Here is a 72,089-nt window from a genome sequence, read left to right as displayed (position 1 = left end):
TTAATTATTGCTATAATATAGTTCTATTTTTACAATCATTGCCTTTTGTCTTTGCTTTTTTGTTTTGGGGGTTTGGGGGTGTCACTCTGACTTTTTAATCTGCATTGGTGTGTAGGTATTTCGGTGGGGGTGAGGGTGGGGGTGGGTGTGTGGCGTATGTGTGTGCCCGTAACCTTTCCTCCTCCCCCCTCCCCTGTGTCGTAGGTGCAGTACTCACCGTTGTTGTCTGCGGCGACGTTCGTGATCCTGGAAGAAGAGCAGGAAGGCAATGGCTGGGAGGAAGTGGAGTTCCGGTTCCATGCTGTCCCGATTCCGTGTGGAGTGTGTCGAGGTGAGCATTTTCCATTGAAATGTCTGTTTCCGCCGTGTTTTTATCGGCGGGGCTCCCGCCCTGGAAAAGGTGGCGGATTGGTGAGTCGTGATATGGTGGGCGGTACATTGTCTGCCGCCTGGCTGTTGGTGGTGACCGCCGCGCTGTTTGTTTGTGCCGCCGTGGCGGTCGGAGTGTTAAAGCGGCGGCCTGTGTTGGCGGTTTCACTAGAGAGACTGTGGCCTTGGACTCCCCAGGACCAAGCAGTGGGCAAACCACTCACTTGAGAGACTGTGGCTTTGCACTCCCCAGGAACAAGGAGTGGGCAGACCATCCACTAGAGAGACTGTGGCTTTGCACTCCCCAGGGCAGAGTGATGGGCATGTGGCCCCCTCCAGGGGCAGTGGTATTGTACCATCTTCCGGCTGAGGTGCCCCCTTTCCCATTCCCCCTGAGGTGCCTGTGAATTTTCGACCTGATGCCCCAGCAGTGTTCTCTCTGTATTGAGGCAGGAGTCAAGAGGGGCCTTGGCCTATGTGATATGGCCCCGAGGCCCACGGACATTATGGACTGGGCAGTGTCCCTCCATTTGTATATATTGTAGACACTGTTTTGTGCTTTGAGGATGTATTTCTAGAACTTTATATTATTACACTGACTTTACTCACTTCCTTTTGTCCTTGCGTTATTCCTGATGGGTACGGGGTGGATATGTAATGTTGTTGCAACTGTTTGTGTGTATGGTGTTGGGGGTGAGGGTGTTGTTTGTTGCATGTGTGTGTCACTCTCTTTTTCCTCCCCCCTCCCTTGTGTGCTAGGTGCAGTACTCACCGTGGTCATCTTAGCTGCCTTGGTATTCCTGGTGTAGGAGGAGGTACACCAGCACCGGTAACACCTGTAGTTTGGGCTCCATGGCGTCGTGGTTCTTCCTTGAGTGTCCAGAGGTGAGTCGTTTCCCTTCTGTGTACTGTTTCCGCCGTCCTTTGATGGCATTGGTACCGCCCCGGAAAAGCTGGCAGATTGGCTTGTTGTAATACGGTGGGCGGTACATTGTCTTTCGCCTTGCTGTTGGAGGTTACTGCCGCAGTGCTTTTTGCTACCGCCGTGGCGGTCAGTGTGTTAAAGTGGCTGTCTGTGTGAGCAGTTTCCGCTGTGGTCATAATTCCATTTTTTTACCAGCGGCTTGTTAACGGTATTACGGGCTGCTTTATCATCAACCGCCAGGGTTGTAATGAGGGCCTTAATCTCAGAGTCATGTAGACAGTTCTCAAGACAAAGGTATGAAGATACAAAATCATCAAGGGTTGACCAAGGCAACAAAATAAATTCAAGTGTACATCAAGAGAAGTAGGCTGTCAAAAAAGGCAATACAGAACATCAGTAAAATAGCCTGATGAATGTAAAACAAGGGTTGCTCAGATTTAATAAACGTCAAGGCAATTCAAACCATCAAAGCTCAGTTTAGTTGGGCAAGGGGAAACCCTAAGGATTAACCAATCAGGGACTAACGTGTGGTCTGAACACATGAGGGCAAAAGACTAAAAGAACAAAAAGGGCAAGGAGAATTTGGTAAAAGATAATCTTGGGCAACAGGTCACTAACTAAAAAATGCAAAATAAATAAAATGGAAAGTGTCAGCGTATCAGAAGCGCAATCAAAAATCCCCTTCTTTGGGTTAGGAAATATCTCTATGTCTCAGCAAGGCATTTCAAAACAGCAACAGCAGAGAGGACAGTATCTCAGAATTCAAGGAGCTCACCATGTTGTGAAAATGTCAGTGAGAGTTCAGCTGAATTTGATTCCTAGTTTCACTGTTCACTATTTTAAAGTCCATAGGGCAAAATGATTCATCAGTTTCTCGACCCATCTGACGTTGAAGGGACAACATCCAATAGAAATCAATCATGCGATTTCAACATGAAACATCCACATGCTTTCCCAGGTCTGTAATGAGAACGGTACCCATCTGTACACTTCCACGCAAGACTGACACAATTGTTAATACTGTCAGCCCACTGTTCATACAATTCATATACTTTGCTGGTTGGGTTTGGGTCATATTTTGTCTCATTTTGCTGTGATTTATTTAGTCAGTGGTATCTTCTCGTAATATCATTTGGTGTGTGGTAACTGAGCTCAATGTACATTATACAGACTACTAGTATCTCTGTATATTATTGTTGGAAATGGTCTCTCTGCAGGGTCACTCCCAAACATTTTGCCTTACTCCTTTTCTTCTTCTGACCTCATTTATGCTTTCTTTAGGATTCTAGACACTTTACCACTGCTAACCAGTGCTAAGGTGCATGTGCTCTCTCCCTAAAAATATGGTAACATTGGCTCATACCCAATTGGCACATTTAATTTACTTGTAGGTCCCTAATAAAGTTCACTACATGTGCCCAGGGCCTATTAATTGAATTCTACTAGTGGGCCTGCAGTACTGGTTGTGCCACTAACATAAGTAGCCCCTTAAACATGTCTCAGGCCTACCCTGGCAAGGCCTGTGTGTGTAGTTTCACTGCCACTTTGACTTGGCATTTAAAAGTACTTGCCAAGCATTACACTCCCCTTTTTCTACATATAAGTCACCCTTATGGTAGGCCCTAGATAACCCATAAGGCAGGGTACTATGTAGTTAAACGGCAGGACATGTACATGTGTGGTATATATGTCTTGGTAGTGGAACACTGCTAAATCGGTTTTCCACTACTGTGAGGCCTGCTTCTTACATAGGAAAGCATTAAGGTTAACCTCACACACTGTTTGAGTCATAGATTCTTATCAGAAAGGGGTAACCAAGTCATATTTAGTATGGCCAGAATGGTAATACAACATCCTGCTTTTTGGTGAGGTTGGAATTTATATCACTATTTTTAAAATGCCACTTTTAGAAAGTGAGCCTTTCTTTGCACTTAAAATCCATCCATTCCTTACAGCCTGTCTCCAATCCAAGTCTGGGCTGTGCTGGTTGACAGCTCCCTTATGCATTTCACCCAGACAACCACAAATACAGGATACTCAGTCACACCTGCACTTATCTGAATACTGAATGTGTTTTCCTGGGCTGTGAGGGTGGAGGGCCTGACACTTACATTCCAAAGGCTAGTGGCCTGCCCCCACATAATGGACTCCCAACCCCCCTACTGGGACCCTGGCAGACAGAGCTGTACTGAAAGGGGGCCTTGTGCACTTCAAAACCACTCTTTGAAGTCTCCCCCAATTCAAAGACATTTTGGGGTATTTAAACTGTGTTCCTGACCCCACCTGTCAAGAGGAACTGCCTGGCTGCCCAAAGGTCTCATCTGGGCTGCTTTGCTGTGAAGAACTGCTGCTCTGCTGTTGCCCTGCTGCCCTCTGACTTTGCTGAGAAGTGCTCTCCAAGGGCTTGGATTCAGCTTGCCTCCTGTTTTCTGAAGTCTCAGGGCCAAAAAGACTTAATCTCTTCCAAGAACTCCTTGTGTGCCAAAAATCGATGCACAGCCTGCCTTGTGATGAGAAAATCGCTGCCCAGCCGAACTGGAACTATGTAGACCGACTTCCAGAGTGAAGAATCGACACAGCACCAGAAAATGTGATGCATCAGCATACCAGATCGACGCAATGCCTGTGACTTCGTCCCACGCACCTAGGTTTACATGCATCGTCCGTTGGTGTCAAAAAGATCCCCGCATCGCAGTGAGGAACCAAGATTGCGCAAAAGAAATCAACGCAAAGCCCATTGCAGCGTGGAAAGAAATGACGTATTGTCTGTGCTGCATCAGAAAATCCGACGCACACCCTATTTTTCCACTCATCTCCTCCTCTGCGGTTCCTGTGCATGTTATTTTTGATGCAACCCAGGTACTTTGTGCAAACAAGAGACAACTATTGATTTCTAAGATTTAAGGCTCTTTTTAAACCTGCAAAAGTGATATTTCAAGTTGTGCTTATTGTATCCGTATTGTTTTGACCTGAATTAAATCAGATTAACATCCTATATTTTTCTAAACGTGTGGTGTATTTTTGTGGTGTTTGCACTGTATTATTGTATGATTTATTGCACAAATACTTTACACATTGCCTTCTAAGTTAATCCTGACTGCTCAGTGCCATGTTACCAGAAGGTGGGCACAGGATAATTTGGATTGTGTGTGACATACCCTGATTAGGATTTGGTCCCTATTTGGATAAAGGTGAATTCCTCTGCCAACTAGATACACAATTTCTAACAATTCTGTTTTTTTCATTTCTTCTTTCTTTCTTTCTTTCATTATTTGTTGTTTTGATCTTTCTGTCATTTTGTGTCACTTTTTCAGCCCTGAAGAAGCAGAGATTCTGTGAAACATGTGTTGGCTACTTGAGTGCTAAGATTGTGCATCATCACATTATCAAGACATCAATTCATTGGGATGTTTGTGGAAGTATTTGTGTATAGAAACTTTGATCGTTTTTGAGTCTTAACAATGTTTTGGAGCAATTCATTTGGTCAACCATGAAAATTCATTTGCATAGAAACTGGGGATTATTTTGAGGAATAGTAATGCTTTGGAGTAATTTTGTGTATAGAGATGACTACATATACTTCAATCGGTAATGTATTGTTGACTATTGTCAATGGATATAATTATTTTGCTATAGGCAATATAAAAATACTTATTTAAGTTACTTCTTAGTGGTGGAGTTTGCTATGCATGTGTGCCTCATCTCTTGACTTTTACTCCCCTTCCTTCTTCATGTTATTTATTTAATTTGTGTAAGTATGGTAAAACTGACTCTGTGGGTGATTACGCAGGGCCATTTCTCAGTTTACCCACTCTCCTATGTTAAATACTACCATGATGTCAAGTATGCGTCTGCAACAAACTCTACCTAAGTGGCCCACACTTTTACCATACCATATGAATGCATGCCATCTGAACTGTCAACAGTTGCCCAAAGGAAAATTAGGATCTCAAACAACTATAATTGCATGGCTAAAGTTGTGCAATAACAGTAACCATCGAACAGGTAGGAGACCACCTTTAATGCTTTGCCTCGTGGAGCATACATCACTTACCTATTGTCATACAATAGTAGGCCTATGCCAACTCCATTTACACAGTTCCCACACAAGGTCATGCAGACATTTAGTTGTCACATACACAGTACTGCAACAATAGGAAATGATGCTCCCAGAACATGCCATGTTGCTGACAACAGTACTGTAGCCTGGAGAAGGTGACATGGAATTACTCATGCCACACTGGAAACATATCCACAATGCACATTTCACCAAGTGAACATTGTCCAAATGAAGTCATGGAGGTAGTACCAATGTTGATTTAATAGGCCAAGCATTTGGCATGGAAGTTTACACTGTAGACATCATGTGCAAATTGTCAGGGAGATATGTCCCTAAAAACCACAGCACAATGAATCAGCAAGCCCCAGGGAAATCACTACTAATGTCTAGACCCCTTACAATTACATGCTCTGATTGCATCAGTAGAAGCCATTAGTCCTTTCTAAGTCAGTGAGACAAAGATTTGCAAGTACCTTTAGGTACTGACAGGACCTGTAGGACCATTAGTCCTTTCTATGTCAGACAGACATATAGATTTGCAACTATCTGTAGGAGGCCCTCAACATGTTGCCCAATGAGAAGCTACAGCGCCGTCTATATTTTTGTCATGCAAACCCAGATTTCTGTGGATGAATGGTTGTCCCCAAACACATGCGATTTCAACATAACTGCAAGACATTCCATGATGCATGCCAACAGTCAAGTAAAAAACCTTCCGCATTACACATGCGCAGTGCACTTTGCTACATGATGCCACATCAGTGGCCTGGAAATGCACGTTGTGGCTAAAACATCTAGTCACACACATCTTGTACCTCATTTCTGCAGCAGTTATGAATGCCAAAGAACATGCAGTGATGGCTGAGCGTATGTGTGAGCCAACAATCAATGGTTACACACTCCTGACTGTGGCCCTGCATGAAATGGTCTCCCATCGCAAATGTCCTATTCCACACACAGGTTGGAATGTACATATATGTGAGGAAATACAGGAATCATCCCATGAAGACAGGTAGACCATGCATGAAAAAGCACCGTACACATTTTGTCAAAAAAGAAAGAGACACATGCTAACATGTAAGCACAAGAAATGCTGGCAACAATGACAGCCCCAGCTGGACCTCTGTGATCTTCTGGGCCCAATGTCTCAGGTCCTCCCACCTCTTGCGACAGCAGGTGCTCCACGGGTTGTGGACCCCCAGGGTCTGCACCTTCCAGGCGAAGTACAGGACATGACTACACTCTTTTGTATCCATCTGCAGGCTAACCAACTACCCTGTGGCTACGGCTGCACACTGGTGGTAGTGCCGGTGCCAGTGGGGGTGCTGCCAGTGGAGGAGGGAGGCTCCAGCCCCTCTCCTGCAGCCTCGGACGGCTGCCCACTGGGACTGCTGCTGCTGGCAGTGGTGCTACTGTCAGCGGTGCAGGTAGCGGTGCTTGCGACGGTGCTTGCGGAGTTGCAGGTGGCGGTGGTGGCCGCGGTGCAGGTGCCGGTGCTGCCAGTGGTGGGGGGAGGCACCAGCCCTTCTCCTGCAGCTTTGTACAGTTGTCCACTGGGGCTGCTGCTGCTGACAGTAGTGGTGCTTGAGGTGGTGCAGGTGATGGTGCAGGTGGCAGTGCTTGCAGCGGTGCTAGCAATGGGGCTTCTGGCGGCGCTGGCCGTGGTGCAGGTGGCGGTGCTGGCGGTTGTATTGGTAGCCACCAGGTCTTCACCTTCAGCCTCGGACGGCTGAAGTGCCTTGCTAGATGTTTTGTGCCCATTCCTCACCTTGGGAGATGGTGGTGTCACCTTGGGTCTAACAGCTGGAGTCTTTGAGGCAGCCTTGCTGGGTGGTTGTGGCTCCTTCCCCTTGCTGGATGCTGTCCCCTTCTTCACCTTGCTAGGTGGCGGAATGGATTTTGCCTTGGCAGGGGTTGGTGGCACACTGGCTGGCCTCACAGGTGCTCCCTTTGATCCTCTGACAGCTGCAGGAACCACAGCGGACGTGGACTTGGTGGCTGAGGTGCTGGGCTGGGTTTTGCCCACCCTGGCTTGAGGGGAAGGACGGGGGAGAGGGGTAAGGAAGAGGTCAACGTTTTCCAGGAATATGTTCTTAGGGACACTGGGGCAGGAAGAGGGAGAAGGTCTGGGAGTGGAGGAAGAGGGAGTTGTTGTAGGAGGTGTCTGTCTGCTGAATTTGGGTGCATGTGCATGGGCTGGATACTGTTGGGAGGTGGATGGCTGTTGGGTGGGTGGGTGCTTACGTTTGTGTACTTTGGGAGGAGGGGTCATGGACACACTGGGAGAGGACACAGGGGATGTGTGCATGGATGTGGTGACTGCCAGTGGGGGGTATGTAGTGATGGGCATGCTGGTGATGGAGGTAGTGGATGAGGATGTAGTGCATGCAGGTGTCAGTGGAGACACTACTAGGAGGGAGGTGGATGAGTAGGAAGAGGGGTACACAGTGGAGGCAGTGGATGTTGGTGTGTCTGCATTGGGATGGTGCTTGTGTGAGTGCCTGTGAGATGAAGTGTGGTGCTTGTGTTTGCCTGAGACACTTTTGACTGTTGATTTGGGTGCATGCTGGGGAGAAGGTGTGCTTGGGATAGGATGGGGCTGAGGGGATTGGGACTGGGTAGAGGAAGTTGGAGGGGGGTGGCTAGAGACAGGGACAATGGCTGCCATCAGGGAGTTGACCAGAGCCTGGAATGCTCTCTGTTGGGCCACCACGCCAGAGTGAATGCCCTCCAGGTATGCATTTGTTTGTTGCAAATGCCTCTCGACACCCTGGATGGCATTCAGAATGGTTGACTGCCCAACAGTGAGGGATCTCTGGAGGTCAATAGCCTCCTCACTGAGGACAGCAGGGCTGATTGGGGCAGGGCCTGAGGTGCCTGCGGCAAAGGAGATGCCCACACTCCTGGGTGAGTGGGCATGGGAAACACGCTGAGGGGCTGCTGGGCGGGCAGTGCTGGTGGGAGGTGGCGGCTGTACCTGTTGTTGGGGTGGGCATAGAGGTGTCCGCCAATGCCAGGGAGCTTCCATCGGAGGAGGAGTCACTGTCTTTGGTCTCCCCTCCTGTCCCAGTCGTGGTGCTCCCCTCGCCCTCCGTCCCACTGGTTCCTTCAACCTCAGTAGATTCGGCCTCCAGGCCCATGTAGGATGCAGCTCTCTCCATCGCTGGTGCCTCTGCTCCTCTGCCAGATGATGCTAATGTACACAAGGACAGGGTGACAAAACAAAAAGGGGTGGAGAGACAGAGGATACACTTGGTCAATGCCAGCAACAACACCACTGTTCTAAACAACAGTGGCCATGGCATCAGGGATGTCTCAGACAATGTTCTCCAACATGTTGACCAGAGTGTTGTCAGCCCTGCTTAAACACATGCAGACCTACATTGTATTCCCCAGGTGGAGGATCCGGCCACAGTGAAAGCTGACTTTTATGCCCTGGGACATGTCCCGAACATCATTGGTGCCATAGATGAAACACATGTAGCATTTGTCCCCGTCCCCCCGGAGAAATGAACAAGTGTTCAGGAATGGAAAAAGCCATCCCTCTATGAATGTGCAGATGGTGTTTTTGGCAGACCAGTACATCTCCCATGTGAATGCCAAGTATCCTGGCTCTGTGTGTGACGCCATTATCTTGAGGAATAGCAGCATCCCATATGTGATGGGCCAACTCCAGAGGCACCGGGTGTGGCTAATAGGTAAGCCCAAGGTCCCCACCCAGTATATGTTGGTGTGTGGGTATGGGGTTGTCCCTAAGGGTTAGTGTGTGTCTGATAGTTGGCCCTTGATATTTGCAGGTGACTCTGGTTACCCCAACCTCTCATGGCTACTGACCGCAGTGAGGAATGCCAGGACAAGGGCAGAGGAACGTTACAATGAGGCACATGGGTGAACAAGGAGGATCATTGAGAGGACCTTCGGCCTCCTGAAGGCCAGACTCCGGTGCCACCATCTGACAGGTGAATCCCTGTACTACTCACCCAAGAAGGTGTGCCAGATCATCGTTGCATGCTGTGCAACCTGGCCGTGAGACACCAGGTGCCTTTTCTGCAGGAGGATGAGCCTGGAGATGGTCTTGTGGCAGCGGTGGAGCCTGTGGACAGTGAGGAAGAGGAGGCAGAGGAAGAAGATGTGGACAACAGAAGTAATATAATTCTACAGTTCTTCCAGTGACACACAGATAAGACACTGTAACTTCACTTTACTTCTCAGTTTTGTGTTGGACATTGTACATGGCAGCCTGATTTCCCAATGTCTATGGCCACTTACTGTACCCTTTACCATCTCTAATTTCAGATCTCTGTGGCCCACTCCGGCTCCTGGTGTGTTTACTGCTGCCCACTTAAGGTCATACCAATGTTTATCTAACTGTACATATGACTTGCAATGTTTTCAGAATGTTGTACTAATACATATTTCAATCATTTGACAGACTCAAGATTTGTTTTTGTTCCAAGGGTGTTTATTTGAGTGCTCATATGTAGAGGGGTATTTGCAATGGGCTGGGGTGATGGAGGAGGAATGTCCAGTTAGAGTCTCTTGGTACCACAGTGCATTGTCCAATGGGGCATAGGAAGGGGAGTAATGGTAATTCAAGCTGGACAGGGTGACAGAGTGGGACAGAAGGGTGACAATCAGGAGAGTCCTATTTCCTGGCGGGGGTCTTGGCAATGTTCTCTGGCTTCTGCCTGGATCGCAGGGACCGCTTGTGGGGTGGTTCTCCTTCTACAGGGAGTGGGGTGCTAGTGGCCTGTTGGTCCTGTGGTGGGGCCTCCTGTCCACTAGCGACGGCGGATGTGGAGAGCTGTTCTTCGGTGTGGCTAGTGTCAGGGGCCCGTTGTTGTGCCACTGCCTCCCTCATGGTGTTGCCCGTGTCAGCCAGCACCCCTGCAATGGTGACCAGGATGGTGTAGATGCCTTTTAGGTCCTCCCTGATCCCCAGGTACTGTATCCCCAGGTACTGTCCCTCCTGCAGCCGCTGGGTCTCCTGCAACTTGTACAGTATCTGGCCCCTGGTTTCCTGGGAATGGTGGTATGCTCCCAGGATTTTGGTGAGTGCCTCCTAGAGAGTCAGTTCCCTGGGCCTGTCCTCCCCCTGTCACACAGCAGTCTTCCCAGCTTCCCTGTTGTCCTGTGCCTCTGTCCCCTGAACCTTGTGCCCACTGCCACTGACCCCAGGTCCCTGATCGTCCTGTGTTTGTGGGGTTGCCTGGTTTCCCTGTAGTGGTGGACACACTGCTGATTGACGTGTCTTGGGGAGAGTGGCATGGGCCTGCTGGGTGGGTGCTGTGCTGGTGTTTCTGAGGGGGGAGGGTCTGTGGTGGGTTGGGACTGTGACAGTGGAACCAACTGTCCAGAGGTCCCTGATGGGCCAGGTTGCTCATCGTGATCCAGGCGTGCAGACTGCTGTCATTACTGTGGACTTACTCTGAGGGGGGACTGGATGTTTCTGGCAGCTCTTCTCCAGTGATGTTGAGTAAGGATCCTGTGGGGATGAAAATGCATTGTTATTGTATTTGTATGTGCCATCTTGTGCATGGGTGTGTTTCCATGTATGGTTGTGATTGCCCTGTCAGCTTTGCATTGTGTGTGTGGTGATTTTGTGGGCTAGGTGATTCTCTCTAATTGGCATGCTCTGGTGATGGGTGTCCATGCAGGTCTGTCATGGGAGTCCATGGATTAGTGTGACATGCAGGGCTTGCTTCTGGGATGGGTGGGTTGCGATAGTGGGGTATACGTGAGGTGGTGGAGTGATGGGGATAGGGTAGGTGTAGGAGTTTGTGATGGCATGTAGGTAGGGTGGGGTATATAGAAGTAAAGATATGACTTACCAGAGTCCAGCCCTCCTGCTACTCCTGCGAGGTCCTCAGGATGCATGATTGCCAAGACTTGCTCCTCCCATGTTGTTAGTCGTGGGGGAGGACGGGGGATCCACCGCCAGTCCTTTGTACAGCTACCTGGTGTCTTGCAACCACAGAACCCCCGTAGGTCGTTCCACCTCTTCCTGATGTCATCCCTTTTTTCTGGGGTGCTGTCCCGCGGCGTTGACCCTGTCCATGATTCTCCGCCATAGCTCCATCTTCCTAGCAATGGACGTCTGCTGCACCTGTGATCCGAATAGCTGTTGCTCTACCTGGATGATTTCCTCCACCATGACCCTTAGCTCCTCCTGAAAACCTAGGGTGTCTGGGTAGCCATGGATGTGGTGTGAGTGATATGTGTGAGAATGTGTGGGTTGATGTGTTGTTGTCAACATCAGGGCAGTGCACGCTCTACAGGCGACTAGAATGCAAAAACCCAGCACTTTCCAGATAACGTAATTTATGCATTGTGCTGATATGCTTTTGTTTAACCTTTTACATTGCAGAGTTTAATCCTGAAGACATATGTTCATGGTGCTTATAAATACTGTTAATTTGCAATGTATTGTTGCAGGCTTTCAGAGTGTGTCAGGGTGTGGTCCCTTTCCAGGGCCTTCTAGAAGCTTTCCCTGCAGCATGCATGGGTGTGGTTTGTGGGCTGGGCCAAGACTCTATATAAGGGAGCCAGCCCAGCTCCACGTGCTCACTATTCAGAGGTCCTGGTGCAGAGCAGCAGCAACTTCCTGAGCACCTGTTCCGGAGGCCTACTTTGATCTTCCAGGCCTTGCCCTTTCACTTTGTTGGTGATTCTTGATCAGGGCGGTAAGACCGAGGTCGGGTTGGGTCCCGATCCCGTTCTCGAAGGTTTTTGAGTTCTTGGGCCTAATTTGCATGCTAAACAATTTTACCCTTGTGCGTGTGAATGTTCGCTTGTTTTTTTTATGGCATTTACATGTTGTTACTCGAATCGGCAAGACGCACGATTCATTGTTTGTGTGCAATTCATGTTGTTCATTGTGCGCTACCATTTCTTAGCATTTACAGGGTAGCATTCGAATTGGCAAGACGCGTGATTTGTTTCTTGGCTTTAATTCATGTTATTCATTGTGCGCTACCATTTCTGGCATTTACAAGGTAGCATTCGAATCGGCAAGATGCGCAAATCATTTCTTGTGCTTAATCCGTGTTACTCATTGTTCGCTACCATTTTATGGCATTTACAAGGTAACATTCGAATCGGCAAGACGCGTGATTAATTTCATGTGCTTAATCCATGTTACTCATTGTTTGCTACCATTTCATGGCATTTACAAGGTAGTATTCAAATTGGCAAGGCGCGCAATTCATTTCTTGCACTTAATTCATGTTATTCATTGTGCGTTACCATTTCATGGCATTTACATGGTGGCCTTCGAATGGGCAAGACGCGCAATTCATTCGTTGTGCTTAATTCATCAATATTCAGTATGCGCTACCATTTCATGGCATTCTTAAGGTAGCATTCGAATCGGCAAAACGAGCGATTAATTTCTTGTGCTTAATTCATGATATTCATTGTGTGTTACCATTTCATGGCATTTACATGGTTAAATTCGAACCAGCAAGACGCACAATTAATTTCTTGTGCTTAATCCATGTTACACATTGTTTGCTACCATTTTATGGCATTTACAAGGTAGCATTCGAATCGGCAAGACGTGTGATTGATTTCTTGTGCTTAATCCATGTTACTCATTGTTCGCTACCATTTCATGGCATTTACAAGGTAGCATTCGAATCGGCAAGACGCCCGATTCAGTTCTTGTGCTTAATTCATGTTAATCATGGTGCGCTACCTTTTCATGGCATTCACATGGTGGCATTCGAATCGGCAAGACGCGCAATTCATTTCTTGAACTTAATTCATGTTATTCATTGTGCGCTATCATTTTATGGCATTTACATGGTGGCCTTCGAATCGGCAAGTCGCTCAATTCATTCCTTGTGCTTAATTCATGAATATTCAGTGTGCGCTACCATTTCATGGCATTCGCAAGGTAGCATTCGAATCGGCAAAACAAGCGATTCATTTCTTGTGCTTAATTCATGATATTCATTGTGTGTTACCATTTCATGGCATTTACGTGGTGACATTCGAATCGGCAAGACGCGCGATTCATTTTTTGTGCTGAACTCATGTTACTCATTGTGTTCTACCCTTTCGTGGCATTCACATGGTGGTATTCGAATCAGCAAGACGCTTGATTCATTTCTTGTGCTTAACTCATGATGTTCATTGTGCACTACCATTTCATGGCATTTACTTGGTGGCCTTCGAATCGGCAGGACGCGCAATTCGTTTCTTGTGCTTAATTCATGTTATTCATTGTGCGCTACCATTTATGGCACTTACAAGGTAGCATTCGAATCGGCAAGATGCGCAATTCATTTCTTGTGCTTAATCTGTGTTACTCATTGTTCGCTATCATTTTATGGCATTCGAATCGGCAAGACGCGCAATTCATTTCTTGTGTTTAATCCATGTTACTCATTGTTCGCTACCATTTCATGGCATTTACAAGGAAGCATTGGAATCGGCAAGACGTGCAATTAATTTATTGTGCTTAATTCATGTTAATCATGGTGCGCTACCATTTCATGGCATTCACATGGTGGCATTCGAATCAGCAAGACGCGCGATTCATTTCTTGAGCTTAAATCATGTTATCATTGTGCGCTACCATTTCATGGCATTTACATGGGGGCCTTCGAATCGGCAAGACGCGCGATTCATTCCTGGTGCTTAATTCATGAATATTCATTGTTCGCCACCATTTCATGGCATTTACAAGGAAGCATTCTAGTCGGCAAGACGCGCGATTCATATCTTGTGCTTAATTCATGTTAATCATGGTGCGCTACCATTTCATGGCATTCAAATGGTGGCATTCGAATCAGCAAGACGCGCAATTTATTTCTTGGGCTTAATTCATGATATTCATTGTGTGTTACCATTTCATGGCATTTACGTGGTGACATTCGAATCGGCAAGACGCGCGATTCATTTCTTGTGCTGAACTCATGTTACTCATTGTGCGCTACCATTTCGTGGCATTCACAATGTGGTATTCGAATCGGCAAGACGCACAATTTATTTCTTGTGCTTAACTCATGATGTTCATTGTGCTCTACCATTTCACGGCATTTACATGGTGGCCTTAGAATCGGCAAGACACGCGATTCATTTCTTGTGCCTAACTCATGTTATTCATTGCGCGCAACCATTTCATGACATTTACAAACTCTTGTGGAAATCCGCAATGTGCGCAATTCATGTTCCTGCATTTTAAGAAGCTAAAGTGCTAGAATTCTAGATGTTATATTGTATGTGCATAATAAGTCCCTTAAGTACAATTCCTATGGTGTTATAGAATTCTTTCAGATTATTTTCTTGTCCTCATGCAAAAGACTATGCTTGAATTTGAAAACGTAATTCTAGAAGGTTCTGATGTTTCTTATACATGTGTAAGATTTCATTGAGAGGTTAATTGGAACGTTTGTATTAATTCTTCTTGATTCCTTCACAGGTAACCAGACATCTTGAGGCCTAGTTATTTAGTCCATGCTTAAGTTATCCATGTTTCCAGTATGACAATGCTTAGAATCATAGTCTAGTAATGATTAATATGATATAATTTGATATTGTGTGTTTTAAACTTTTGCGTCCTACAGATCTCCTTCCCAGCTGTTCCCTAACTAATCCCCTTTCCCTACTTGGACTCTCTTAGACTCTGTGACATTCTAATCAGAGAATTGGAGCTGTCTTGTGGTGGACGTGTTGGGAACGTGCGCAGACCCCGAGGATCTGGTGACTCTGACAGTTGTGGTGTGAGCTGTGAGGTACGTGGATGGTATATGGGTGATGGGTTCTGTGGCTCAGATTGAGTGGGTGCTCCTGGCTTCTGTCTCTCTCTGCAATCTTTTTTTTCATTGAAAGGGTTGTGGGTAATATGGGTGTGTGTTTTATAGTGGTCTGAGTGTGTGGGTGTGGTGTGTGTATGTGTGTCAGGTGTGTGGAATTTGAATTGTCCAATGTGGTGGTGTTTTATAAATGTGTGGGTATTTTGAGCGGTGATTCGTGGGTCCTGATACTCTGGGCGTATTCCTGTTGGCATAACGGTATGGGTTTTGTTACCGCCAATTTATCACTGACCTTTGGGCTGGCAGACTTGTGTGGGTGTAGTTGTGGATTTCTCTGTGTGGGTCATAATACCCATAGTGGTATACCGCCGCGCTCACGGTATCTAGGTGGCTTTCAGAGCGGCGGTAGGCAGCATTTACCACCAAGTTTGTAATGAGGGCCTTACACACCGTGGGCGATTCTGCCGCTCAAAATCCAGTAGTCTCATTAGAATAATGAGAGCCTATGCAACAGTATCTGATGCTGTTCTGACATACTAGGTGGACATGGGTTGTACCAGGTTATGTAGATTGCAGATTTGGGATGTATGAGACCTGTATCTAGACAGTTAGCACAGTTTCTGGGTGAAGGTACAGAAGTGGCCACTGCACTTGTTTTGTAAGTTGTGGGGGCCTGATGTGTGTCATCATGTGGTAATAAAATATGCAGTCCTAGTATTTGACCAAGTCATTTTCCCTTCGAATAGCTTAATACACTTTTTATATGACCTGTATGGAGCTGTAGATGTGTTTCATCATTGTAGGCCACGGTGCCTGTGCCACAACACTGACATATGTCTGGCCATACCACCAGATGCATGGTCATTGGATTAGGATGGCCCTGTGATCAGAGACTGTTGTATTGCAATCTGTCTGTATCTTGGATTATGTGATGATGGATTACGTTGGTGTGGTATGTGATAAGGTTCAAACTGATGGCATTAACCACTTCTATGTTTTGATATACCACAAGACAATGGCCCTCATTACAACCCTGGTGGTAAATGCCGCTGACCGCCGTGCTGACGGCCGCCAACATACTGTGACCGCGGCGGTAATCTGCCACGGGTATTATGACCCACACATGGAAATCCGCCACTATACAGACACCCACACAAGTCCACCAGACCAGAGGTCAGTGATAAACTGGCAAGAGCAAAACCCACACCGTAACACCAACAGGACTACGCCCACAGTATCACTACCCATGAATCACCGCAGCGGTCCTTCAATCACGGTAAACCATTGGCGGTACATACCGCCATGCACAAAATACACACACTTACAAAACCACACCACATTGGACAATTCAAAATACACACACTTGACACACATACACACACCACACTACTATGAAATACACATCCACATTACCCACAACCCCTTCCACGAAAAAAATAATTGCGAACAGAGAGAGACAAGCAAGGATCACCAACTCAATCAGAGACACAGAACACCATCACCCCTACACCATTCACGCACATCACAGCATACACCACAACACATCACCCCACACATCACACCACACATCCTCACACATATCACTCGCACCACATCCATGGCACCCCAAAGACACCCCAGGTTTTCTGAGGAGGAGATAAGGGTAATGGTGGAGGAAATCATCCGGGTAGAGCCACAGCTATTCGGATCACAGGTGCAGCAGACGTCCATTGCAAGGAAGATGGACCTATGGCAGAGAATAGTGGACAGGGTCAACGCAGTGGGATAGCACTCAAGAACCAGGGATGACATCAGGACGAGGTGGAATGACCCACGGGGGAAGGTGCGTTCCGTGGTAGCAAGACACCAGATTGCTGTACAGAGGACTGGCGGCAGACCCCCACCTCTTACCCCACAACTAACAACATGGGAGGAGCAAGTCTTGGCGATCATGCAACCTGAGGGCCTTGCAGGAGTAGCAGGAGGACTGGACTCTGGTAAGTCAAATCTGAACTTCTTCATCCCCCCCACCCTACCTTCATGCCATCACTAACTCATACCCCTACCCTCAACCCATCACTCCAAAACCTCACATATACCCCACTATCACAACCCATCCATCACAATACCAAGTCCAGCATGCCACACCAATGCATGGACCCCCATCACAGACCTGCATGGACAACCATCACCCCAGCATGTGCAGTAGAGTGACTCACCCAACCCACAAAATCACCACTCACACAAGGCCAAGCCGACAGGGAAATCACAATCATAGATGGAAACTCACCCATGCACAATATGGCCCACACAGATACATAAACAATGCATTTGCATCCCCACAGGACCCCTACTCAACGTCACCGGAGAGGAGGTGCCAGCTACATCCAGTCCCCCCCCGAAGAGGCCCACAGTGACGACAGCAGCTCTGCATGCCTGGATCACGATGACCAACCTGGCCTGTCATGGGCCTCTGGACAGTCGGTTCCCCTGCCACAGTCCCAACCCACCACAGAGCCTCCCCCCTCAGGAAACACCAGCACAGCGCCCACCCAACGGGCCCATGCCACTGTCCCCAGGACACGTCAATCAGCAGTGTGTCCACCACTACAGGAACCCTAGGTAACCCCACAAGCACAGGACGATCAGGGACCTGGGGTCAGTGGCAGTGGGTGCACGTTTCAGGGGACAATGGCACAGGACAACAGGGAAGCTGGGAGGACTGCTGTGCGACAGGGGTATGACAGGCCCAGGGAACCCACTATCCACGAGGTACTCTCAAACAGCCTGGGAGCATACCACCATTCCCAGGAGACCATAGGCCAGATACTGGCCAAGTTGCAGGAGACCCAGCGGCTGCAGGAGGGACAGTACCTGGGGATCAGGGATGACCTAACAAAAATATACACCATCCTGGTCACCATTGCAGGGGTACTGGCTGACATGGGCCAGACCATGGGGGAGGCAGTGGCATAACAAAGGGCGCCTAGCCAAACCGAGGAACAGCCTTCCACCTCCGCCGGCACTAGTGGACAGGAGGCCCTGCCACAGGACCAACAGGCTACCAGCACCCCACCCCCTGCAGAAGGAGAACCACCCCGCAAACGGTCCCTGCGATCCAGGCAGAAGACATAGGGGGCCAAGACCCCTGCCAGGAAATAAGACTCTCCTGATAGTCTCCCTTCTGTCCCACTCTATTACCCTGTCCACCTTGAACTGCCATTGCTCCCCTTCCTATGCCCCTTTAGACAATGCACCTGTGATACCAAGAGACTGGACTCTACCCTGGACTTTCCTCCACCATCATGCCAGCCCCTTGCACATACACCTATACTATTAGCACCTAAATAAACACCCTTCAAACAAATACCAATCTGGAGTCAGTCTAATGAGTCACAAATGTATTAGAACAACATTATCAAAGTATTGCAACGTATATGTACAGTGAAATATACTACAGGATGACCTTTGGTGGGCAGCAGTACATATAGCAGGAGACAGAATGGGGCCCAGAGATCTGAAATTAGAGAATCCAAAAGGAACAGTCAGTGGCCATAGACATAGGGTAAAAGGCTGCCTTGTACAATGTCCAACATATTACTGAAATGTTAAGTGCAGTTACAGTGTCTTACCTGTGCGTCACTGGAAATACTGCTGTATTATATTTTTTCTGTTGTCAACATCTTCTTCCTCTGCCTCCTTTTCCTCACTGTCCACAGGCACCACCGCTGCCACAAGACCATCTCCAGGTACATCCTCCTGCAGAAAAGGCACATGGCGTCTCAAGGCCAGGTTGTGCAACATGCAGCATGCAACGATGATCTGGCACACCTTCTTAGGTGAGCAGTACAGGGAGCCACCTGTCAAATGGAGGCACAGGAACCTGGCCTTCAGGAGGCCAAAGGTTCTTTGTATAATCCTCCTTATATGCCCAATTGCCTCATTGTAAAGTTCCTCTGCCCTTGTCCTGGCATTCCTCACTTGGGTCAGTAGCCATGAGAGGTTGGGGTAACCAAAGTCACCTGTAAATATAGGGTGACAACTGTTAGACACACAATAACTCTTAGGGGCAATTCCATACCCAGACATCAACATATACTGTGTGGGGACCTTTGGCTCACCTATTAGCCACACCCGGTGCCTCTGGAGTTGGCTTATCACATATGGGATGCTGCTATTCCTCAAGATAAAGGCGTCATGCACAGAGCCAGGATATTTGGCATTCACATGGGAGATGTACTGGTCCGCCAAACACACCATCTGCACATTCATTGAGTGCTTTTTCCATTCCTGTAAACCTGTTCATTCCTCTGAGGGGGGAAACAAATGCCACATGTGTACCATCAATGGCACCAATGATGTTGGTGATACGTCCCAGGGCATAAAAGTCAGCCATCACTGTGGCCAAATCATCCATCTGGGGGAACACAATGTAGCTGCGCATGTGTTTCAGCAGGGCTGACAACACTCTGGTCAACACGTTGGAGAACATTGGCTGAGACATCCCTGATGCCATGGCCACTATTGTTTGGAAGGAACCACTTGCAAGGAAATGGAGCACTGACAGGACCTGCACTAGAGGGGGGATTCCTTTGGGCTGGCGGATAGCTGACATCAGGTCTGGCTTCAATTGGGCACACTGTTCTTGAATTGTGACACGATCAAGTCTGTATGTGATGATAATGTGTCTGTCCTCCATTGCCGCCAGGTCCACCGGGGATCTGTACACCGGAGGATACCGCCATCTCACATGCTGCCTCAGCGGTTGAAACCTATGGAAGAGAATGGTGAGAGAGGGTCATATGTCCACATCTTTTGCACTAATGTTGAATAATTTACTTTACAGAAGCAGTATCTGAACTCAAAAGACAGTTGATTTGCCAATGTCTGCTGTGACACAGTTAGGTGCCAGGCCCTGTGCCCCCCTGAAATGGCGGCTGCCTGACCTGTGAGGAGGGACAAGTGGAAATTAGGTAATTGTGCTGACTTTGTATACCATCGCAGTAGGCGGTCGATGACCGCCGCACAACTTCGCATTGGTTATTATTGGGCCCTATGGGTTCCAGGAGCCGAAGGCGATGTACGCTGGCGGTGACGGTACTCACTGCTGTGGATATGACCACCATTTTCTAACTATTCACTCACTTGCTACCTGACCTTCAACAGGAGAGGACCTACACTGCAAGTGCTGCTGTGACCTGTGTCTGGAAGGGACAATGGCTCATGTGTCTGGGGAAAGTGCCCCTGCCTTCTCTGCGGAGGAGTTGGAGAAACTGCTGGATGTGGTCCTACCCCAGTACACATTACTCTACGGTCCTCCAGACAAACAGGTGAGTACACTGTCAGCATTATTGTGGGCCATGAATGTATGGAGTGCTGTGGATGTAAGCCACATGTTGGGGGGTGCTGAGGCGTCCTGGCCAGAGTGCAGAGTGTATGTGTGTCAGGGCATGTGTGGGAACTGGTGGGCAATGATTATGACGGTCCAGACGGGTGAGTGATTTCATTTTCTGCTGTCTTTTCCCTCCAAGTCAGTGCCCACCAGAAAAAGGGTATTTGGCGTGCCATCGCCAAGGAGGTGTGGACCCTTGGGGTCTTTCACAGACAGAGCACCCACTGGCGCAAGAGATGGGAGGACCCGCGCCGCTGGTCAAAGAAGATGGCAGAGGCCCGGCTGGGGTTGGCCTCCAATGTGGAAGGTGTGCCCTTCGCACCATGGCCCCCCTAATGTTTCGCATCCTGGGGGTGGCCTATCCGGAGTTGGATGGGTGCTTGAGGGCATCACAGCAGCCACAAGGGGGTGAGTACAGATTCACAATCATGACTTTGCGTGCATTAAGATGTTACCTGGGTCGGGGATGTGGGCTGTGGGTGCCCCTAGGGCAGGGCGAAGATAGCATGGTAGGTCCCTTGTTGGGGAGGCTCTGGAGCACTCCTATCCCAGTAGGGTAAGTGGCTATCTACTACTGGGCAGGGTCATGTGGGTTTCTGGTGTGCAGATGCTGGCATTAGGCATTGTACCCCATGGGCTGGTGACTAGCTGTGTAACTTTTAGTGCATGGCCTAGTGCATAGGGCAGCTCCCTGTGTGTAGTGTACACCAACAGTGGTGTTGTTGCTGGCATTGACCAAGTGTATCCTCTGACTCTCCCCCCCCCCTTTTTGTTTTGTCACCCTGTCCTTGTGTGCATTAGCATCCTCTGGCGGAGGAGCAGAGGCACCAGTGATGGAGGAAGCTGCATCCCACATGGGCCTGGAGGCCAAATCTACCGAGGGTGAAGGCACCAGTGGGACGGAGGGAGAGGGGAGCACCACGACTGGGACAGGAGGGGAGACCACAGACAGCGACTCCTCCTCTGATGGAAGTTCCCTAGCAGTGGTGGACACCTCTGTGCCTACCCCAACAACAGGTACAGCCGCCACCCCCCTACCAGCACTGGCCTCTCAGCAGCCCTCAGCGTGTTTCCCGTCCCCACTCACCCAGGAGGGTGGGCATTTCCTTCACCCCAGGCACCTCAGGCTCTACCCCAGTCAGCCCTGCTGCCCTCAGTGAAGAGGCTTTTGACCTCCTGAGTTCCCTCTTTGTTGGGCAGTCAACCATTCTGAATGCCATTCAGGGTGTTTATAGGCATTTGCAACAAACAAATGCATTCCTGGAGGGCATTCACTCTGGTGTTGCGGCCCAACAGAGAGCATTTCAGGCTCTAGCCTCAGCACTGATGGCAGCCATTGTCCCTTTGTCTAGCCCCCCCCCCTCCAACTTCCTCTACCCAGTCCCAATCCCCTAAACCTCAGCCTATCCCAAGCACACCTTCAGACCAGCATTCACCTAAATCAACACACAAAAGTGGCTCAGGCAAACATAAGCCCCACACTTCATCTCACAGGCACTCACACAAGAACCATGCCCATGCACACACAACAACATCCACTGCCTCCACTGTGTCCCCCTCCTCCTCATTGTCCACCTCCCTACCAGTATCGTCTCCACTCACACCTGCATGCACTACATCCTCATCCACTACCTCCATCACCAGCACGCCCATCACAACACACCCCTCACTGGCAGTCACCACACCCACAACCATGCACACATCCCCTGTGTCCTCTCCCAGTGTGTCTGTGACCCCCCTCCTCCCAAAGTACACAAAAAACGCAAGCACCCACCCACCCAACAGGCATCTACTTCACAACTGCATCCAGCCCAGGCACCTTCACCCAAACTCAGCAGACAGACACCTCCTACAACCACTCCTTCTTCCTGCACACCCAAACCCTCTCCATCTTCCCGTCCCAGTGTGTCTAAAAAACTTTTCCTGGCTAACGTTGACCTCTTCCCCACCCCTCCCCCCATCCTTCCCCTCGGGCCAGGGTGGCCAGATCCCAGGCCAACACCTCAGCCACCAAGTCGGCGTCTGCTGTGGCACCTGCAACTCTCAGAGGATCAAAGGGGGCACCCATCAGGCCAGGCAGTGTGACACCGACCCCTGCAAAGGACCAACCCATTCTGCCACCTGCCAAGGTGAAGAAGGGGCCAGCATGCAACACGGCCAAGGAGCACGACCCACCCAGCAAGGCCTCCACCAAAACTCAAGCTGCCAGTGCCAAGGCCCCAGCAGCATCTGACAAGGTGAGGAAGGGGCAGAAAAGCCAAGGCAAGGCACTTTTGGCCTCTGAGGCTACAGGTGAGGGCCTGGGGCCCACCATCAGAACCGACAGCCCTGCCACCTGCACCCCAAGTGCAGCATCACTGGGCACAAAGCCCTCTCCAGAACCAGTGGAGAAATGCATCCACTCCCCCTATACTTGGCAGGATGAAGCACACTGGGCACAAAGCCCCCTCCAGAACCAGTGGAGATATGCATCCACTCCCCCTATCCTTGGCAGGATGAAGCACACCGGGCACAAAGCCCCCTCCAGAACCAGTGGAAGAAGGCATCCACTCACCCTATCCTTGGCAGGATGAAGCACACCGGGCACAAAGCCCCCAGTGGAAGAAGGCATCCACTCCCCCTATCCTTGGCAGGATGAAGCAGACTGGGCAGAAAGCCCCCTCCAGAACCAGTGAAGATGCCACCCACTTGAGAGACTGTGGCTTTGCACTCCTCAAGACCAATCAATGGGCAACCCACCCACTTGAGAGACTGTGGCTTTGCACTCCCCCGGAGCAAGCAGTGGGAACCCACCCACTTGAGAGACTGTGGCTTTGCACTCCCCAGGAGCAAGCAGTGGGCAACCTACCCACTTAAGAGACTGTGGCTTTTCACTCCCCAGGACATGGCTGTGTGCATGAGGCCCCCTCAAGGAGCAGTGGCATAGTACCATCTTCGGGCTGAGGTGCCCCCCCTTCCCCATCCCCCTGAGGTGCCTGTGTGTTTTTGACCTGATGCCCCTGCAGTGTTCTCTCCGTATTGAGTCAGGAGTCAAGTGTGGGCTTGGCCCATGATTTTTGGCCCAGTGGGTCACGGACATTGCAAAGGACAGTGTACCGCCTTCTGTACATATTGTAAATATTTGTATATATTGTTTTTCTATTAGTTAAGTATATCTGCCTATTTCTAAAATATCACAGATTTAACTAAATTCCTTTGTCCTTGCGTTCTTCCAGGGGGTAACAGGGTGTAAATGTAATGTTGAGGCATGTGTTTGTGTGTATGGTGTTGTGGGTGTTGCATGTTGCGTGTGTGTGTCACTCTCTTTTTCCTCCCCCCTCCCCTGTGTGCTAGGTGCAGTACTCACTGTGGTTGTCGCCGCCGCCTCCTGTGATATTCTTCGTGTATGTGGAGGTAGACCAGCATGGGGAGGACCTGCAGCTCATGCTCCATGGCATCCTGGTTCTTCGTTGATTGTCGGAAGGTGAGTGGTTTCCCTTCCAAATACTTTTTGCCGCGTGCTTTTGATGGCGTTGGTACCGCCCCGGAAAAGCTGGCGGATTGGCGGGTTGCAATAGTGTGGGCGGTACATTGTCTTCCGCCTGTCTGTTGGCAGTGACCGCTGCTGTGTTTGTTGCTACCGCCGTGGCAATCGGTGTGTTTAAGTGGCTGTCTGTGTTGGAGGTTTCCGCTGTGGTCGTGATCCCATTTTTGTTACCACCGGCCTGTTGGCGGTATTACCACTGCATTAACACCGACTGCCAGGGTTGTAATGAGGGCCAATGTCAGTACAAATCCCTTCCTTTTGTGGTCTGGGGGTGGCCTGTACCTGTGTAGTTCTATTGAGTAAGAGTCACACATTCTTGATTTCCAATAGTCAAGCCATATTGGCACATCCTATATGCTGAATACTGGATTCACCTTTTTGGTACACCTGACACTTGGACTATTATGTTGGTGCGTAATGGTTATAATCCTGAGCTGTACACTGTGAACCTGTGACATACCCCTGCTTGCACAAGTAGCTTATATGTTCGTTGTATGATTCACATGGTCTTACATCTCTACATAGCTAAATGAGAAATCAAATCAAGCAGACAATGAGTTTGTGATGGGTGAATTTATTTTGACTCCAATCCAGGAAATTAAATTTAGGATTGAAAGAAACAAAAATGAAAAGCGAAGGGTAAGTCATGGTGAATGAATCATAGAAGTAGATACCACACCAATAGGAGTCTAAAGTCCAGAGTACTCCTTCAAATGGATCAGGTAGGTGGTTCAGGGTTAGTCCACAGAGTGAATGTGTGGCACACAAAGGAGGTCCTTAAGGAATAGGGTTATTACTGGCAGTGATGGGTGTCTTACAATCTGCACCTCCTGTATTTTTGGCTGGAATCCCCCGCTTGCGTGGGGAGGGTGGATCTGCTTCAGAGGCAGGGGTGTCTGTGGATTGTTCCTCTGGCAGGGCCTCCCTTCCAGTGGCTGCCACAGATAAAGAAGGGCCTGATGTTAGTGCTCCACAGTAAAAGGTAGAGCAGCGTTGTTGAGCCCTGGTCAGGGTGCTGCTAACGTCCCTTAACACCCTTTAAGGAGGCCATGTTGGCATTGTGGGCCTCCCACTGTTCACACATATCCCTATAGATGGCCCTCTGCAGCTGCTTGATTTTCCAGAGTTCGGTCAAGACCTGGCCCATCACACCTTTGGACTCCTGAGAGACTGGACTGTTTCCTTGCTGCATGTTGCCCTCTCCAACTTGTTCCTGGACCACCATTGCTGGAAGTGTTGCACTACAATTCAGGATCCAGGACTGGGGGCACGAGGTTTTAGACAGTGTGTGAGGTACACAGGTTGGGGCCAAATAGTTGCCTGTGATGTCGAAGCAACAGGGCTGGGCTTAGAGGTGATGTAGTGGGCACAGTGAGACTTACTGTTGCCGTCTGACCAGGTTTTTCAGATGGAACAGTAGTGTCCACCACATTCAGACGTCCAGGAGTGTCTTCTTCACGGAGGGCTTCATCCAGGGGCATAGTGGAATTCTGTTCTGTGGCCTCTGTGTACCTACCGGCATCTCCACCTGTTGATGTAAAACAATGTTACTGGTTGTATTGTGATATCTACCTCCAATGGTTTGGGGTTACAATAAGCTGAGACCATGTTCAAAGTTAAGTTGCAGTTAATCCAATTGTGCCAAATGACCATATGGGTGTTTTGACTTATCATGTGTGAAGTTTGTCAATTTACTTTGACTCAAGCAGCTGATGTGATGTGCAGATCATTTGCACTTTGGAGGATGGCCTGGAAATGACATCTTGCCACCAGTGCAGGCAAGACAATGGCTAGGCAAGATATGGATTTGCCTATTTTGAGGCCTAGTTGAGTGTGATGCAGGCAAACGTAGGACTTTGTTGTCTGCCACCGTCTGCCACCACGCCCTACGCACACGCCTCAACAACACAGGGTTCCGCAACAGAGCCCTGGACTAGATCACCTCATTCTTCACCTGCAGAACCCAGAGAGTTCGCCTCTCTCCATTCCGCTCTGAAGCCACCAAAATCATCTACAGCGTACCCCAGGGATTGTCCCTCAGCCTTTAACGTCTACATGGCTTGCCCACAAACATCGTTTGATCTCACAACCTCAACATCATCTCATATGCAGATGACACCCAGCTGATCCTCTCCTTCACCAAGGACACCACCACCACCAAAACCAAAAGCCACGAAGGAATGAAGGCCATCGCCGAATGGATGAAGAACAGCTCCCTGAAACTGAATTCTGACAAAACTGGGGTCCTCATTCTCGGCTCCACCCCTTCCGTCTCCTCCTGCTTCAACACTCTCCACATGCTTTGGAAGATCTACAAATGGATCCCAACTGGAACCAGAAGGACGGTCACCCAAGCCCTCATAAGCAGCAGACTGGTTTCCGCAACACCCTATATGCAGGAAGCACAGCCAAACTTCAAAAAAGACTGCAACACATATAGAAGGCCTATGGTCCCTTCATCCTTGACATCCCCTGCCACATCACAGCCCACCTGAGAGACCTGACTGGCTCCCATCAACAAGAGAATCATGTTCAAACTCCTCACCCAAGCTCACAAGTCACTGCCCAACACCGGACCAGAATACCTCAACAGACTGCTCTCATGCCACACCCTGACCCAAAGGCTTTGCTCCGCTGACCTTGTCCCCGCCACCATCCCATGCATCCACAGAATGACAGCCGGTGGCAGATCGTTCTCCCACCTCGCCGCCAAGACGTGGAACACTCTTCCCACCCACCTGTGACAGACACAGGGCCTACTTACCCTCAGGAGACCCCCCAAGACTTGGCAGTTTGAGATTGATTGATTGTTGTAAAAGTGACTTGAGTCATCATGTGCACAACGCAGTGTGAATGTGTCTGCTCCCAGTAACAATTTGGAGAGGCATCTTGAGGCCTTACGAATACTTCTTATTCACACGGGGTAAGGTGTCATTCCTGTACTCAAATGTTTAATCTTGGATTTGCAATACAAAATGGAGATATGTTGACAGATAGGTCTCTAATTTGTGCATATTGTGTACTTGATAACCTCTAGGTGGGTATACTTCATTTGAGAGTTGACAAACAAGGGTGGGCTCGGTGCTGGTGGTTGGAGTAAGAGTGACAGGGCCTATTGGGCTTTGTAGTCAGATCAGTCCCTCTACTTCACACAGTAGACAAATGTTCTCCTTCCAGGTGAGTAAACTTCATTTGTGAGTTGATACACAGGTGTATTTGGTCGAAGGAACACTGGGCTGGTGGTTGGAGTTTCAGAAATAGGGCCTATTAGGGGCTGTAGCTAGCTCACTCCTTATACTTCACAGACTAGACAACTGGTATTCTCCCAGATACATTTACTTAATTTGTGAGTTGATACACAGGTGTATTTGGTCAAGGAACACTGGGCTGGTCTTTGGCGTTTCAGAAGCAAGGCATATTGGGAGCTGTAGCCAGCTCACTCCCTCTACTTCACACACTAGACAAATGGTATCCTCCCAGGTGAGTAAACATGAATTGTGAGTTGATACATAGGTCTATTTGATCAAAGGAACACTGAGCTGGGGGTTGGAATTTCAGAAAAAGGGCCTATGGGGAGCTGTAGTCAGCTCACTCCCTCTACTTCACACACTAGACAAAGGGTTTCCTCCTAGGCGAGTAAACATCATTTGTGAGTTGATACACAGGTGTATTTGGACACAGGCACACAGGTCTGGTATTTAGAGTTGCAGAGACAATGCCTGCTAGGAGTTGCAGTTAGGTCATTCTCTCTCCTACACACACACTGTACAAATGTTGGGTTTTACATATCTGTATGTAGACTGCAGTTACAGTTTGGGCTTACATCTACCTGCTGAGACATACCATAGGTCCTGGGTTTGTTGTTGTATATTGTAAGACTTACAAGCCTCATTTCTACCAATGACATGTGATGTTTGGTCCAACAATACAAATTGACAAGGTGAACACCAAGATACTCTGGACATTTGATGTCCGTGTGGTAGATGAAAAAGACAGTGGGAAAAGGTGAGCTATGATCATACATGGCATGGCATTTCTGTGACATTCTTTGTGTTGTGACTTACCAAACTCCACTACCCCAGGTATTCCTGTCAAGCCCTCAGGATGCAGGATGGACAAGACTTTCTCCTCCCAGGGAAAGAGATGTAATGGGGCACTGGGAGGGCCACCCCCGGTCTTCTTGGCCTGCAGATGGTACCTGGAGACCAGGGAATGCACCTTTCCCCTGAGGTCGTTCAACCTCTTCCTGATGTTGTCCTTTGTGTGCAGGGTGGTGCCTACATGATTCCCTCTGTAGACTATCCTGTCCCACATTTCCATTTTCCTACTGAGAGAGTATGCTGGACTTGTGCTCCAAACAACTGTGGCTCTACTCTTATGATTTCATCCACCATGGCTTTTACCTCATCATTAGAAAAACGTAGGTTTTTGGAAAGTGACATGTTGGAGAAAGAGGGTGACAGTGACTTACTGAATTGTGGAAGTGCAAAAGGGCGTGAATGGACAAAAGTGTGTGCAGGGTGTTCTATGGTGGTGCCTTGGACATGAACAGATGTGCAGATGATGCTGAGTGTTGTTGGTTGGAGAGTCAAGATGCAAAGGATTGTGGTCTGTAAAGGGTTGTTTATTTATTGTGTCCTTTGCAGGTGTGTCCACTGTGGATTGTGTGTCAGCTGTGTTGTTTTCCAAATCCTCCAGTGTGCAGTTGTCTTACTCTGCAGACCGCGAACCACTGTGGTTTGCATCGCCATTGGCTGATCGCTGTGAAGGGACTGTGAACTTGTAATATGCTTAGTGATTTGTTAGTTCTGTGTATCTCCTAACAGGGTTGTCTGAAGACTGCCAACATGGGTGTCTTTTTCAGGACTGCTAATTTGGGGGTCTAGAAGACCGCCCGCCAAACTCATAATGAGGTCCTAAATTTAAAACAGCAATGAACCAGACTGTAAAACTTCAAGGTGAGATCAAGACTGGCTCATTTCTCAGTCAAGTGTTGTGATTTTCAGCAATGTTCTATACCATATTTCGTTTTTTCTTTACAGTTTGTAGTTCTTAATCGCATAGATCTTTTAAAACTGCTGAGGACAATCTGACTGTTAAGCATTTGTAATCACCAAAGATGAGAAAAAAACTATTGCTACAGTTGAATATCCATGCACCGTATTTAAGGATTACCAGCCAGCAAAACAAAGACTCTACTGTAGTTCATAGAAAATCTTTGTCAAACAACTTGCAACTCAGTTTCACTGCTTTTTAACTTAGATTTGCATTTTGTCCTGCCATCTGGTTCGGGGTTTTTACAGTAACAGCAAGGGATAATAGCCCGACAAAGGAAATACATTACTAACGAGATTCTTACATTCACCTTTTCCTCATACCGAAAGGAGTGATCAAAATGCATGGCACGCGAAAAGCCTGCCATTATTCATGACAACTTAATTCTCATCGTGTACTTTTTGTTTTACTCTCATTTCATCAAACTTTTACTTTTTAATACGATTTTCTCATTTAAAAAAAAATCGAGTTGATATGTAGGTATTCCAAATGTTCTTCAGCCCCCATCTTTACTACAGCACATATACTTATAAAACTGTACATTCATGAGTTATTCATGAAAAATAGGACTAGAATCCAAAATACGAAATGAATAAGATCGTGCTGTAATAGGAGGCAAAAATGAATTATGTATAGAAAACATAAAAAGGCAACACAGGGGGAATGTGCATACCAAAAGATTCTCCATCAGAATATGTGCTGCATAATGATTGGGCCCATTTCCAACGAGATGCTTTAAAGGAATATCAACCACAGTATCGCTATGTCAAGGTACAGCATCACGTTAGTAGCATAACGCACAGAAGAGGAAAAACAAACATGACCATAAAGCAATAGCCCCAGCCCATTTCCCATCCCAGCACTTCCCCTCCACTGGGACCTAGGTATTCATGCATATCTGACCAATAGACCTCAAATCATTAGTGTCCCAATTCTCATGATCCATGTTTTGATTCCCTGTAGCATATCTGGAGCTGTGATAAAGACTTTCAAACACCTCAGTCTCGGGAGTTAAACTAGGGAGTCCTGTGGACAAATATTCCAGTTTTCTATGTGAACTCAAATTTTAGATGGTAGCCTTTAATATTATTAATTCACTTCTCAATAGTTAGAATATCCCATACTCTTCAATGGCTTTGCGCTATGGATGAAGGGTCGTTTTCCTTCCTATTGCCAATTTGTTTCTTTCCAAACATTGCAAAATCAGGATCCTGTCTTCACCAGTGATTCTACTTTGAGGCTTTGGGCCACAGACCTAGCAGCACTATACCATGATATGGGATCTCCATGTATTGTCTGAATTGTACTCAGCACCTTGCTCCAGTTTTGGCGGTTACCATGAAAAATATGGTCAGTCTTTCAGTTTACCACAATTCCTTCAACACTTTAGCCTCACAGAAGGATACTTGTGTTTAAATTCCTGGGTGTAGCACCAATTACAGAGAACTATGGGCAAAATTTGTGATTTTGCAAATTGCAATCAGTAATTTTACTTCCTGTAAAGATTTTTAAGAACCAACCTACGTACTAATAAGTCGGATGTCAAAAGTCCAAATCGCAGTCAGTCCCAATCCAACTCATTTAATGAACATTAAGGTATGTTGCAAATTGAAACTCACAACAATTGGAGGCCACCATAGGGATGGTGGAGTGCTTGAGCCTGCAGACCGCCATGTCTTTGACGACTTTTAAATAAAGCTAACTTTTATTTTTAAATGCATCCTATTTTCCTGAAGGGGAAATGGGCTGCGCTTAAAAAAAAGTTTTAAAAAAAAGGTTTATTTAAGAGAGGGCAGTGGTCTCCTGCATTGCTACATCCCCTTAACCTCTTTGCTGCCAGGCCTTTCCCCCTCCTGTACTGAGCCTTTTTTTTTGTTATTTGGGGTAGTTCACACTTAGGCCCTCATAACTTTCTGTCCACATAAGCTATCCACACCAAATGTGTGTCCTTATCTTCCAACATCTTAGGGATTATAAAGGTACCCAGAGTTTGTGGGTTCCCCTGGAGGAGAACAAGAAATCAGCCAAAATACAGCATAAATTTAGTTTTTTTCCCAACATTTTAAAAAGGGCTGCAGAAGAAAGCATGTGTTTTTTTCCGTGCAAATGGCATCAACAAAGGGTTTGTGGTTCTAAATTCACCATCTTCCCAGCTTTCAGTGACAGGCACACTTGAAATCAGAAAAACACATTTTTCAACACAATTTTGGCATTGAACTGGGACATACCCCATTTTTACAATTTTTTGTGCTTTCAGCCTCCTTCCCGTTAGTGACAGAAATGGGTATGCAACTTATGGTGGATCCCGGGCAGCTAAACATTTCTGAAAATTAGACAAAATTATGAATTCGGCAAGGGGTCATTTGTGTAGATCCTTCAAGGTTTTCCTACAGAAAGTAACAGCTGAAATACAAAATATTGAAATTGAGTAGAAAAACACAGCCATTTCTGTCCACATTTTCTTCTGTAACTTTTTCCATCTGTGGCAGATTTTTGAAAAGAATATACTGTTACGTCTGCTGGACTCTTGTGGTTGTGGGGATATATAGGGCTTGTAGGTTCATCAAGAACCCTAGGTACCCAGAGGAAATTAATGTGCTGCACCTTGCAATGGGTTTTCATTCTATACCGGGTATACAGCGATTCATTTGGTAAAATATAAAGAGGGAAAAATAGGTATCAAGGAAACCTTTGTATGTCCAAAATGGGCTCAAGACAAGGTGTTGAGAAGCAGTGGTTATTTGCACTTCTCTGAATTTGGGGGTCCCCATACTAGCATGTGAATTACAGGGCATTTCTCAAATAGACTTCTTTTTGACACACTGTCTTACGTTGGAACGAAAAAATGTAGAGAAAGACAAGGGGAAGAACACTTGTTCTTCTATTCTGTGTTCCCCCAACAAAAATGGCACCTCACTTGTGTGGGTAGGCCTAGTGCCCGTGACAGAAAACGCCCCAAAATGCAACATGGACACATCACAATTTTACATCAAAATCTGATGTGTTTTTTGGAAAGTGTCCAGCTGTCGATTTTTGTCTCTATCTCAGAAGGCACCTGGGGAAACCTAGCATATCTGTCCATTTATGAGAACTAGACACCTAGTGGAATCCAGGATGGGGTGGCTTGTGGGACTCTCACCAGGTTCTGTTATACAGAATGCTTTGCAATCCTCATAATTTGGCCAAAAAAAACACTTTTCCCTCACATTTCGGTGATGGGAAGTTCTGAAGTCTGAGGGGAGCTACAAATGCCCTTGCCCCTGACATTCCTCCAAGTCTCCCAATAACAATGGTACCTCACTTGTGTGTGTAGGCCTACTGACCGCAAAAGAAATTGCCCCAAAACACAACGTGGACACATCACATTTCCCAAAGAAAACTGATATGTTTTTTGCAAAGTGCCTACCTGTGGATTTTGGCCTGTAGATCAACTGGCACTTAGGGAAACCTACCAAACCCGGGTATTTTTCAAAATTAGACACCTAGGGAAATCCAGGGTGGTATGACTTGTGGGGCTCTCACCAGGTTCCAGCACCCAGAATCCTTTGCAAATCTCAAAATGTGGCAAAAAACATACTGTTTCTTCACATTTCAGTCATGGAAAGTTCTTGAACCTGAGGGGAGCCACAAACGTCCTTCCACCCAGCATTCCCCCAAGTCTCCCAGTGAAAATGGTACCTCATTTGTGTGGGTAGACTTACCCCGCAACATAAAATGCCCCAAAACACAACGTGGACACATCACATTTTCCAAAAGAAAACTGACATGTTTTTTGCAAAGTGCCTAGCAGTGTATTTTGGCATCTAGCTCAGCCAATACTGTGGGAAACCTAGCAAACCTATACATTTTTAAACACAAGACACCTAGAGAAATCCAGAATAGGGTGACTTGTAGGATCTCACCAGGTTATAATACCCAGAATCTTTTGCAAACCTCAAGATTTTGCAAAAAAAACACTTTTACCTCACACTTTGGTGAGGGAAAGTTCTTGAATCTGAGGGGAGCCACAAACTTCCTTCTATCCAGCACTACCCCAAGTCTCCTGTGGAAAATAGTACCTCACTTGTGTGGGTAGACCTAATCCCCGCAACAAGGAATGCCCCAAAACACAAGATAAACACATCACCAAAACATTTTTCAAAACTAGACACGTAGGGGAATCCTGGATGGGATGACTTGTGGGGTTCTCACCAGGTTCTGGCACTCAAAATCCTTTGCAAATCTCAAAATGTGTCCAAAAAAACACTTTTGCATCACATTTTGGTGATGGAAAGTCCTGGAATCTGGGGCAGCCACAAACTTCCTTCCACCCAGTATTTCCCCAAGTCTCCTGATACAAATGGTATCTCACTTGTGTGGGTAGGCCTCGTACCCACGGCAGGGAAGGGTCCAAAACACAACATGGACACAACAAAATGATCTATTGCAAAACGACCTGTTTTTGCAGGGTGTCCTGTGTTTTTGGTCCTGGGCCTGGCAGCCATCTAGGGTCAGCCAGATTTTCTTTAAAACTAGACACCCAGTGTAGTCTAGGGAGGTGTGGCTTGTATGGATCCATGTGTTTTTTAAGCAGATTTTGAGGTTTGCAGAGGAGTCTGGGCAAGGAACTGTTGGGTGATCCACCAAAGTCACACCTCCCTGGACTCCACCAGGTGTCACATTTTCAAAAATGTCTGGGTTTGGTAGGTTTCCCTAGATGACCACCATCGCCGGGACCGAAAACGCAGGTGCCCCCCTGCAAAAACAGGTAGTTTTATAATAGATGTGTCGACGTTGTGTTTTGCCCCCTCCCTGTTGTGGACACTTGGCCTACCCACACAAGTGAGGTAGCATTTATATCAGGAGACTGGGGGAACAGTGGGTGGTATACGCTTCTGGTTTATTTTTGCGCCTGGAAGAATATAGTACAGAAATGCAAGAAAAAATGAGATTTTAGTCACATTCTAAGGCTTACAAGCCATTGCGGCTAAGAAACATGTTGTGATCCACAAGAGGCACACCACCCTGTACTACACTGGGTGTCTAGTTTTCAAACTAATCTAGAGTTGGTACTATTTCCCCAGAGCAAGCACACTACCAAGACTCTTACAGCTGTGATGTTCCAAACATTCAAACTGTGAAAAGAAATGCCCTTAGGTTATGTTAAAAAGAACCCTCACCCACCAACATAGTTGGTGGCATGCTTCATCATTGGGGTCCCACCTGAGACACCTAGCATGTCACGGGTGTGCTTCGACGCCTGATTACAGCGAAGCAGGTTTTTCATTTTTTATTTTACCACACATACTGGTTGGATTTGGCACATGGGTGAGTGATGGTTCAATAGATTAATTTTATTAACAAGAGATTTCCCAAAAATGAAATGCACTGTTAATAAATGAAAGGCCAAAAAAACTGAACCAATGACTCACAACACATGAGCTGTAAAGCCACATCACAGCACCAACCGCTTTACAGTCCATTCTCACACCTTTCATAAGTGACATGCACAAGACCATTCAAACCGCCATCAGCGGTGCCATCACATTGCAACTCTTACATCAACAGACACCGCCATTCAAGGGCCCATCACTTTCATAAACCCTGACGCAGCAATCACACCAGCTGACGGAGTCTGTGGACTGGCATTTGGCTAGCAGTGGGTTGCAGTGGCCAACAGCAAGTCACCATTTACACTGCCAGCCTAGCCCACTCCATGCACACCGCCAGTCAAGAGCCACTCCGTGCAAACACCGCCAGCCAAGTGCCACTCCACGAACACTGTCAGCGAAGCCACACTCTATGCACACTGGCATCACTTTTTTAAAACAAAAATGTAAACACTAACTAATTATAAGTAAGTACAAAACTTCAAACAAAAATCCCTAATTACATGACAGTAATTCCAACGGTGAAACTGAACAAAAAATATAAAACACTGTAGTACAGGCAGTTTATGCTCACAGTAGTTCCCAATAATTCCTTTGGGTGTGGTAACTTCTGAAACACCCGGCCACACACAGCCCAGGCTTAGAAGGACAATCAGGGCAGTTTATATGAGTCTCTCTCTGGATGCCTCTCTGGGCACAGATTCTATACTTTTTATGGGAAAGTCTTTTTTGGGAGTGGGAGGAATGTGATCAGGAAAGTGGCAATCTTTCAATCTTGCCACATCCTCCACCGCTGCTACTCTAGAAACTCTTTCCTGTTCCACCACAACAAGGCTCTCTATCAGAGACTCCTCAAATTTAACAAATTTCATCTTTGACTCAGGGGAACAAAAGCATTAAAAGTTACTAAATGGAAGAGATGTAGAGCCAACTTTTTATTCCAAACGTAAGATTTACGAACAGCAATGTAAGGTGCCAACCTCTGATCTACTCTATCTACACCACCCATGTGCTTATTGCAGTCTAAAATGCACACCGGTTCCACACTTCAGCAACCAGTCACAGGGGAAGTACGCTCGTCATGGATGGCAGTCAGCGTGTAGACATCCCTCCTGTTTGCAAATTTCACAGCTAGCAGCTCATCATTATGCAAGACACTGCACTGTCTCCTCTCAAGTTTTTTACACTCAAGCTCCCTTGGATAGTCTTTACGGTTAAAGCGGATTGTGCCACAAGCAGCAGTGTCCACTCTGAACAATTTCCTGAACAATTGCACTCCAGTGTAGAAGTAATCTAGGTACAATTGGTGACCTTTGTTGAACAGTTGTCTACCAAGTTCCCACACAATTTTCTCACTTACTCCAAAAGTGGGTGGACAACCAGGGCAGTCAATACTGGAATACCTACCAGTGTCGACCCGGAAATTATAAAACTATCCTGTACTACTTTAAGACAGCATATACATCTTAATTCCATACCGTGCACTCTTATTAGAAATGTACTGCCGAAAAACCAAATGGCCCTTGAACATGACCAAATACTCGTCCACAGCTTTTTCTTTCCCTGGAACATAGAGCTCTGAAAACCAAACTAGAAAATGATCAAGGACAGGCCTAATCTTAAAAAAGACGGTCCGAATCAAGGTGATCTTGTGGCAAGGCTAAAGCATTGTCAACAAAATGCAGCATCTGAAGAAGAAGCAAATACCGATTACTACTCATGGTTGCCGGGAAATATAGCCTTTGCCATCAAGAGACAAGAAGACCAATATGAAGACAGTGATGGCTTCCTTATCAACCCCATCAAAAAACTTAAACCCAAGAACTTTTTCAACTCTTCCAGATTTGTGGGAATCCACTGGGTAGCCTAAGTATGGCACTGTTGTCCCTCAAATATTGCTCAGAATTACAAATAAGGCTGCTCAACAATCTCTTCCAAAAATACATCGTCCATAAACAACAAAATAAGGAAATTGATAGGCAAAAAGTTTTCTGTATTCACTCTACACCCCAGGAGACCAGTAAAGGCAGGGAACTCTGGCTGCTCCATGTTTGGGGCAACCCAGAGTTCAGGTCTTCCAGTGGGAAGCCTTTCAGCCCCAGGCTGCTGCACTATTGGCACATCAGTGTCCCCCTCTAAAACAGGCACTTCATCTGCACTGAGAGTGGCTTCCTCATCAGATGATTCCTCTTGGACAGAAAATTCACTGCCAGAATCTTGCACTTCCTCCTCTCCCTCAGATGCAGAGTCAGTCTCATAATTACGGTCAGAAGATGACTCAAAAAGCATTCCTGCTGAGCGGTCACCCTGCAGCTAGTCATGATCCTTTCTAATAAAAGTAACTTGCAAATGCACCAACAACAACCAGCACTGTGTAAAATAAGTAATTAACAAAGTAGCCCTCATTATGACATCGGCAGTAAATCCCACTTACCGCCACGCTGACGGCTGCCAATTTACCCCCGCTGTGGCGGATATCCGTTCACTATATTATGACACACACACACCAATCTGTCAGTATTCAGCCACATACACAAATCTGCCACACCAAAGATCACTAATAAACTGGCGGTATCAAAACCCACACCGCTGAGCCAACAGTACTACACCCACCACATTGTGACCCACGAATCACCACGGCGGACATTCAATCACGGTAAACCATTGGCGGTACTTACCGCCGCAGTTGCAATAGACACCCATACACAAAACAACACCACATTGGACTATTCAAGCAACATACCTGACACTAATACACACACCACACGCACACACCCACCCCACTATAAAACACCCACCCACATCACCCACAACCCTTTATAAACAACAATTACTGGCAGGAGATTTACACCAAGACCACAGACACAACTAGAGCCACACACTATTCACACCTATACACAACTCACAAACTACTCATCACACACCCCGACACATCACCCAACACACCCTCACCAACACACCTCACACAACACCCTTGACACCACAAATACATCCCAATTCACAGATAGAGCTAAGGGTCATGGTGAAGAAAATTGTCAGGGTAGAGCCACAGCTATTTGGAGCACAGGTGCAGCAGATATCTATAGCTAGGAAGATGGAGCTATGGTGGAGAATCGTGGATAGGGTCAATGCCGTGGGACAGCACCCAAGAACTAGGGATGACATTGGGAAGAGGTGGAACAACCTACAGGGGAAGGTACGTTCCATTGCTGCAAGACACCAGATCACTATCCAGAGGACTGGCAGTGGACCCCCACCTCCTCCCCCACAACTCACAACATGGGAGGAGCAAGTCTTGGCAATACTGCATCCTGAGGGCCTAGCCGGAGTCAGAAGAGGACTGGACTCTGGTAAGTCAACTCTCTACTACTATCACCCCCTACCTGCATGCCATCACATATCCTCACACTCACCCTCATTCCCAGCACTCAACTACTTCCCAAACACTCCACCATCCCATCTCACTTATCCCAATGCCAAGCCCTGCATGCCATACCAATGCATGGACACCCCTCACAGCCCTGCATGGACACTCAGCACTAAAGCATGCACACCATAGAGAACTAACGATCCCACCATACACTAACGTACAAAAGTAAAAGCTGGCAGGGCAAATCCAACCAAAGAGGGAAAGCCACAGATGTACAATATGTCAGACACAGAAACCATAACACATCATTTACATCCCCACAGGTACCCCAGCCAATGTCAGCAGAGAGGAAGTGCCAGCACTATCCAGTCCCCCAACTGAAGAGGCCCACAGTGATGACAGTAACTCTGGTCTTCAGGATCTGGATGGCCTACCTGGACCTTCAGGGACCACTGGACAGCTGGTTACCCTAGCCCAGTCACACACCACCACAGAGCCTCCCTCATTAGGAATCACCACCACAGCACTCACCCAGTGTACCTATACCTCTGTCCCCAGGACACGTCAATCAACAGTGGGTCCATCTCTACCGGGACCCTAGGGCACATCTAGCCCCCAAGACAAGCAGGGTACTGGGGTCAGCGGCAGTGGGCACACATTTCAGGGGACAGAGGCACAGGCCAGCAGGGAAACTAGGAGGACTGCTGTGCGCCAGGGGGAGGACAGGCCCAGGGAACCGACTCTCCAGGAGGCTCTCGCAGAGATCCTGGGAACCTATCAACATTCCCAGGACACGATGGGCCAGATCCTGGATAATGTGCAAGAGAACAGGCGGCTGCAGGAGGGACAGTACCAGGGGATCAGGGAGGACTTGCAGGCCGTTAACAACACTGATCTCCATTGCTGGAGTGCTGGCAGACATGGCTAGCATTATGAGGGAGGCAGTCTCACACCAGCGGGCCCCTGCCACTAGCCAGACATCTGAACAGCCTTCCATCTCCACTGCCGCTAGTGGCCAGGAGACCCAGCCACAGGACGAACAGGCCACCAGACCCCTTCCCCTGCAGAAGGTGAACTACCCCACAAAAGTTCCCTGCGATCCAGACAGAAGCCAGAGACACTTGCCAGGAAATGAAACTCTCCTGATTGTCACCCTTGTGTCCCACTCTCTCACCCTGTCCACCTTTAACTGCCATTGCTCCCCTTCCTATGTCCCCATAGACAATGTCCTGTGCTACAAATAGACTGGAACTATACCCTGGACTTTCCTCCATCATCACCCCATCCCATTGCACTTGCCCCTCCATATATTAGCACTTCAATAAACACCCGTTGAAAAAAAAACATTTTTGGAGTATGTCATGTATATCAAATATGTATTCATTGTAACAGGTACAAACATTGCAAATCAACTGTACAGAGAATGAGCATGAATTAATGACCTATACCTGGCTGTAGTGATTGTTGTGTCCGGCCCCAGATCATTCCAGTAAACCCCGGGAGGGGTGACTCATAATACTGTGGTGACAATAGCGGTGACCCCATGTTTAGCGCTAAGGTGGTAGGGTCCTGACGTCAGGACTCGGGGGTAATAAAGAGGACCGCGTAGTTTGGCGCGGTAGTGAGAAAGTACATCCAATGTGTGTGTGTGCGTTCTTTATTGCGCCTGCTGTTCCGAAACACGCTGTCCGTTATCCTGGCCCGGGGCACTGAGTGAGTGTACACCTCGGGGGCTGTACTTAACAAATTGGCGACGAAAGTGGGACCACTCACCGTGTATTCCACTCCGTGTGAACGGAGCGACGGGGGAGGAGCGGCGGAGCCGCGGCGGCCGGGCAAGTTGGGAGACGCTTCAGGAGACAAGGCGCCTGGAGCGGCAAAAAAAAAAAAGGAAAACGGACCCCGGCACAGTCCCGAGGCGGCACGACGAGCGGAGGCGGAACCACTGAACACACTTGGCGTCCGCACTCCGACAAGCCCACAGAGCGGGCGAACAGCGTCACAAGGCGGCGAGGCACACGGTGAGAGAAGGGGGCGGGTCTGCTGAAAAGGAGGAATCCCAAAAGGAGAGCAGGCCGCGCGAACCTCGCATCAGAGCACCGTGCTTCAGCAGAGAACAAAATAAACAAATACCCCATGAAGCACGTGGTGAGAAATAATTGGGCCCCACGCGCAGAGCTCACACCACTAATCTAGAGGCCTAGGGAAAGGAAATACCAGAGCACAATAGAAGAACAATAACATAATAAAAAAAAAATAATAATAATAATTTTGTGCAGCAGTACCATGGCCACGTTCCCAGCATTAGAGCCGTTTGTAGTGGAAGGGCCTCCATCAGCTCAGGCAGCTAAGTGGAAATCATGGGTGGAGCGCCTGGAAAATTATTTTGCAGCAATGGCGCTGGACCCAGACAGGCAGAGACCGATGCTCTTGCACATGGGGGGAGCCATGATACATAGAATTAGCAAAACAGTAGTGGAGGAGGGACCCCTGTTCAACTACCGAACTCTAAAAAGGGCAATCACAGCTTATTTTGAACCCATGGCGAACCCAGACTATGAACGATTTCTTCTCCGCCAAGCCAGACAGCAAGCGGAAGAGTCAGTAGACACTTACTATGCAAGATTACGGGAATTAGCCAGCACATGCACACTACAAGACCCGGAGGATGAGATAAGAGCCCAATTCATCCAAGGATGCTACTCCACAAAACTGAGGGAACACATTTTGCAAATCCCTGGCATGGCAATGGCTGACATGTTAACAATGGGCAGATCAAAAGAACTCTCCAAAGTGAGAGCAGCACACATGGAATCAGCGCTCACGCAAGTGATTAAAAAACAGAGCCAGTGAATACTATCAACTCGGGACCCATTACGAAAAGGAAAGACAAACCAAGGTTGGTGACCAACCAGAGGCAATGCTACATGTGTGGGGGGACATTCCCACATCAAGGAAGATGTCCGGCATCAGGAAAACAATGCTCAAACTGTCAAAAACCAAATCACTTCGCGAAAGTGTGTCGCTCCGCGACAAAACCGAAGGCAGCGAGACAAGGAGGGAATCATGCGGCGAAAACCGTTCAACAACCAGACGCAAGTCCAGACATGGATGATGATGATGAACCAGAGGGGACAGTATATGTAATACACGCCACAGAACCTGGCAGCCGGACAAGAAAAAGGGCCCCGAAATGCACAGTGAAAATAGACGGCCACCAAGTAACAGCGCTAATCGACACAGGGGCTTCAATCAACATCCTAGCCCAATCGGCGTTCAGACAGCTGCAACACACCCCCTTACTTCGCTGCACTGCCGTGCAAGTATTCGCTTTTGGATCAACCACGCCGATTCCGCTGGCAGGGGTATTTACAACAAACATCAGTCATGAAGAACACACAGTCCAAGCCAAGGTGTATGTCGCCAAGATAGGAACGGGGATGCTACTCAGCTGCCGCACAGCGGAAGAATTAAAATTGGTAACCTTTGCATTCAGCATACACCTAGGAACGCTGGATAACCTCCAGGAAGAATATAGAAACTTGTTCAGAGGGATTGGCTGTTTAAAAGGGAGGCAAGTGAAACTGCACATTGATAAATCGATAGAGCCAGTGGCCCTAAAACACCGAAGGATAGCGTTTCACCTCAGACCGCAAGTGGAGGCTGAACTCAAGAAATTGGAAGACGCAGACATCATCGAAAAGGTGGAGGGGCCTACACCATGGGTCTCTCCTATTGTAGTCACCACAAAACCGAAACAGCCAGGAGAGGTGCGCATATGCGTGGACATGCGCCTACCCAATGTGGCCATTAGGAGAGAACGCCACCTCACGCCTACAGTGGATGACATCGTGACAGAGGTCAGTGGATCGAAATGGTTCTCAAAAATTGATTTGAGGGCTGGATATCATCAGATCATGTTAGCCCCGGAGTCGCGGGCAATAACAACATTCTCAACATATGTGGGGCTGAGGTGGTACAAACGCCTAAGTTTTGGAATTGCCAGTGCGGCGGAAGTGTTCCAGGACACCATACGAGGGACACTAGCTGGGCTGGAAGGAGTAATCAACGTCAGTGATGACATTTTAGTACATGCCCCCACAATAGAAATTCATCTAAAGAGACTTCGGGCGGTGTTTCAACGACTACAAGCGAATGGGCTGACCCTACACAGAGAAAAGTGTGAGTTCCTAAGACAGGACATTGCATTCTTTGGGTACCGTTTTTCAGAACAGGGTGTCCAACCTGACCCTGAGAAAGTAGCAGACATAAAGTCTGCGCCTGCTCCCACTTCTGTCACAGGAGTTCGAAGTTTTTTGGGAATGGCGACTTACTGCGGAAGATTCATGAAGAACCTAGCTTCACTCCCAGCCCCGCTAAGAGAGCTTACGAAGGCAAACACCCCATGGGAATGGAATCAGACACAGGAGGCAGCGTTTCAAGCGACAAAACAAGCACTTTCCTCAGAAACAACGTTAGTGTATTTTGACCCGGCAAGAGACACCGAACTGTCGGTAGATGCTAGCCCCGTTGGGCTGGGGGCTGTATTATCCCAAAAAGGCAAAGATGGGGAGTGGGCCCCAGTGGCATATGCCAGCAGAGCTCTGACGGTGACTGAACAAAGATACTCTCACATAGAGAAAGAGGCCTTAGCAGTGAGTTGGGGATGCCGCCACTACCACTTATACCTATATGGTCATCCATTCATTGTCTACACGGATCACAAGCCTCTGATCCGTTTGTTTAACAAAACAGCATCTCAGCCACCACCAAGAATAAAGAAGTGGATTTTACAACTTCAAGAGTATCAATTCTCGGTGTTTTATCGGCCAGGAACCCAAAATCCGGCTGATTATTTATCACGTCATGCAAGACCGGCCTCTGATGAAGAAAGGGAGGAAGCAGAAAACGTTGAGGAGTATGTCCGACTAGTGGTAGAAAGGTCCAAGCCACTGCCAATGTCGCTGGAAGAAATTCAGGAAGCTACCCAACGGGATGAAGTGTTACAGTTGGCCATGTCATGTGTTCAGGATGGGACGTGGCACATGCTGAAACAAAACCTGGCGCGAAGAACCGAGGATGCACGTTTGGCACTACAGGCATTATTCCGTGTTCGACATGAGCTAGCTGTATCGTCGGAGGACTGCCTTTTACGAGGTTGTCACCTTGTCATCCCAGATGCTCTTCAACAACGCACGATTGATCTCGCTCATGCTGCCCATCAAGGCATGGTAAAAACCAAAGCCAGACTGAGAAGTAAAGTGTGGTTTCCGAAGATGGACTCTAGAGTAGAACAGACAATACAGAGGTGTCATGTTTGCCAAATGATGGGACCGGCGGATCCCCCGTCCCCCATAATCACAGAACCGATTCCATCCGCCCCGTGTCACAGGGCAAGTGCCGACTTAGGTAGCTTACCAGATGGTCGACACATGGTGGTGGTCATTGATGACTTCTCAAAGTATCCGGAAGTCGAGCTGGTGGAGTCGACCACCACGGACAAGGTGATATCGTGCCTGGAAAAAATAATGGCCACCCATGGAATTATGCAAGAGTTGAGAACCGACAATGGTCCCCCTTTTTCAAGCCATGATTTTGCTAAGTATCTCGCTTCGCACTCGATTCATCACCGCAAGATCACTCCTCGGTGGCCTCAAGCCAATGGGGAAGCTGAAAGATTCATGCGTACCATCAACAAAGTGATACGAATTGCAGTAGCCCAAGGAAGGAATCTAGACTGTGCTATATTTGAATTTTTCAGAGAGTATCGTTTGACACCACACAGCACCACTGGAGTATCTCCTGGCTCCCTATGTATAAAAAGGAATGTGAGAGATACAATACCTCAAATCAGCACGCCCACAAAAATCCAGGATCAGGTGGAAAGGAGGTTACGAGACAGACAAGCTAAGAATGACAAGATGTCAAAGAAAAGACGAGCTCGGGTGAAAGACATACAAGTGGGGGACAGAGTGTTAATAAAAAACTGACATCCCGGAGGGAAGTTCAAGACTCCTTTTGAGCCATACCCATGGGCAGTGGTGAGAATGAAAGGGACATTAGTGACTGCCAAGAGGAACGAGGAAATCGTCACCAGGAACGTATCTTGGTTCAAGCGATGTAACTATGACGAAAAGGCAATTGAGGGAACTACACCAAGGGATGAGGTCAAGGAAGAGCCGGAGGAATTCGTGATACCCGAAGTACCGGGAAACCTCTGTCCCCCGGTGACAGTCCAAGGCAGCCCAGAAGCTTAGCAAGGAGTGGAAGAGAACGAAGCTGGTGAGTCGAACCAAGAGTCTGGAATGAGAGAATCTGAAGGGATGCCAGAAGCTGAGGTGCCAGAGAGTGTGCTGAAAAGAGGTGGGGACAGATATAATCTGCGACCCCGCATCACCGTCTCTAGGAGACTCAAAGACTATGGCCCTCATTCGGACCTTGGCGGGCGGCGGAGGACGCCCGCCAAAGTCCCGCCGTCAAAATACCGTACCGCGGTCGCAAGACCGCGGCGGGTATTTTGACTTTTCCCCTGGGCTGGCGGGCGGTCGCCAAAAGACTGCCCGCCAGCCCAGGGAAAAACTCCCTTCCCACGAGGATGCCGGCTCGTAATCGAGGCGGCGGAGTGGGAAGGTGCGACGGGTGCTGTTGCACCTGTCGCGTATTTCACTGTCTGCCAAGCAGACAGTGAAATACTTGTAGGGGCCCTCTTATGGGGGCCCCTGCAGTGCCCATGCCAGTGGCATGGGCACTGCAGGGGCCCCCAGGGGCCCCGCGACCCCCCCTACCGCCATCCGGTTCCCGGCAGGCGGACCGCCGGGAACTGGATGGCGGTAGGGGGGGTCGGAATCCCCTCGGCGGCGCAGCTAGCTGCGCCGCCTTGGAGGATTCAAAAGGGCGGCGGTACACTGGCGGGAGACCGCCAGTGTTGCCGGTCCGACCGCGGCTTTACCGCCGCGGTCGGAATGCCCTTGGGAGCACCGCCGGCTTGTCGGCGGTGCTACCGCGGTCCTCCAACCCGGCGGTCATTGACCGCCAGGGTTGGAATGACCACCTATGTCTGTGAACAGATGAATCCTTCTCATCGGGGAAATGGATTATCAAGTTACTGGTTGTGCTATGTTAATGACTTTCATGCTAGAGAGACGAAGTTATGTTTATAGTTGTTGTTTTTATTTTAGTTTAAGTTGAGGAGGAATGTTGTGTCCGGCCCCGGATTATACCAGTAAACCCCGGGAGGGGTGACTCATAATACTGTGGTGACAATAGTGGTGACCCCATGTTTAGCGCTAAGGTGGTAGGGTCCTGACGTCAGGACTCGAGGGTAATAAAGAGGACCACGTAGTTTGGCGCGGTAGTGAGAAAGTACATCCAATGTGTGTGTGTGCGTTCTTTATTGCGCCCGCTGTTCCGAAACACGCTGTCCGTTATCCTGGCCCGGGGCACTGAGTGAGTGTACAACTCGGGGGCTGTACTTAACAGTGATCACACCAGGAGTACATATCAAGACAACAACATCTGCAAAAATGAATTGACAGAGGGAACAGTAAGTGGGCATAGAAGTTGTAAATATCAGCATGCCATTGGCACACAGATTAAAACAAGTCATACAAATGTGAAGTAACACTGTCCTGCCTGTGTGTCATTGGAAGTATTGTCTGATAACATTTGTTGTGTTGTCCTCGTACTCATACTTATCCTCTCTGTCCACAGGGTCTACTGCTGCCACACGGGCATCTCCAGCCTCCTCTTCCGGCAGGAATCGGACATGGCGTCTGAGGGCCAGATTATGCAACATGCAGCATGCCACCATTATCTGGCAGACCTTCTTTGGTGAGTAGCACAGGGATCCACCTGTTAAATGGAGATACCGGAACCTGGCCTTTAGGAGGCCAAAGGTCCTTTCAATTATCCATATGGTTCACCCATGTGCCTCATTATAACGTTCTTCTGCCCTTGTCCTGGCATTCCTCACTGGGGTCAGTAGCCATGATAGGTCTGGGTAACCAGAGTCACCTGCAAATATTGAGGGACAACATTTAACCACACACTATCCTATATGGCCCACACCATACCCATACACCAACATGTACTGGGTGGGAACCAGGGCTCACCTATTAGCCACACCCTGCGCCTCTGCAGTTGGGCCATCACATTTGGGATGCTGCTATTCCTTAGGACAAAGGCATCATGCACCGACCCAGGATACTTAGCATTGGCGTGTGAGATGTACTGGTCTGCCAAGCACACCATCTGAACATTCATAGAGTGGAAACTCTTACACCTGTTCATTCTGGCGGGGGCAAAAATGCAATATGTCTTCCATTAACCGCCCCAATTTTGTTGGGGATATGTCCTATTGCATAAAACTCGGCCTTCACAGTGGCTAAATCCTCAACCTGGGGAAAAACAATGTAGCTGCACATGTGTTTTATCAGGGCAGACAACACTCTTGTCAGCACTATTGAGAACATTGGCTGCAACATTCCTGCTGCCAAGCCCACTGTAACTTGGAAAGAACCAGTTGCCAGGAAATGGAGAACAGATAGCACTTGCACAAGAGGGGGGATCCCAGTGGGGGTGACTGATAGCAGATATCAGGTCATGCTCCAATTGGGCACACAGCTCAGTGACTGTGTCCTTGTCCAGTCTATAGGTGAGTATTATGTGCCTGTCCTCCAGTGTAGCCAAGTCCACCAGGGGTCTGTGCACGAGGATATGTCTCCATCTCCTATTCATCTGCAGCAGTAGGTATCTAAGGGACACAAGCGTGAGGAGCCGGTCACAAACAGAACAACGGAACAAGAACAGAACTTTGCATGCTGTAAACATGAAATGAGTCATTGTGATTTGTTTAGTATGTGCTACTATCTCCTGTGGTGCAGCATGATTCCAGGGCCTGACCCCCCACCCCCCTGAAATGGCATCCACCTGTCCTGTGTGGAGGGACAGGTGGAAGTGAGGAAATTCCACTGACGTTCTGCGCTGTTGCGGGAGACAGTCGGGAACCGCCGTGCAACTCCTCATTGGCTAACATTGGGCTCTATGGGTTACAGTGGCCATTGGTGATCTACACTGGTGGTGACGGTATGCACTGCTGAAGATGTGACTGCCATTTGCTATCTGATTCCTCACTTGTTACCTAGCCTTCCATAGGAGAGGACCTACACTACATGTGCTGCTGTGACCTGTGTCCGGAACCTACCATGGCCCATGTGACTGGGGAAAGGGCCCCAGCCTTCACTTCGGAGGAGATGGAGAGACTGGTGGATGGGGTCCTACCCCAGTACTGACTACTGTGTGGGCGCCCAGAACAACAGGTGAGTAGACTGTGAGCATGATGCATGTGGCATGAATGCATGGAGTTGTGTGTGTGATGGCCTTTTGTAAGAGGGGTGGGTGGATGTCCTCTTGGCGGCGTACAGGTTGTGTGCTGGGTCATGTATATGGAAATGGTGATGTGAAGGGGTATGGTGGGCCATGTATGTAACAGGCAGGACTGTTTGTCTAATTCTATTTTCCTGTCTGTATTGCCTCTGCAGGTCAGTGCCCATCAAAAGAAGGGTATATGGCGTGCCATCCCCAAGGAGGTAGGACCCTAGGAGTCTATGGCTAGCAGAGCAACCACTGTCGCAAACGGTGGGAGGCCCGAGATGCTGTGCACGGAAGACAGAGGAGGCCCAGTTGGGGATGGTCTCCCAACAAGGAAGGGGTGCCCGTTGAACTCTGATCCCCCTGAAGGCCTGCATACTGGAGGTGGCCTATCCAGAGCTGGATGGGCGCTTGAGGGCAACACAGCAGCCACAAGGGGGTGAGTACAGTGCCCATCATTTCAAATTACCCATGATATGGTGGTATCTGGGTGGGGATGTGTGTCAGTGGGTGCCCCTAGGCCAAGCCTGACATTACAATGTAAGTCTCCAGGTGGCTAGGGTGCAGAAGGGCAAATTTGGCTACCTAGCTCGTAGGCAACCACTACTGGTCAGGGCTGCTTGGGTCCCAGGTGTGCTGCAGTTGGGAGTGTGTGCCCCTCCCCATGCCTTCGAGGCATGCTATTTCTCTGAAAGTGCAATGCATATTGAGTAGGCCTGTTCCTTGTGTGTGAGGGTGCTGTGTGTGCTAACGGTAGTGTTAGCGCAGCCATTGACGCAGTGTATCCATTGTCTCTCTGCCCCCTTTCTTGTTTTGTCATCCTGTCCTTATGTGCATTAGCATCATCTGGCAGAGGAGCAGAGGCACTGGCGACGGAGGGAGCTGCATCCCACAGGACCCAGGAGGCAGAGTCCACCAACGCTGAGGGGACCAGTGGGACGGTGGGCGAGGGGAGCACCACAGCGGAGACTGGAAGAGGACACTTCAGACTCAGATACCTCCTCTGATGGAAGCTCCCTGGTGGTTGCAGCCAATTCTTTGACCAACCCAGCTACAGGTACATCCGCCGCCCCATAACAGCACCACCCTCCCAGCAGCACCTCATCGAGTTGCCTGTACCCGATCACCCAGGAGGGTGTCCATCTCCTTCGCCCCAGGCACCTCAGGCCCTGCCCCACTGAGCCCTGCTGCCCTGAGTGAGGAGGCTATTGACCTCCTGAGATCCAGCTCTGTAGGGCAGTCAACCATTGTGAATGCCATCCAGGGGCTGGCAGCATAGATGCAACACACTAATGCATTCCTGGAGGGCATTCACACTGGATTGGCGGCCCAACAGAGATCGATTCAGGCTCTGGCCTCCTCTCTGATGGCAGCCATTGTCCCTGTTTCTAACATCCACCCTCCAACTTCCACTGCCCAGTCCCACTCCCCTCAACACCAACCTGTCCCAAGCACACATACAGATAAGCATGCACACAAGACAACATCCAAGAGTGTCACAGGCAAACACAAGCACCACACTTCATCCCACAGGCACTCACACAAACACCATCCAGTTGCATACACACCAACATCCACTATTTCTATTGTTCTCCCCCTCGTCCCCCTCCACCACCTCCCTCCCAGCCACGTCCACACACACACCTGCATGCACTACATCATCATCCACTACCAGCATCATCACCACACCAAGCAGAACACACACCTCACTGGCAGACACCTCCACAACATCCTAGCACATGTCCCCTGTGTACTCTCCCACTGTGTCTGTCCCACCCCCTCCTAAGGTACACAAACGCAAGCACTCAGACACCCAACAGCCATCCACCTCACAACAGCATACACCCCATGCACCTGCACCCAAAAGCTGCAGACAGACACCTCCTACAACCACTCCCTCATCCTCCACTCCCAATCCTTCTCCCTCTTCCGGCCCCAATGTCCCTAAAAAACTATTCCTATCCACCATTGACCTCTTCCCTACCCCGACCCCATCCTGCACGTACGGGCAGGGTATCAAGAACCCATCCAAGCACCCCAGCCACACAGTTCACGGGCCCAGTCCTAACCACAACCCTTCATGGTGGAAAGAGATCCAGGCCACATGTATTGAAGGGGAAGGAGCCTGCACCAGCCTGCCTTAAGGGGAGGAAGACAGTCCCAGCAGTGAAAAAGGGCAAGGACCCTGCACCTGCCACACGAAAGGCCAAGGAGTCTGCCCCAGCAGGTAAGAAGGCCAAGGAGGCTGCACCAGCAGGCAGGAAGGGCAAGGATCCTGCACCAGCAGGCAGGAAGATCAAGGAACCTGCACCAGCAGGCAGGAAGGGCAAGTAGCCTGCACCAGCAGTCAGCAAGGAGCCTGCACCCGGAACAGTCACAGCACCCCACCACCAACTATGGTTGTGCAGCTGTCCAAGGTTGCAGGGGATGGGCAGGAGCCTCCCCCCACCAGCAGCACCACCACTGTGCAGCCATCCGAGGTTGTAGGGGATGGGCAGGAGCCTCCCCCCACCAGCAGCACCACCACTGTGCAGCGGCCACTGCCGGAAGACGCTATGTAATCCTGCATTCATGGGCTGCTGTGTGGTCTGTCCACTCCAGAAACCAGTGTTATGACACCCACCTTAGAGACTGTGACCTTGCACTCCCCAGGATCAAGCACAGGGCACGTTGCCTCCTCCAGAACCAGTGGGTATGACACCCACCTTAGAGACTGTGGCCTATCACGCCCCAGGATCAAGCACAGGGCACGTTGACCCCTCCAGAACCAGTAGGTATGACACCCACCTGAGAGACTGTGGCCCATCACTCCCCAGGATCAAGCACAGGGCACGTTCCCTCCTCCAGAACCATTGGTCTTGTTACATCTCCAGGCTGAGGTGTCACCCGTCCATCATCCCCTTGAGGTGCCTGCCTATTTGCAAACTGATGCCCCTGCAGTGTTCTATCTGTGTTGAAGCAGGTGACATGTGTGGCCTTGGACTTTGGCCTGTGGCCATGTGGCCTACGAAAATTGAGGACTGGGCTGTGTCCCTTTTTCTGCACATATGTATATATCAATTATCTTGTCTAACTTATTATTTCTACTGTCTTGATCTTATTGCAAACACTTTTACGAAATTGTTTTGTCCTTGCATTATTCGGCGGAGTTACGGGGTCAAATAGTTTTTTTAATGCATCTGGTTGTGTGTATGGTATGTGTGTATGGGGTGTGAGTGGTGCGTGTGTATGTGTCACTTGTTTTCCTCCTTCTCTCCCTTGTGTGCTAGGCGGCTGTACTCACCATCATCGTCTTTGCCGGAGTTGGTGTTCGTGGTGAACGCATAATAACATTGGGAACACATACAGTTCAGGTTCCATGGTGGCATGGTTCTTCCTTGTGTGTCCAATGGTGAGTCCTTTGACTTCTGAGCTCAGTTTTCCCCAGGCATTTGATGTCATTGGTACTGCCCCGGAAAAGGTGGTGGAATGCCCAGTCATAATATGGTGGCCAGAACATTGACTTCTTCCTGGCTGTAGGAGGCTCCCGCCGTGGTGGTTGTTGTTTCCGTTCTGGTGTTCCGTATGGTACATTAGCTGTCTTTCGGAGAGCTCTCCAACATGGTCATAATTTGGATGTAGTTACCACCAGCCTGTTGGTGGTAATCTCACCACTTTATCACCAGCTGCCAGGGTCGTAATGAGGGCCAGTGTGGCTTTATCACAAAGTGTTATGTACTCAAAAACTATACCACTCACTTGCCTGAAAAAGCTAGACTCACCAGCAACTACTTTGCACAGACACAGCAATCACCAACGATATCCCACTAAAAAGGAAAAAGAAAAGAAAATTACACATAAGACAACACAAATATCATTGTACACAAATCTAAAGACTATTTCACACATAATCCTGCATTTAGCACACCATTTACAAAAATATAATTCATGCATGAAAACAATACTCAATTGGAGTAAAAAAAATTTCTTACCCAAATAATGCAACTACGCAAACTACAGGTCAACCACTGCCAACACCTCAAGGAGTCACAGCAAAGGAAGCACAGGCTTTGAACTAGAACAAAAAGAAGAAATAAACTGTTACAATCACAAATGTAAATACTTCACCAGTTCACAACCATACCTGCACCAAACATTTAGAAATTTACCCTGGGGCAGATGGGCCCAAACAAATGACCAACAGTTATGTGTCCCCTTGCCCAAAGGGTCATCCCCCCACACAAACAAAACAAAAGGAACAAAAACCCTGATGTCTTTGTGGCTTCTCAGATGAGCCTAAAAATAATAGGCCAGTCTGCCCACAAGGGGGGCTGAATTGTCCAACAGTCATATGCACCCTTTGGTGGGGTGACCCTTGTCCAAAGGGCTGCTCCCCACAAAAAAAAAAAAACAGAAACAAAAAAAATCCCTGACACCTTAGTGGATTCTGCCTCCCTTGAGGCAAAAGGGCCTAAAGAAAATAGACCAATCTGCCCCCCAGGGGGGCAGAAATGGTCAACAGTTGAGTGCTTCCTTTGGGGAGCGACCCTTGGCCAAAGGGTTGCCCTCACATACAAAAACAAAAAACAAAAGAAATAAAACCCTGTTGGCTTTGTGGCTTCTTCCCCCCTTGGGAGCAGATGGGTCTAAAAATAATTGGCTGATCAGCCCCTAAGGGAGGCATAATGGCCAACAGTTCTGTGTCCCATTTGGGGACTGACCCTTGCCCAAGGGACTGCCCCCAACAAACAAAAAAACAGGAATCTGTTCAAAACGGGCCCGGGGGAAATGAAAGAGTTGTTCCTTGCCCCTTGTGTCTGTTTTCCCCTCTCCAACTCCCAGGAGAATGACTTACCTAAATGGTGTCCTCTGTCCTAGAAACACTGGAAGCAAATCCTCTTCCCCGGGAGCATCTAATCACGTAAGCGCTGTGAGCGTGCCAACATCATCATATCGCTTAGGGGGTGCTTCCTCTGCCATCCCTGACCGGGGGTTGTGGGTGGGTGACCGATGGAGGAGCGTTAGTGCTCCCCCCATGGGCCAGGGTGCAGGATATGCTGGTCTCATCCTCGACACACGAGCACTGTAGCTGAGGACAAGACCAACTCATCCACAGCACCCAAGGGGTTAAACAAACTTTTTGTTTAACATTTGCAAACGGGAAGGCGGCTCTATTCCATTTACAAATGGGTTACTGTCTCTGTTGTGGTGTCAGTAAACCATCAGTTTGATGACTGGATTTCAGTTGCAAAACCTTAATACAGTAGATCCTAAATAGGTATTTAGAAGGAATGCCTACAACATACCCCTTCCAGATAACAAATTGGTATCCATTTGCAATCCCATATTGGGAGTCAGAAAATATTTTTTAACCATTAAAATGCTTAGCACATCTGGCCACCTGTAATGATCCTCCCTATCCTGAACTCCGACCTATAGGGCATCGTGATAGTCCATCTCTACTCTCAGAAATTAGATCTGTTTCTGTTAGGTAGGCTCTATGTACATACCTCATACTACTCTGCAAATCTCATCTTAAAGGTATCACATTCCTGGTCATGAATTTCTCTGTTCAAGGTCTTTCCCCATCCCTTCATGTAAGATCATCTGTAACGTATTGACTCCAACATGTAATCATTTAAGCAACAAATGAGACCTTGCTGCTGAAGCTATGTATTGTCAAATCTAGTTTTAAATCTCACCACCATGATGAGGTTGGGCTGCATTACTCAGTGTCACATCCTTGTCGAGTGCAAAAACATATTTTCATTAAGATAAACAACTGGCTTGCATTTATCATTAAAGAAAATCCACCCCACAACATGTCTGAGATTACCCTGCGCACCATCTCTCTATATTTATCGAAGTGGCACACATCAAGTGAAGCCTTCCACTCCACTTTTCTTGTGCCCCTTAGCAGCCCCCTAACACTACCATGTGTGCACCATATTTAAGGTCCGGCACACCATGGCGGTAGTTAGGGAACTAGCATCAACATTTTTTACGCTAGTTTGGTGCTTAGCAAGATTAGCAGTAAAAATGTTTACGCTAATCCTCCAAAGTAGATTGAGGCCCATTATAAATAATTGTATGCCTCCTTTTAATGCCTGCTCTGTGCAAGCAGTAAAAATGGCGGAAAAAATTGCACAAAGAAATCCTTAGATTTCTTTGCACCATTTCACCCCCCCAATAGGGAACACCCACCTTACATACATTATGCCTGGCACAGGCATAATGTGGCACAAGGGATTACACAGTGGCGAAATCCATGCATTACGCCACTTTGTAAATCTGGTGCAGCGATTTTTGAAGCCTAATGCCACATTAGTGTCAACAAAATAACACTAATGTGGCACTAGAACTTCTTCAATCTGGGCCTTAGTGTGTGGGTTACCAATTTAGGGCCTGATTTAGAACTTGGCAGATGAGTTACTCCATCACAAGTGATGGATATCCCGTCTGATGAAATCTAAATGCCGTACACTTAATGCGATTTAGATTTTGGTCGGTGGGGTATCTGTTACTGTTGCGATGGAGTAACCAATCTGCTAAATTCTAAATCAGGACCTCAGTCTGAGATTTAAGAACTCACACATTAATTGTAAGAACAGGCACATTCTCAGTTTTCAATTCATCCCATTGGTTTATAAATTCTTGGAGGGATTTATCTGGTGTGCCCATGGTGACGAAATTATAATCCGGAAACATCGATATTTTATGATCAAGGCTGATGGATATTCCTTGAATCATCCTTTCTGCTCTTGTACGGGTAGCTAGGGGCCCACTGCTATGGCATACAGCAGGGATGAAATGAGATGTTCAGTCTCATAACATTCTTGAGGGTCCTGGAGCTGAATGCCCTGCTACTGAAAATAGTTCTCGTCAAGAAGGTCGCATAATTTACAAATATCAGATGTGAACCACAGACCCAGTCCACCCCCCTCGAGCACTAGAGTAAAAAAGAATCAGAACATCTAGTCAAAAGCCTTTTGCATATCCTTTTTAATATCCAAGGGCATCAGTACAGCTATAATATTCTTGCTTCTAACGTTTTCAACCAGATGGATGACTCATCATGTTGTCTCGCATCTCTCTATTCCTTATAAAAGCAGACTGATCTGGATGAATCAGTTTGAAAATGTTGGTTTCCAACCTCAACACCAGTATCTTGGGGAACAATTTGGCATCCACATTTATCAACACTATGGGCCTATACGATACACATATACACTAGTCTTTACTCAACTTTAGTAGCACTGGCACATCTACCTCACATATTGAAAAAGTTGCCATACCTGTTACAATAATAATTATAGAGTGCAGTCATTTCTGGCACTAACACCTGAGCAGACTACTGTAAAATCATCCAGTTTTACTATAGGTCAATATTGGCCCCAGAGATTTTTTTATCTTGTTGTTGATATTGTGGCAGTCAATCAGAACTCATCTCCTGATCTGCTGGGTGTGTGGTGTACAATATATATAATTTCTGAACCTTAATTTCTCAAAAACGTCTGAACGGATTCACACCAAATCACAGAATGCTCACTTTCTGGAACAAGATCAAGCTATCTGCCAAAATGTGTGGTACTTTTGTTCAGCCATTTTAGCTGTAGCTCTGTCTAACTTTCCCTTGGAAAATTGCATTGGGAAAACTCATTTTGGGACTCTCCTTTTTCTTGGCCTCTGCTTGACAGATATCCCTGAACCTTTGCAGGAAGCTAAGATTTGTTTTGGAAACCTTATGAAGATTCGCCAAACAGCACCAAAGCTATTAGCAAACTAAAAGATCTATTTCCTATAGAAATGTGGTCCTAACTATAACTCCCCAGCGTCAACCGTCACTGGGTGATGGGTTTTACTTACCTTAAATAGTCTTATCATGTATGGTAAACACTTATCAAAAAGGTTGCATGGTAAAAGCATGTGTGGTAAAGGCAATCTTTGTATGTGCATTCATCCCTGAACCCTTTAAGGGACTGTTAGTATCCCAGAAAGCACAAACATCATGCCTGCAGAAATGCTCAAGGGGTTGTTTGGGGCTACAGTAACATTGAATTCCTTGTTCATGCGATGGTGCACTGAATTCAGTCCTGCACCCATGGGTTGGAAATCCAAACCTTGTAGAACAGGGCCTGTGGCCTAGGATTTGCAACAATCCCAAGGTCATGAAGCATGGGTATAGGGTTACAATTAAGTTGGACGAAGAGCCCATTGTCGCAGCCCACATCATTGCTACCAGTTTAGTATTCGCAAAGCTATATTCTATTTGGGGGAAGGTTCTTCGAAAATGTAAGCTGGATGTATTATCTCTCTCTCTTTACTGACAATTGCAGTTTTTTGGAGGAGGCAATGGATGATGCCTCTCCCTCCTTAGCTAGATCTATACGTCTCGGTGCCCAAAACCATGAGTAGTAAGTCTCAAATGTCAAAACTGGAGAATAACTGTTCAACATTTTGTAAGGAAGCATTCTGGGCTATATTAGTTCATATATAGGAGCTAGGGTCATGTTTCCATCTTAAAAAAAGTCCCTTATAATCACACTTCTAACTTTGTTTTGTTATGCATTCAGTAGCCTGACACTGGGAATCTCTGTGAAACTGAAAGTGTGACCCCATTGATTTTTAGTAAATATTGTTAAACAGTAAGCAGTGTTGTAAAGAGTTTTACTCCATTTTGATATATCTATTCTAATAATGTGGGCTCTGAAATGAATAAAATATCGGACATCGTGCCTACTAGGAAAAAATGTAACCTTGTATTAAGAGAGGTACCCATAAGCAATGCACATTCACATTAAGGATAGTTTGGAAATGAAGCACGTTTCTTGAAATTTGTGTGCATTGGAAAGAGAGGTAAATGTTCACGAGGCAGTGAATGAGAACACCAATGTACGACATTGGGGTGGAAAATTATTATTTGATTCCCTACATTAAAAGAACATGGCATTAATTTTGAAAAAGATTTACACATATTTTCATAATAGATGTTTGCTTAGAGATCTAGGGCCAGATGTAGCAAAGTATTTGCACGTCGCAAACGGCGAAAATCGCCGTTTGCGAGGTGCAAATGCCTCTTTGCTATGCAGAAATGCATATTGCGAGTCGGTACCGACTCGCAATATGCATTTCCGACTCGCAAATAGGAAGGGGTGTTCCCTTCCTATTTGCGAGTCTGAGTGGTATGCAATACCATTTGCGACCGCGTATCGCAGTTACCATCCACTTCAAGTGGATGGTAACCCACTCGCAAATTGGAAGGGGTACCCCTTCCAGTTTGTGACTGGACCCACAAATATTTTTTCAGGGCAGGGAGTGGTCCAAGGGACCACTCCCTGCCCTGAAAAAATACCGAAACTAAAGGTTTCGTTTTTTTTTTAAGTGCAGCTCGTTTTCCTGCAAGGAAAACGGGCTACACTTAAAAAAAAAAAAACTGCTTTATTTAACAGCAGTCACGAACATGGAGGTCTGCTGACGACAGCAGGCCTCCATGTTTGCGAGTGCCTATACTCGCTATGGGGCCGCAATTTGCGACCCACCTCATGAATAGTCATGAGGTGGGTCATTGCGACCCCACAGCGAGTTGCAGTCGGTGTCTGAGACACCGTACTGCATACCAATTTGCGAGGTGCAAAGTGCGAGTCGCATGGACTCGCACTTTGCACCTCGCAAATTTAAAATTTGCTACATCTGGCCCCTACTCTCCTCTTGCATATTTCCCTTATGAACTGAATTACATATGAGTGGACAGTGTGGTCCTGATTCACAGAGGTAAAACTACATGCTTGTGAAAGGGTGACCTTTTTCAGTATTAAAAAAAAATGTATTTTAACAGTTAAGTTTATGAGTGCGGAGACTCTGTAGTGCGGCGGAGACCTCAGCATATAAACAGATAGGCCTGTCCTGGTCAGACCTCTTTCTTTGTCATGGTCTTCCTTCTCTCTTTTACTACTAATTCCTTTGCCATTCTTTATTTCTTCCTCTGCTGTCATTCATTATGTACATTGTTTCCTTTTTCTTCCTCCTCCATTTTCTTCCTATTTTCTTTCTTCCTTTATCTCCTTCCATTGTTTTGATCCCTTCTCTTTTTATTTTGTATTTTTTCCTCATTGTTTCTCTACTTTCTTGTGTTCTCTTTATTTCCCTGACTTTCTCTGCTTCTTCTTTTATTCTTAGTTTCTTTTCTTCTCTCCTGCCTTTTTTTCTCTCATGCTGTCATTCTTTAGTTTCTTTGCCTCTTTCTCCCTTTGGGCCTGATACAGAGTTCAGTGGATGGAGTTACTCCGTCACAAGCATGACGGACATCCCGCCTGCAGTATTACAATTCCATTATATCCTACGGAAATTGTAATATGTTCGTGATGGAGTAACCCGTCCCCCAATCTCTAAGTCAGGCCCTTTGTCTTTTCTCTTCTCCGATTTTCCATCACATTCTCTGATTCTCTTCCCATCTCTCTATTTCTCTCTCTTTCTCCTGCTGCTGTCTCAGAAACAAAGGCACAAAACTGATTGTTAGAGACCTTAAATGCTGACCCTTCGCAATAAAGCTCCTGTACAAGTAATGTATTATACGTTCTTTGTTTAAGTTATTTGATATCTGTGTAAATTTTTCGTACCCCTATTTTAGGCAACAACTCACAGCAGTTTACAATGATGCAAAGTAGCTCTCACTATAGGAAAGGATGGAGACCCCTGTTTTTAATTCTTTGTCTTGTACCTTTACGCAACAATTGGCCAAGTCTCCACATAGAGCATAAAATCAATGTAATGCTGGTGCTAAGGCCATGTAATGTGTTGCCTGTGATCTATTGTCAAATACTCCATCGTTACACACAAAAATGTGAAACCATATGTGAGAGAACAGGGCTGATTGCAGAGGCCCCCTAACTTTTTGCCCCTATTTTCCACTCTTTGCTGATGTTTTCCTGACTCTGATGGTGCCCTGGGTACTGCTAACCAGTCCCAGGGCCTGAGCTCTGTGTAAAACCAGTATGCAAATTAGGCTAATTATAATTGGCTAAGTCAACCTACCTATAAGTCCCTAGTATATGGTAGGGCATGTAGGTTTAGGGACCCCAGCATAGGTAGTACACCCATAGGTGCACTGCTGAGGTGCCCAGTGTCATTTTAAAGGTAGGCCTGCCTTGCTGGCTGCTTTTAAATTAAAGTTATATGCAAATTCGACTTTGGAATTAAAAGTAGTTCCAAAGTCTTAAACTACCTTATTTTTACATATAAGTCACCCCCAAGGTGTGCCCTATGTGCCCCTAGGGCTGGGGGCCATGTAACTATAAGCAGGGGCCTTATAAAAATAGTTTTATAAGCCCTGGTGAGGTAAAACAGCCAAATTTGTTTTTCCCTCAGTGTAGTGAATGGCCTCCATATGCTAGAATCGGGAGACTTTATTTTAATTTTTAAAGTCCCCTTAAGTAACAGATACCAGAAGTTTGGTATCAAATTAATTGTTATAATAAATCCCACAACTTCCAGTTGTGGGATTTAATATAACTTGTTCAGGTAAAGAGTTTTAAACTTTACCTGAAATGTTGCCAACTTCAGCCCTGCAGTGTTTTTGCTGCTGTGCTCTGATTGGCCAGCCTCTGGCAGCCTGGCCAGGATGCCTTGATGAGGTGTGAAGTGGCCTGGCTTCACACAAAGAGATGTGCCTGTGGGAGGAGATCTCCCCTCAGGAGATGGTGAGGCAGGAAGGGGGAGGGCTGCCAAACTGGTCTTCAAAGGCAGAGAAGGACATTTGGAGCAACCCAGCAACACCCCCACATCCTGCAAGCCCAGACAATTAGGTGCCCCATTGATTAGATTAGGAGATGGGTGTGTGGGTGGGCTCATCCGGATGTAACCTAAAAAAATCACTTTCAGCCATGATGGATTTTTGAGGAATGTTGCTCCCTGGGATTGATTTTTCCACACTTCCCAGGAAGTGGTCATCAAAGGGGGAAGGACCCTGTCCCTGATTGGAGACCCAGGACCCCCCTGTTTTTCACCCAGGAGCAAGGATAAAACTGGCAGACCTGCGCCCACACCTCAGTTCCCTACCAGATCCCCACCAGGAAGAACTACAGAAGAAGAAGGACTGCCCTGCTGGACCCCTGGCCTGCATCTGGACCCTGCACTCTGGAGGACTGCACCAGCTGCACACTTGGGCTTCACCACAAGAAGGACTTGCCTGGCCTCAACTGGTTCAAGGAAGGACTCTCTGTTTCCTACAGGTGAAAAATTGCTAACCAGAGTCCCCTGCACCAACTCCTGAAGAAACCAACCAGCTGACCACTGTCCAGAGGCCAAAAAGTAGTTTGCGCCAGATGCATTCTGGGAGTTGTATTTCACACCCCCAAGGATCATCTCAGAGCTTCTGGAACCTTGGGGTGAGCTGTGGACCCCAAAAGAACCTTAAAGGAACATCTGAAAGAAGATCCAGAAGTTTGGAGAAGTTTGGAGAACTTTTGGAAAAAAGCTCCATAGAGGGACCGACCCGCTGTGGCAACTCTAGCCGGCTTGCCTCAACCGCGACCCGGCCTGACTTGCAGGTTCGTCCCGTTCGAGGTGCGACCAGATGACCAGATTGGCCCTTTTTGTTTCTAGGCACTAGAAAACAAAAATTCTTTAAAAATTCATATCTACGGTCCCCCTTATCCGATTTTATTTGTTTTTGTGTCATTTTAAAGATAAACATATAGGGGGTCATTCTGACCCTGGCGGTCATTGACCGCCAGGGCCAACGACCACGGAAGCACCGCCAACAGGCTGGTGGTGCTTCCTGGCCAATTCTGACCGCGGCGGTAAAGCCGCGGTCAGAAAAGGGGAACCGGCGGTTTCCCACCGGTTTTCCCCTGGCCAAAGGAATCCTCAAGCAGCGCCGCCATGGGGATTCCGACCCCCTTCCCGCCATCCTGTTTCTGGCGGGGAACGGGTGTCGTGGGGCCCCCTAACAGGGCCCCAGCAAGGTTTTCAGTGTCTGCTTGGCAGACACTAAAAATCGCGACGGGTGCCACTGCACCCGTCGCACCTCAGCAAATCTGCCGGCTCCATTCGGAGCCGGCTTCCTCTTTGCTGGGTCTTTCCCGCTGGGCCGGCGGGCGATCTTTTGCAGATTGCCCGCCGGCCCAGCGGGAAAGTTGGAATGCTCCCCGCGGTCATCTGACCGCGGGCGGTGTTTGGGCGGTTTCCGCCCGGCGGGCGGTGCCCGCCGCCCGCCGGGGTCGGAATGACCCCCATAATCTATTTCTATAAATTGATTTTGGATTTTTAAACTGTTTCCTGTGTTTTATTTAATTACTGTTTTGTGATATTTGAATGCTTTACGCTTTGTCTCCTAAGTAAAGCCTTGTCCCTCGTTGCCAAGCTACCAAGGGTTGAGGTGGATTTAATTTACTGGACCTAAGTGGAGGTTAGTGGCCTATTGCTAAGTGTAGGTACTTACCTGCCCTTACCAATAACCCATTTTCCAACACTATCGGTATATTTCTCTCCTGCCAGAGTGTATTTGAACTTGAAATCCAACCATATTTCATATTGAAGATCAGTCCATTTTTTGGACAATTTTCATGTACCTTTGGTTGATGCATGGCCACATTTAATACAATTATGTTTAAACCACATTATTTTTTATATCTGACCATATGTTACCCCCTTGTATAGATTAGTACCTCACTACCTTATCATTGCTTAACACATGTTGATTGATACATGGTGCAATGTACTTATAATTTAGGTAATCTGGATTGATGGAGAAATATAGCGGCCATCATTTCTTTACAGGTAATAGGCTCATATAATGAGAAACACTTCTAATGAGGCACATCTATACCCAGTGTCGGGAGGGTTATATCTGCCAAGAATGCAACACCATGGTCTTTCATTTTTTCTTTTCAGTCAGTATATAGTTTACCCAGATGAGCTCTAAACTTTTCATTTATCGCCATTTGCATGTTAGCAAGGGTTCCCTTCTCACTCCATAATAACACAACTGGATGCTGTGACTCCTCCTTCCTAATTAGTCGTGCAAGGAAGGCTGCTGTCTTATTCCCCTCTTTATGTAATCTCTGATGATCGGCTGTGTAAATATGTTTTAGCCTACACCAGCTATATAAGAGTTCTCTCTGGGTCTGTTGCCAATCCTTTAATTTTTGTGGTTGGGATGGGAGGACATTTTCTAGGTCCTGCAAGTGTATCTCCTGATGGATAAGGTCCCTCTCTGGTTGTTTCCTGAACTCATAGGTAGTTTTGATGCAAGCTCTCTCAGCACCACCCTCATCGCCTCCCAGTCATGTACCCTACTACTAGAGCTTTCCCAGTTCTCACTAACTTAAACAGAAAGTCCATATCATATAACTGCCTTAAAGAGGAATACAAGGGTCAGTCAGCGCCTCCACCAGTAGGTGGCAGAGCTGAACCGTATTGTGCCCACGTACCCTACCAACACTCATCAGTACTGGGGCATGGTAAGAAAGATGTTGGGAAAGGTAAGTGATGTTCTTCACCTGTTGGGCCAAGTTAGTTGACACAAAGTAGTAATCTAATCCACTATGGGGGTTATTACAACTTTGGAGGAGGTGTTAATCCGTCCCAAAAGTGATGATAAAGTGACGGATATACCACCAGCCGTATTACGAGTCCATTATATCCTATGGAACTCGTAATACGGCTGGTGGTATATCCATCACATTTAGGACGGATTAACACCTCCTCCAAAGTTGTAATAACCCCCTATATGTTCCTGTTGTAGGTGTGAAACAGGAAAATACCCTAGACTGTGGGTGCTTCTGTCTTCATGAATTAAATAGTTTAAATTCTCCCACGAGATCCACCAACCGTCCATTATGTGTGACTTTGTGTGTAATTTCTGGGGCGCATGATCTAGCTCTCCATCAAGCAAGCAATTACAATCTCCAACTAAGATTATGGGCCTGATTACAACTTTGGAGGAGGTGTTAATCCGTCCCAAATGGGACGGATATATCACCAGACGTATTACGAGTTCCGTAGGATATAATGGACTCGTAATACGGCTGGTGGTATATCTGTCACATTTGGGACAGATTAACACCTTCCTCCAAAGTTGTAATCAGGCCCTCTATCTGCTGCTAAAAATGTGACAGCCGCAATGACCACCCCACTGTAGAAGTCCCTGCAGTCAGTGTTAGGGGCATAGGGACATCTCACATCCATCCAGATTAACAAAAAGGATCACATATCTCCCCTCTGGGTCAAGTACATAGCAGCTATGCTGGAAGGGGATCCCGGGCACCACCGAAATAAGCGCACCTCATGCATACTCTGAGACTAGATATATTACCTCCATACATGTGTCTCCTGTAAGAAGGAAATTGGCACCTATCGTTTTAGGTAAGCATGTACTCTGCAGAGCTTCTCAAGTTGTGCCAGGCCCTCACATTCCATGTCATGAACTTGTATACCTCATCCATTTCTTGGCATCCATATTAAAAGGCCGTCCCACAACATCCATCGTCACCACACCAGCACACATCCAGCATGCAAAGTCCCACTCTTGCTGGGCATCAAATCACCCATTAATACGAGTAGCAATCATTCCCTGTAAACTGGAAACCAAACCAACCATAACAATGTCCCAACGCCCCCATCCCCTTGGGCAGTGAAGCTGTCTCGCCCAGTCTACGACAACTCTGTGCATCTCACTCAGTCTTTGGCACCTCTAGGTGCGAACTTACAGAACCCTCCACATTCCCACCCTGAAAGCGTTCCAGTACCCTAAAACAACACTCTGAACTTACAGATTCTCAATGTTTCATTAAAGGCAGGAACATTGCAGGCGCCATTAGGCCGCAGCACTAAAGCAGCTCCCACAATGCCTAGGCCCCTTGGTCCCTTCTGCTCCTGCCAGCATGTAGAGATTAACAGTGGTATAGTCTGTAAAGGTACATCAATGGTGTCTTCTCACTCTAAAAATTAAGTAACCCATAGTTCACAATAAAATCTGCCCACCTTCAATTCAAACATCGTATTGTTTCAGGATTCATGGAGGCTAGAAATGAGATTCACAGTCCCTACATATTTCATCAATACAGTTCGGTATGCAAGCTACAAGCATCTGGCCTGAACCAAGAGTGTCATAGTTTTTTTTAGTTCATCCCCTCCTCTGAGCTGTCTGTGCCCAATCCAGGGTGATTCCATTGCTCCTGAAAGGAGGCACTGTGGTCCGTCATCGCTTCAGCTTCCATGAGTGTTTCACCTGGTCCTACCACTATATGGCCTGTCATTCCAGATGCTCTCTGGTCTTTCTCCCGTCTGTCCTGTTTCCTGGACCTATTTGACTGCCTTGACTGCCTTGACCCTCCTGGGATTGCAGAGTCACCACGTTGGTTCTTCGATCAAAGGCTCCTGCCAGTGTGTCTACCCAATCACTCGCCTAGCTGGCACTGAAGAGGAAATTTACTTAGGAAAAATTGATTTTTTTTCCCCTCAAATTGGGGTTGCCCATTCAGCTGTACATGGGGAAGGATAGTGTTTTGGTCCCAATAATTGAATAAGCAACTATGATCACACGTGGTGGTGCCCCAGGCTTTGGTGGGGGGCCAGGGCTTGGTATGCTCCTTCCATAGTAAAAAAATTGGAGAGTCCATGTATAGGCATGACAGACATAATCCATTCCTCCAAAAAGTTTTCTGCAGACCGCCCCTTTGCCCTCTCTGGAAACCCCCAAAAAACGCAAATTATTCCTCCTTGATCATCCCTCTGAGTCTTCCCCCTGCAGTATCACAGACAGCTTCTGTAGTGAAGACACCGTCTGCTTCAAGGTGGCCACCTCTTGTTGTAGGTCTCTGACATTCTCCTCAGTTGTTGTCACTCTTTCTGCCACCTTACAAAGTTCTGTTCTCAGGAGGTTTTCATCAATGGCAATCGAGCCAATCTTAGTTTCCAGTTCAAAACCGGTTCATTTGATTGCATCCATAAGATCTGTTAAGGACAGGTCCTGTATTGCTTGAGTTGGGGTACAGTCCTGTTTGTCACCTGTCCTGTTATATGCTGTATTTTCCTTTACCTTTGTTGCCTGGGTGTAGCTATCAATTTTGTTGGTCTGAGGTTGTTGTGTTGCATTGTTGTTCACCATTTTGCCTGTAGCCATCTGAGGGACTCCCCTATCCAGTAATTCCTATTGGGCCTGACAAGCCCCAGCAGCACACTCCACCAGTCTAGGCTGCAGGCAATTCTTAAAATGTGCATAGTAAAACAGGGTGTTCCAGCACGCTCATGTCAATTTCATACTGCATGACTAGTAGGCGTCAGGAAGTGTTACAATATTAAGGTGTTAGGTGCCTACTCTGGGTAGTCCACTTTCTTGACAGACCTAATGGGGCTGTCAGTCTTAGACCAACAATACACTGCTGTGGGCCCCAGTAGTTCACTCCCTGTTAAATACCTGAGCCAAGTGGCACTCATTCTTTCAAATGACCCTGTCAGCATTGTCTCTCAGTAGAGGGGGACCCTCCACACCATCATCATCTCCAGGGGCCCAGTTATCTACTGAAAGGTGGCAGGGTTATCGTAGCAGATTAGCACCTGTGAGCCTCCCAGCTCTACTTATTACTCTGGCAATAGAAGCCAAGCCCATCAGTACCACTAGCTCATTGGCAGTCCACAATAGAACTTTGTTCACCACAGGGCCCAGGTCCCCAGTCAGAGAGGGTAAGCCCGCTCACAGAAGACACCCAGCTTCCCGGCCCCCTCACGCAGGCCTCATACTCAGGGCTCACCTCTCTTTCTCGTAGCTGGTGTGCTGAACTAAATACCAAGTTCAGAGTAGTGATGCAGGAGTACCACACGTGTGTCCACTATCAGGCCCAGGCCTCCACATCTGATGCACTGCCCCTCTCACTTAAGCCATTCGAGCCCTGTGGACCACCGTGCTGCTGGACCGGCACCTTTGCAGCTTGCCAACATAGTCCCCAAAAGCTTGCCAGTGTGTGCAAAAGGGGATGCATCTTCTAGTGCCCCCCACGTCACAAATGCAAAAACAACAGAAGATGGACGGAATGCAGAAAACCTCAAACATTCACCCCCAGTCACAGACAGATCTGGGTTTAATCCATCAGTTTTTTTGCTTGCCATGCCATTCCAGCTCAGGCCCAGCCATATGCAAATCAGTCTTGACCCTGTTCCCCATTGGAACAGTCCAGCCCGAACTGCCAGGGCAGATCCTCCCTGGACCAGAAACAAGCATCCTGGGACCGGTTTCAGGGTATCACTATTCATCAGCCAGGCTAGCTTGAATCTGGTGGCATAGCAAGCACAGGACCCATGTCTGGGCATACCCTTCCCACTTAGGGTGACAAATGCAAAAACAACATAAGATGGACGGAATGCAGAAAAAATCAAACATTCACCCCCAGTCACAGATCTGGTTTCAATCCATCAGTTTTTTTGCTTGCCATGCCAGCTCAGACCCAGCCATATGCAAAGCAGTCTTGACCCTGTTCCCCATGGGAACAGTCCAGCCCGAACTGCCAGGCAGGTCCTCCCGGGACCAGAAACAAGCATCCTGGGACCAGTTTCAGGGTATCACCCTTCATCAGCCAGGCTAGCTTGAATCTGGTGGCATAGCAAGCACGGGACCCACGTCGGGGCATACCCTTCCCACTTAGGGTGACAAATGCAAAAACAACAGACGATGAACGGAATGCAGAAAAAATCAAACATTCATCCCCAGTCACAGATCTGGGTTTAATCCATCAGTTTTTTTGCTTGCCATACCATTCCAGCTCAGACCCAGCCATATGCAAATCAGTCTTGACCCTGTTCCCCATGGGAACAGTCCAGCCCGAACTGCCAGGCCAGGTCCTCCCTGGACCAGAAACAGGCATCCTGGGACCGGTTTCACAAGCACACAAGTTTGCAGTGCCCCGGCCTCACAGCTGCACTCTGGCTCTGTGTCCCCCAGGGCAACCGGAAAGGGCCTGCCTCTCCCATCTCCACCAGACAACCCCAGTCCTGTATATGTTCGTATATCAGTATCAATGGTTGAAAATGGTGAAGTGTGGTGCCAGAAGGATAATATTTCTGTACTCTGCCCATTTACTCTATCTCTTCTCATGTTTCTGGGATCACCCTCTAGCTTCAGTGACAGGCTGCTCCCTGACCATGCACCAATCAGTGTCTCTTTTTCACCCTGCAGCTGATAGTGAGGCCTTGGAGTTCCAGTGGCTTGCAATATCACTTTTTGCAGCTGTAAGGCTCACTCAGAGTACGACCAGTTGGTTGCGTTTCATATCTACATCTTTAGTGATGTGTAGGAGGATTAACCTAGGGTTGCGCAGTGTTGGATAACCCAGAATGTCATCCAAGCAGTCAGACCTTTCCATAAAGAGCTTAATTTTGTGCAGTCCCATGTGGTGTGTAGAAAGTCTCTTGCATGATCACTCCTGTCTGCCTAAGTCTGTGGAACATGAGGTAAACTCTAGGTAGATATTTTACCTGGATGAGGTGAAATCAAGTGGTGATCACTGCAAGTCTCAGAGGCCCTTACCTCCCCACAATCCTCATCGTGCAGATGACTTAGGTCCCATTCCCAAGCAGCTCTAAACACTGCAAAAATGTCTGTTGTTTTGAGAATCAAGGAACAATAGTTTTGGGATATTTTGAGGTTGTCTAGTTCCCCCAAGAGCAGTTTAGTCTCCAAATGGTTAATTTCGGGAAGGTCTTCGAGTTCAGCAATATAGGGTATGAGGGCACATGATAGGTGCATGTACCAATAAAATGGGATGTGATGTAGGGCAGAATTGCTTTGTAATGTCTGGTATGCTTTAAGTGTTGTGTCAACCATCAGGTTGCCTAGTGTGGAAATCCCAAAAGCATCCCAAACGTGGATCCTCCCTAAGGCTGGCGCTTGGGGAGCATAATATCTGCCCACAGAGGTGTCTGGCCTGTGAGTCACCCTTCCCATCCCATAATCTTTAAGGCCATTATTTATGACTGTAGGACCAAGGTCGTGGTCGGGGGTGTATGTGTGAGACCTTTCCCTCATATAATAAGCTTTTGAAAGATGTGCCTCGGAGGGCCCATTTCTCAGCGGTTTAGGCAAGGTCTCCTTGGGTGACACACCACCACTTGCTGATGACCATCAGGTGATAAGCCCTGTACTATGTTTTAACATCTGCTGCAGCTTTGCTTCCCACATATATTGATTTCAAACATTTAGCAAATGCAATTTGTAGTGTGCTCTGATCCCACAGTAAGCTCCTAGATATGAAATGGATTTTGTGAAAGAAGGATTTGGGCAGAGGGTAAAGATCATTCCATAGGCACTCTAGAAGGCAGGGGAGTGATACCATGTAAAAAATGGCAGACCTCCTTATCAGAGATAGTAGGAGTGTAATTCATGTCTTGATGTTTGCCGGTGACCAGTCTAGTAGTGGCTGGATGTTTATTACTCAAGCGAGCATAGTATTAGGAGTGAAGATCCTCCCATAAAAAACATGGGGACTCCAAAGTGTCCCGGATATGTGTGAAGTAGTGGCCTATCACATTGCCTATGTGTGAGGCAAGCACAGAGTCCCTGAACTGTAAACTGTAAACTTCGTACTTGTATAGCACACTACTCACCCGTTAGGGTCTCAAGGCGCTGTACGAATACCGCTGTGGAACCCCTCCAGGCTTTTCCCTTTGAGGTGCCCACTCCTGGGCAACCTCCAAGGTGAAGCCAGGCATCCCAGCGCTGTTGGGGCCGTTGTGGAGTTTAAGCAAGCTATTGCCCAGAGTTACAGAGTGGGCCCCATGAATTAGATTAGGCACCAATGTGAGAATTATCAGGTCTGAGGAAATTGAGCCCAAGACCTGCCGAGGCGGGAATTGAACCCTGGTCCCGGGCCAGATTTCTGCATCCGGGTCTGCCGCTCTAACCATTAAGACACACTTCTCCACTGAGAGACCATGCCGACAGTCTCCACCGCAGGTCGGGCCTGCGTGGAGCAACTCATAAACTAAGCATTATGGGAGAATGATCAGAAATACTCTGAGGTAGTGTGTCCAGAATTCTAGGTGTTTCTGTTATGGGTAGGAAGAAATAGTCTAGGTAGGATGAAGAGGAGTGCACCCCAGAATAAAAGGTGCATCCAGTTTCACATTGGCGAAAAAGGAACCAGGCGTCCATGAGGCTGAGTGCCTCTAGAATGGGCTGCAATAAGGAACAAGTGTCGCCCACCCATCCAGTGGACCCGAAGCCTATTGAGTACTCCATCCACCAGTCTGTTCCTGTCACCTCCCAGCATCAAGGGGCCTATCAGGAGTTCACCTAGAAGTTTTGTTACCAGTTCAAGGAAGAATTCTTTTAGTGGAGGAAGTGCATAAACATTAACCAGGGATAGTTGTGTACCATGAAGGAGACCTAGTTTTGCCTTGTACCTACCCTGAGTGTCGCAATTTAGTGACCTCAAAGTGGATATGCCTTATGGGCAGTATTGCCCCCCCGAGAGCCCCTCACAAACCCAGCATGGGAAACCTGGTTATAGCCGTATCTAGCTAGGAGGGGAGTTGTGTTCCCTGGAGAAATAGGATGTCTGCCTGTCGTCGCTTAGCTGTTCCTTTAATCTTTTCCAATAACCCATTAGCGTTCCAGGGTACAATGTGAGTTGGAGAGTCCAGGGTTTTGTGTTCACTAGTAGTTGTCTGGGCTGGGTTGATTGGGGGAGCAGTGAGGGGTAGCAGGGGCACCCACTTAGAGCATTTATCATGTCATCAAGTAACAAACAAAGGTAAAACCAACAACATTTCCATCCTCCCCATACTTCGACCATAAAGCATCTGTCACAGGGCTGAGAGTCTAGCAGCATCAAAGGGGCTCTCCCGGCCTCGTGCCCCAATAAACCCCCTCCCATCATGAACTAACACCAGAAACATCAATCCAGCTTGGTTTTGATAATTACACAGGAACAGAGAGTCTCTAGAATGAAGAAGGGGAGCAGAATCTGGGTGTTGTGAGGGAGTCCTCCTGTCAAAAAAACAAAGAGTAAAATAGGCCCTGCTGCACCAACTAAAATAATACAATCACTTCCCTTTGTGGGAGAGCTTCTACCAACAAGAGGTGTAACAGCACCCAAGGCAAGGACAAGGGCAATACAATCTCTAGTCCTCCTGGCACAAGGCCAAGGAGGAGGCCTTCACGCGGGCACCATGTGTTCCAGCCACAGCTCCCGCTGCACCTACCTTTAGTTGGTCATCCAGATGATCTGATCCATACTGCTGTGATGAACTGGAGTGGTGTCTGCCACATCTCTGGATTGTGGATGTCCGCAGGGTAGACTGCACCACCCTATGAGACGGCAAAGGAGTGCCTCCCCTCATTGTCTGTGGCCAAAGTGATATCTTCTGATCATTTCACTGGGAGACTTCCTCCAAGGTGTTGAAGAAGAAGGTTCTCTTTTGATAAAGGACCTCAAGTTTGGCAGATTATAACAGCATTTATCAAATGTTCAGGTCTTTCAATCATGTTTTGGGGGCAGTGAACGATTTCTGTTGGTTTTGGACCAATTTGGTGTAATGTGGAAATATCAGGTTTTTGTGGGGTTGGAACCTTATTACTCCAGGGCCTCTCTTGATAATACCTCAGGTTGAGAGTACCTTCGTTGGTATGAAGGAGTACATCCAGTGATCGAAGAATCGTTCGGGGGGGACCTCTCATAGCCCTCAGGGAATCCTATAAAGTGTAGATTGGTTCTGTTCTCCCCTCTGCATCCTCTATATTTGCAGTACATTCTTTAGTTGTTGATGAGAGTCTCATGATTGTCCTCGGCATGTCAGCAATAGTATCTTCCACCGAAACTGCCCTCATTGCCGACGACATCAGAATACTTGACAGCAACGAAACCGTGGCCCTCATCCTCCTGGATCTCTCAGCCACGTTCAACACCATCTGCCACCCCACCCTATGCGCACGCCTCAGTGATGCAGGAATCAGCGACAGAGCCCTGGACTGGATCACCTCCTTTCTCACCAGCAGAACTCAGAGCCCGCCTTCCTCCATTCCTCTCTGAAGCCACCAAAATCATCTGTGGCATACCCCCAGGGTTCGTCCCTCAGCCTGACCCTCTTTAACTTCTACATGTCTCCGCTCACTAACATCGCCCGATCTCACAACATCAACATCTTCTCATACGCCGATGACACCCAGCTGATCCTCTTTCTCACCAAGGACACCACCAAGACCAACCTTCATGAAGGAATGAAGGGCATTGCCAAATGGATGAAGAACAGCTGCCTGAAACTGAATTCTGACTAGACTGAGGTCCTCATTTTTGGCTTCATCCCCTCCCCATGAAATGACTCCTGGTGGCCTGCCACACTGGGAACCGCACTGACACCCACCGACCACGCACGCAACCTGGGATTCATCCTGGACTCTTCACTATCTACGACCCAGCAAGTCAATGCCATCTCCTCCTCCTGCTTCAACACCCTCGGCATGCTTCGGAAGATCTACAAATGGATCCCCACTGAAACCAGAAGAACAGTCACTCAAGCCCACGTAAGCAGCATACGGCAATGCCCTCTACACAGGAACCACGGCCAAACTCCATAAAAGACTGCAACACATCCAGAACACCTCCGCACGCCTCATCCTGGGCAACCCCTGCCACTGCTATATCACAGCCCACCTGAGAGACCTGCATTGGCTCCCCATCAACAAGAGAATCACCTTCAAACTCCTCACCCAAGTTCACAAGGCATTGTACAACACTGGACCAGAATATCTCACCAGATGGCTCTCCTTCTACGACCCGACCCAACAGCTTCGCTCCACTGACCTTGCCCTCGCCACCATCCCACGCTTCCGCAGAACAACCACCGGTGGCACATCATTTTCGCCCCTCGCCGCCAAGATGTGGAACACTCTTCCCACCCATCTGCATCAGACCAAGGACCTCCTTACCTTCAGAAGACATCTCAAGACATGGGTGTGCGAGCAATTGCAGCCCCCCCTCAGCGCCTTGAGACCCTCACAGATGAGTCGTGTGCTTTACAAATTCCCTGATTTATTGATTGATTACACGTCCAAGAGTCTTACCTCTGCCTCACCTATCCTGTTCACAGCTTTGGGCAAGTTTTGCTTGAATAGAGTACCATCAATGCCAACTGCCCCAGTTTCAGCATCCAGAGCATCGTGGGATTGAGTATTAGTATTAATCTTTATATGGTTGCATAAAAGAACCATAAAAGCACAACAATATTAAAATACAAAGGCAAATACAAATATAATCCCACTGATGAATGAATAAAATGAATTAAAAACAACAATATGCATATAAATCTAAATATAAATTGTTCATTAATCATAAAATCACACTCATCATTAATTATTATAGAGCAAATACAATGCAATATTAGTTCACATGGAACATTTAATCCACAAACAATATACACCAATCAATAGGTAGGTAAGCATGGTACAGTAGCTTGATAAAGGTTTAATTAACAGACCAACACAACCTGCATCTAACTCTCCAAGAATTCATCGGGTGTTTAGACAGGACAAAAACTAGCCAGCCTCTAGCGTCACTTTTGATGATCCGCAACATAAACCTAAACTATCTAGATTCAAGGACTCGGCAGATAGGTAACAACCAAGTCCTCCTGATTTTTGATTAATAAGAGCAACAAAAAAAATATGTCCTTCTGTTTTTTTCAGAAGCAATACAGAGTGGACATTCTGTGGGGTACTTGACCCATTCCAGCCTCTACAGAAACTGTTGAGTGGCAGGATACTATACCTAAATAGAGATACAAAGATTTTGCTTCAGGGCATTGAATCATGCTCATAAAGTCCTCATAGCACATTTGGTCTTTAAAAATACCAAAAGCCTCTCAGTCAAGCTCCCCCATTAGTCTTCTGCAACCATACGTTGCACACTTAGGCCCAGTACCTTTATTTCAGGAGCACAATAGATTTT

This window comes from Pleurodeles waltl, chromosome 2_1 (assembly GCF_031143425.1).
Source record: "Pleurodeles waltl isolate 20211129_DDA chromosome 2_1, aPleWal1.hap1.20221129, whole genome shotgun sequence".
In the NCBI taxonomy this organism is placed as follows: Eukaryota; Metazoa; Chordata; class Amphibia; order Caudata; family Salamandridae; genus Pleurodeles; species Pleurodeles waltl.
Note: the sequence above shows the minus strand (reverse complement) of the source record.